The sequence below is a fragment of the Hemibagrus wyckioides genome, linkage group LG22 (genome assembly GCF_019097595.1).
Source record: "Hemibagrus wyckioides isolate EC202008001 linkage group LG22, SWU_Hwy_1.0, whole genome shotgun sequence".
NCBI classification, from domain to species: Eukaryota; Metazoa; Chordata; class Actinopteri; order Siluriformes; family Bagridae; genus Hemibagrus; species Hemibagrus wyckioides.
The window spans coordinates 16,716,526-16,788,614 of NC_080731.1; the positions used below are offsets into that span (position 1 = coordinate 16,716,526).

The window sequence follows — 72,089 nt, forward strand, 5'->3', positions numbered from 1 at the left end:
TCAGTAACATGACAAGCTGCTTTTTTTGTCTTATTAACTTGGCGGCTGAGGGGAACAACTATTTACAGCTGCTGTATTCCACAGCTGATAAACAGTACAACTTGTTTATAGTTTAAGAGGTAAAATGGTTAGGCAAATTGCTGAGCTAAAAGAGGAATAAAAGTGGGGTAACAGTTACTCTGTTTCATCACATCAACCCATGGATGATTATTTTACTATAACAGATTGTTTAAATGAACAACTTTAAAAAAATCCATCTAAAATATCAGACTGAGCAGCTATAAATCATTATCAAGTAAAGTTAATAATGATGACTCCCAAGGGGTCTGACTCTGACAGGGGCCAAATTGCGATGGTTAGATGACTGGGTCAGAGCTTCTACAATATATGAGGTCATATGAGGTTGTTTCCAGGATGCAGTGGTTACTACCTACCAAAAGTGGTTTAAGGAAGGGCAGTTAGTGACAGGGTCATGGGCTGTGTAAGACTCACTGATGTGCATGAGGAGAGAAGGCTAGCCTGTGTGATCCAATCCCACAGAAGAGCTACTGTAACAAATTGCTTAAAAACTTACTGCTGTCTGTGATTGAAAGGAGTCAGAACACAGTGACCGTGAGTCACAGCTTACTGACCAATCAGAGTGCCCCGTCCACCTCTGTACAATGGGCATGTGAGCACCAGAACTGGAGCAGGAAGTAATGGAAGAAGAAAGCCTGGTCTGATGTTTTCTTTAACATCATATGAATGGCTGGGTGCGTGTGCATCGCTTACCTGGGGAAGACATGGCACCAGGGTGCACTGTGGGAAGAGGGCAAGCTGACGGAGGCAGTGTGATGTACTGTTATGTTCTGCTTGTGTCTTGGCATTCAAGTGGATGTTACAAACCACCACAGTATGCCCTAAGGGCAGTGGCCTCTTCAAACAGGATAATGCTCCCTGCCACAATATTCAAGAATGGTTTAAGGAACATGACAGTGTTCAAGGTGTTGACTTGGCCTTTACATGGTCCAGATCTCAATCTGATAGAGAATCTGTGGGATGTGCTGGACAAAAGTCCGATCAATAGAGGCTGAACCTCTTACAGGACTTCAAAGGGGGACCTACACAAAATTAGCCAGTTGTTTTTAATGGTATGTATGATTGGTTTATACAAAATGATTTAAGGTGTACATATCAAAATACACAAAAAGAAAATAATAATAATAATAATAACAATGATTATTATTATTGCTACTATTACATAATACTACTACTACAACTACTACAAATACAAATAATAATGTAGATAGATAGATAGATAGATAGATAGATAGATAGATAGATAGATTGGGAAATTTACTATATATATATATATATATATATATATATATATATACATTCATACATAATTACTACTACTACTATATACATATAATACAAATATTATTTATTATTGTTATTACTATTTTGATGATGATAGTGATGATGATGATGATGATGATGATTATTATTATAAAGAAATAAACGTTAGCAGTAGATTTAAGCACGTGTTGCGTGACGTATAGCTCAGAAGCTCCGCCCCCTGCTACAGACCGCTGCTCGGTTCTCCTGGTAGTTCATTTCCTCCCTGGCTCGGTGTTGGTGTGGAGCCGCTGGCGCTGGGGCTTTAATTTTGTTGAAAAACATGTAACCAAAATCCTAAAAGCGGAAGGCAGAAGTCACACCGAGGAGCTCTGTGTTTGCTTATTTTGTTTTTTTGTTTCCACGAGGCCTGCGAATGGCGAGCGCGAGCGCGGAGTGAGTCTCGAAGAAGGTAAGAGGAGAGACACCACGCCACCAGCGCAGTGAGACTGGATCACAGGGTAAAGTTTTACTGTGATTTCTACAGAAATACATCTACTTCCTGCTGTTAAACTGCGACTCTGACTCATTATCTACTGTTCAATCCTCTGTAACTTTATTCCCGGCTCTCAGACCTGCACTAGACCTGAGACTAACAGCAGCTGAGCACAAATCCAGTGCTGTGTGGTTTATCCCGAAATATCTCCAAGAAATCACACTGATAACAAACTGAAGACAGAAGCAGGGATAACAAACACTAAAATAATGCAAAACTCAATGTAGGTTTACATTTAGGTTTAAAGTGCCTCTGAATGTGGAGCGTTGTGTACCTCTCCCTTCCTGTTCTGGACACACCTATAATACTTTATCTAGGAAAGCACTAATAAACACACAGGAAACATGCGTTCACATGTCACTTCATAGATGAAAATCTCAGGATGTCATTTTTGGTGAAGTTAAAAGAGATTTAATGGCATTCGGTTCTTGTATTGTGTTCATATTACTTAAATGGGCAGTCAAACCCCGCCCCCAGGGGCGTGTCTCACTCTACACTAGTAGCTCGTTAGTGGGCGTTTACTCATTTCGACAAAAGATTCGAATTTGGGCAAGATCACCTTTAATTTTAATCTCCATATTTAGCTAGTTCATTAATCTACTGTCAAATTTCATTTTCAAGGGGTTTATCACAAAATCAAGCACTTCAGGCACATCTGACTTCCTGTTTAAAAAGGAAAGACATCAGCACACGAAATCAAATCACACGCCTCTCGCGCATTTTCATTGTGAATTTAACTCTGCGCTGTAGGAATGGACCAAAACCAGGTTTCCATTTCTGACGCTGATATCATCTCCGTGCATCGGCCAAAATCCAATCCTGATCTTTGATATTATCGTGCTTTAATATCGATATGATAAGTCAAGCCGTAGCACAGAAGTCGCTTCTGATCACCCATGGGCGTTTCTGTGTCTGTCTGGATGAATCATGACAATGCCGTGAATCATATTTCCAAATAATTCCCAACAGCACTAACCCTTTTGTGTTCTCTGTGCTGGACAGAAAGTTTCCTGATCTGACAATATTGTGCTTTTTGGATCGGATTGGGATGATTAGTTGTCTGACCAGTCAGCTCATGTGAAGCAGGTTTTATCCTCCATTTAACCCAAACTGCTCTTTCTACACCATTAGGTGTGTCAGAGAAATGATAGAAAGCTGTATTCTAGCAGCATATGAGCTGCATTCACATACAGGCTTACATTTTTTTTTTTTTTAGCTCAATTATTTTTCCCCTCGTCATGTGAACAGGCTGATCCACTTTGTCCTAAGCTGGATACATATCACATGCTTGTATGTGCACAGTGTCAGCTTAGTAAAAACGATTAGAGTATAATAGCGAAAATGTCGAAGTTCTCGTATCCAAACTGCCCAGAAGTTGGACAGCGATGAAGGCCCTCGCTGGCAGCTCGTTCATTTTGCTACCACAAAAGTGACACATTTGTTTTATTTTAATGACCTGCAGATGCCACATGAATGTGATCTTAATAAATTTGAAAACGCAGGTCGTTTCAGGGCAGAGATCTGTTCGCTGTATGGGTCACTTCCAAGCAGCATCCAAACCACGTCCAGGCTGAACAATTGGATTTGAGTTAAATAAATAAATCGATCTGAACTGAGCAAAAAATGTGAACGAAGCTTTGGAGTGTGTTCATGTAGGACTGAGGGGGTGGACTTGTGCTCTCTCTCTCTCTCTCTCTCTCTCTCTCTCTGACTTAATGGGTGCCATGTGTTTGTGTAAATACCTTGAAAATGTAAAAATTCCACATATGGGCCCATGCCATCAAAACACATGGTGCCAAACAGCAGCCTGAAACTGAGAGTCGTTGAACTGCAGTAACGGTTGCATAACCGGATTGTCTGCACTGGATGTCCTGACTTGGATGCAGAAAACCTGTGGAAAATTTTGCATGTATTTCAAACATTTGTTTATTGTTTTGTTTTTTTCCCTCCTCTCTCTTCTCCTGCAGAAAGTACCAGCCGGCTGCACCATGCAGGGGAACAGAGGCCCCGGCCGTCTTCCCCAGTTAGTGACGCCGTCCAGTGGATCAGTGCCTTACACTATGACCCGGGTCGTACCTGTAAGATCTCCGCCCCCTGTCAAAGCCTTGCCTCCAGCGCCAGCACGCCCAAAACCGCTGGCGCCGCCTCCGACACGACCGCCCGCCGCTCGCGCCCCCGAGGTCCACAACCGGCGGCAGATAAAGAACACGTACATCTGCACCGGAGTCTGCTTCGGCATGTTCTTCCTCGTGCTCATCCTCGTCCTCAGTCTGAGCTCCAGCCAAGTCCTTGATGGTGAGACACCTCTGTAGTGTTGTATGTACTAGAACGTCAAAACAGTAACATGATTTCTGAGCATAAACTACATTCACATGGCAGTTATTATTGTATTTGTCATATTTTGCCAAAATTCTTTTTGTCCTGGTTGCCAATTTCTGTATCCTCTTGACCAGAAACAGAAATCTGATGAAGACCAAATACATTAGTGCGCAAATTTTTTTGTCCTGTTATCTTGTCAAGCAATGAATTTGTAGTTTAGGACAAAAAGGCATTTACAATGCACAATTGCAGATCTTCTGAAGCTCAGTCAGAGCTGATAGTTAGAGATGTCCTTTAGGTTTTGACTGGGCCACTCAAGGACACACAGAGAAGCCACTTGTTCTGGCTGTATTCTTTGTGCCATTGTTGTGCTGAAATGTGAACCTTCACCTCAAGCTGAGGTCGTGTGCACTCTTTTTCAAGAACCTTTCATTTATCAATATTGACCAGCCTCCCTGACACAATCCTGAGTAGCATGATGCTGCCATCACCATGCTTCACCACAGGGACAGTATTAACCAGATGTTGAGCAGCTGCCATTTTTTATCCAAATGTAGTTCTTAGAGATCCAATCAGAGTTCAGTTTTTGTCTCATCAGTATTACAGAGTATTTCTGAGATGGTTGGTAACATCTGAAGTTACGTTCCGCTGTAATGATTGCCATGTGTGAAAGAGTTTCTTGGTGAGCAGGAATCACGAATTTGTACCCACATGGAAACATGCGCTCCGAGATGCATGTAATTATGTAGCTTTGTGTACACAGTATGCTAAATGAATATACTGATTTATCTGTTTTCCTCTAAGCATTCAGAATTTAAAGACGATTGTATTTTACTTTGATTTATCATTCGGAAAGGAGTAGATTTAATACAGTAGGTTAGTTTTGTTGTGTTTAATGCACATCTTTTGTTGCAAGCCCTTTCTGAAGTCTGTTGGGGACTGTACGTTAATTAAAAAACAAAAAACACCACCCCTTGTATAACTCCACATGTAAGCAGTAAGCAGACTTTGTGCAGGTTTTCATTAGCTCCATAAACACTCAGTAATCTCGCTGAAATCCCACAGACAGAGCAGCACAGGTCCTGTTTCTGCACAGCATGAGAGATGTTTGATCCACTGAACAGACTCTCTACTTCTAATAAAGTCCTGCGCTGTTCAGGTTCAGTGTTGAACACTTTGCGCTGTAAAGCACTTGTCTAGCACAGCTGATGGAGGAAAGGTGTCTGAACAAATTCCTATTTCTCTCTGACTGCAGTTATTCTGAAACACTAAGCCGTGGATTTAATAAGCGTGGACTGTTTGCTCTGTGTGCTCTAGAGAACTGTCCTGACCACAACCTGACGCTGAGTAACTGGAACCCGGGACACAACCCAAAAAAGGCTGTGGTGGTGCAGAATGGACAAAACTTCAAACTGATTGCATCAGCAACCCTCCACTCTCTCACTATCCAATCAGGAGGTATGGTGTGATCATGTGACTGAGTGGAAAATGAGCAGAATGTCATGCAGCGCAATTATCAATGAATGAAAACCAGGGGCAGTTGTAGCATGTTTTCTATTTTCAGTCATTTTTCTGCGTCCTTGTTTCCTTCACAGGGTTGGTGGTGTTTGCTGATAACAAGGAAGGTTCAAACAACATTACTCTACGAGTGCACTTCATTTTAATTGAAGATGGAGGAGCCTTTCACATCGGTGCCTCGAAGTGTCGCTATCGTTCCCGTGCCACCATCACGCTGCTGGGCCGCTCGGACGACGCCTCTGTTTCTCCCGTGCCCGGTTTCGGACGCAAGTTCATAGGCGTACGTCCCGGTGGCACTCTGGAGCTCCACGGCGTGCAGTGGCCATCCTGGACTCTACTCACGCGTACCGTGCCTGCCACAGGCCTGGCAGCCGGCAGCTATGCCTTCCAGAGGAACTTCAGTCGAGGGATCAACCTTCGCGTGGTAGACCAGGACACGGGTGCCTTGCTAAGCACCGAACGCTTCGACACGCACGACTCGCAGAATGACAGCAGGAAGCTGACCCAGATGCTGCGCTCGCTGCCACACGGGCGCATCGTCGCTCTCGCTGTGGGCGACTCGGCCGCCAAGAACCTTCTGGACGAGACCAAGAAGACCATCCAGGATCTTCTGGGCAGCCACTATGTTCATGAGCTCAAATACAGGTACATCATAGTGCACATACAGATATATACGTAAACATTATACATGAGGATGATACCGGGTGAACTGGGCCTCAAAGCAAATGCAGTAAACTTGAAGCCCTAACAGAGCTGATGACCTCAAAGAGAGAGTGGAGATGAGATCTCCTGTTCTTGGGTATTGTAATGGTGTTGGTTATTTGTGAAGTTGGTGAATGAGTGAGCTGAGAACAGAAGAGGAAATGAAACTAACATGTTTGCTTTGATAGCTGTGGGTGAGGCTGGACATGGAAAGGGTTCTATTCTTCCGCCACCAGCTGCTTTATTCAGTTTAGAAACAATTTATTCACTGTTTGTGGCACGAAAAAGAAAAGAACATTACTGAATATTTTTCTTTTTGTTGTTGGGTAGGACAACTTAGGACTTCTCTGCATGTGCAGATCTGGTAACCTTTACATGTTTGTGTGTGTCAGTACACGGCTATGAGTTATCAGTTATGCAAATAGAGCAGTGATCTCATTTCTCTCTAATAAAAACACCAGATGAGCCTGTCTGTGAATCTGGAACCACTGACCGTTGTGTATAGATGCCTCTGAAGCCCCGCCCCTTTCTCACTTTCGCATTCATCTCACATAAACACACTTCACACAACTTTCTGGTGATCATCTGTGTATCGTCGCTGTCGTTTCATTTATATTCTATAAAGTGAAAGTTTTGCATGTTGTGTGCCTTTTTTGTTAACATTTTAACACTTTTTTTTTTTTTTTTTTTGGCCACAGTATGAACAGGAATGGTAATGCTGGGCATATTGACATCTACTAAAAGCGCACACACACACACACACACACACACGCGCAAAGACCTCCAATGTGGAACCAATTGAGATATTTGCCATATCCGCACTGTAATGGGTCGCTAATGGGCCTTAGTTTCTCTGCAGCGCTAAACTTCACTCCATCCTGGCATCTTACTTTGGAAAAAATATGCAAGAAAAGAAGCGGTCCAGCAGCATTTCCCACATTTCCTCTCTCTGTATTTGTACAGGAAAAGCACCACTGGAGGGTTAGGGCAAGCGTGTATCCAGGATGTGTGCTGAAAATGAGCTGACTTGTGTGTTTCTGTGTAAGATGTCTGAGCAAAACACACACAACACATGGTCTGTACTGACCTGGCAGTCAGGACAAGCACAAAGAACCGGACACAGACACATGGTGTGGAGTGACATTAAGGAGCCTGACGCAAACTTTTGTACCTATTGAGCTCTAAAAATGCTTACACACACACTCAGAAATGATCTCTCTCTCTCCTGCTCTCTCTCGCTCTTCTTCTTCTCTCTCCCTTTTTCTTTTTTTTCTTTTCTTCCACTCATCTCAGCAGTCCTGACTTGACAGTGCTTTTGAAGGCTTGGCATGAACCCTCACCAGCGGCCCCCTGCACAAACAGAAACATCTGGCACCATAATGTGAAAAAAATTGCGTAACGCAGAGGCGGAGTTCCCTCCTCTCTACACCCCACACACACACACTCACTCTCACTCTTGACGATACCTCAGCGCACACTGGGGGGTAATGGGTGGGTGTGTGTGTGTGTGTGATTCATGAGCATGCTGACATCAGGCAGCTTTCTGGTCAGAGACTTGGATCCGAGGCTTAATGTGGCTTAAAAAAGACCGCTGTGGTTATTATTAGAACTGTTTTCAAACGACTTTCGGGAATTTCGAGATTATTAAGGCAACGATTCTGTGTGTTTGATGAAACCGCACCGGCTATGACAATACAACACGGTTCAATGTAGCTTTCATGAATGATGATGATGATGTAGAGATGATTTCTGAATCAGGATTATTTAAAAGTATTCATGGTTTTTCTACATAGCAGTTGTCTTATTGCTTGGACAGTCCACAGTTGTTGCTTTGAATCTATCCAGCGGTTAACGTTTAGACTGATGCACCGATCCGAATCGTCTGTTTATTTATTAGCTAAATAGCTGAAGTGTATTTTAAAATTCTAGACAGGGCTGGTTTCTATAACCAGCAGTTGAGCTTCACTTGAAGCCAAATGTAAAATTCCAGTCTTGTGTATGCTGCTGCTGAACACGAGATGTGACCAGAAATCCAGATGTTACTGTAAATCTCAGCATTTTAAGAACAATAGTGTGTTTTTATATCGCAGCAGTATTCTGATGTTTACAGTACATTTCAACGACATTTTTATCCATTTATAGATGCATTAAATGTTGAGAAATGTTTGCAGGACAAGTTTTATCTGATCACTTTGTTATAGCAGCTATAATCTTTTCTTAATCTTTCACCAGCTTCTCTTTTTATCCTACTTATTTTAACCACACAAAAAAACCCTCACAGCTTGTTGATAAAAAATTAAAATAAAATGAAGTGAAGACATTTCTGTAGCTGAAAACGGCTGTACCGCTGAATGTTACAAAGCGTTGACGCTAGAGACACCTTCCTTAAACTGTCAATAAATGTCTCTTTTCTGACTCATCAGCTGCAGAATCGAGTCTGTACCAGTAATCTTGTAAAAGGACAAGAACCGACAACGAGCTCCGGTTTTATTTAACTTGCATGTTTTTTAAAAATGTCTTTATATGTTTATGGTGAAGAACACTGACGACTCTTAATCTGATTAGAGAAACAATAAGCCGTTAACAGTTTTTTTTTTTTTTTTGGACCTCTGTGTCGTTTCCAGTCATGTGCCGGAAACCGGTGCCTCGTTCTCACCGATCCATCTGAACTCTGTCTGTTGTTTTTCATCCAACAGGAAACGGCTGTCGTTAAATGCATTTTGTGTGACTTTGATGAGAAAAAGTACAAATCCTTCCCGTCCTTGTCACTCGATCTTTGGACGTCTCTGCGTCACTCAGACAGTGAGGGAGAAAAGTGCCGTGATTGTCAGAGGAAGGGCGTTTTCTTTTCTTCCTTTGGCATCTGAAGCATCGACTCTCTGGAGAAAGATCAGCGCACGAGTCGCTTGAGTTCGTCTTTGAGGAGATTCTTCTTCAGCGCTGACGTGTTTGAAGTGAAGACAGATCGTAAACGAGGCGTTTTGCGGCAAGCGTTTTCGCTTGTTTTCACCTGCGCCTCATGACTGGACTTTTCAAAGCAGTTTTTTCTCACAGAAGCAGAACTAAAGTGTGACTAAAAATTAACACCAGTCCAAACAGAGCAGTAGCATTAATAACAGACGCTAAATAAAGCTTAACTAGCTTGTAAAACTCTCACTGCAGTGCCACTGCAGTTCTCTTAAGCTTCACAGAGACACACTTAGGCTAGTCTTTTGTCCATTTTACATTTCTGCCAAAGGCTGGACGTCATCTTTCGCTCTGTGTGGGTGGTGGGGAGTTTGGGGAGATGGTGTCATTAGCTTCTGGCATAACGTGCTTTTTGTAACCTAAATCCTGAAGATCACTGTGTTAGTGAGACGGGATTTTCGAGCATGATAGGCTTTGTATACTTTGCTGTAAAAGTCTTGCAGTTCAGTTCGCATTACAGCTGCGGATTGCACTGTGATTTTTGTGCTGTTCTTGTTGTTAAAGGGAAAGAAGAGACTATTTTGTTGGCATCGTCTTTCACGAGGCCCGATGTTTTAAGTGACCTCGAGCCATTTCCTCTTCCTCTTTGCTGACTGATTGGGTGTTAACACTTCATAACACAGGAGCTGAGCATGGTCCAGCTTCACATTCACGCACCAGATAACAATATATCAGGTTTATCATATATTAATAATGAGGAGGAACACTTCAGATAGTAATCACACACTCAAAATCTCAGTTAATCTGTTTTATAGAATGCAAAATGCTTACATTTACTGGACAGAGTCTCCAGGATCAGAGACAGGAAGCTGTTCAGGACAGAGGAGTCCTTGTGCCATTCATTTTCTGTAGTGCTTATCCTACATAAGGTCATTGGGACCCTGGAGTCGATCCCAGGGGACTCAAAGTAGGGGACGCTCTGGACTGGGTGCCAACACATCACACACACACTCATTCACACTCTGTGGACAATTTAGAGATGCCAATCTTCCTACAATGCACATCTTTGGACTGGGAGAAGAAAGGGTACGCAGAGGAAACCCTCGAGGCACAGGGATAAGCTGCAAATGGCACAGGATGGAGGCAGGAATCGAACCCCAGACCCTGGAGGTGTGAAGCAAATGTGCTCTCAGGAACATGACAGCTCATTAACTTCAAGAGAGAGAGAGGCTGGTGGTGGAAATCACCACTTTTGAACTTTTCTGGCCTCTAACCAGTCACCACGTAATTAGCTGAATGGAGTTGAACTGTGTACCATTAAAGTGCCACATGATCTCCACAGAAATACATCTGTTCCTGGAAGACGTTTAGAGAACAGACCTAAACTAAGCAACATCATCGTCAAAGAGCTACACAGACAAAGTTCTGATTCAGTATCAGTCACAGTTAAAAAAAAAAAAAAAAAATGTCACCCTGTGGAGCTCCATTAAATCCACTGTCGCACAACAGGAGGTTAGTCAGAGAAGCAACCAAGCAGGCTGAGTGTAACTTTGAAGGAGCTGGAGAGATCCACTGTTCAACGGGAGACGTTGTTCACAGGACAGCTATATCCTTGACCCTGCTTTTTGAAAAAGTGGAGAGCAGGAAGCTGTTATTTAAAAAAAAAAAAAAAAAGTCTCTTGGTGAAACCAAAATGGAAGTTCTGGGGTTTGGCACCAAGTGTCCTTATTGTCAGAAAGACCATACTGCTCCTCGCCCACGGTGAAGCGTGGTGGTGGTGGCATCATGTCAGCGCCGACTGGGAAACTAGTCAGAATTGAGGGGCAGGGCAGTCCACAAGAAACCATGTTCCTGTCTGTAAGAGACGGTTTAGATTTAGCTTCCAACAGGACAATAACCCTAAACACACTGCTGGATCTCCACACACACACACGCAGGAATGATACAAACCTGAGAAGCTGAATGAATTGAAAGTCCAGAGCTCAATCCAAATCTGTGGAAACAAGCTGAAGAGACAGATTTCACACACAAGCACAGCTTCACTATCATCTCTGGATACAACCCAGAGTTAGATTACAGGCATAAACAAGACTGTGATATGGCCAGGGATAGCATTATTGTGATTGTTTTGCTACACTGTGTTTGGGATTTCTAAACAGAATCTGGTCAACACCAGATGTGCCTTTACTCAAGATCGGTCAGCATTTTACTGCAACATGAACTGAAAGATAACGTGATAAAAAGTGATGCACTGGTAGAATTTATGACGACCGGATTTGAGGTTTATTTAAAATCTCTTTCTTCTTTCTCTTACAGGCAGGCGTGGGCGCTGGTGTCTGTGGTCGGTGGAGGAAACAGCTCATGCTCAGAGGAGGTACGTGAACACGAGAACCATGACACTGGGGGAAAGGCGCTGGCTCGGCGAGAATTTGTCACTGTGGACGGCGTGCGGTTCTTCGTGTCCGCATACAGCGAGTGGTGGATCGGTACGTTATGAAATCGCAAAACCGCACAGACACAATCGCTGAACAGTCTGTTTTATACTGTTTTAGAGCAGAGTGTTTACCTGTGCCACTGATCATAGTGCTTCATCTTAAGTGCTTCCAGAAGGTGAAGAAACGGGAAGGTCCTAAATCATGTCAAACTAAATGGCTTGACCTCAAGGTCTAATACACACACACACACACACACACACACATTAAACACTTCTTTCTCCAAGGAGAGGTTTTATTAGTGCTGCTCTATCGTTTTTACTGTGAGCCTGCTGTTCTGTATATTAAATGAACAAAAAAAATCATGACTTGGGGGTGTGCTGTTAAAGGAAAATTATCAACAGGGATTTACTGATACTATGTCAAAGTTGTTTATTTTCCAATAACGGTGTGGCCTGAGGCGTTTCATTCCAAACACTTACGTTTTTAACTCACAAAACAATGACGAATCTCCTTTTTTTGGTTTGTTGTTGCATTTAACTGCTGGGAGACACGTTAGTTCCTGAAGTTCCCAAAGTGGAAGGTTACAGTTGTTTACTATAGAAATGAATGAAAGAGTGAACACCTTAACCCTTCTATCTTATGTCAGAACTGCTGTTATAGAAAATTACTCTCACTTCTGTCCAATCAGAATTGAGAATTGATATATGTTTGTTTCCTGTTAAATTTTCTGTTTTCTTACTGTAAAACCTTCAGGGAGCACTCCAGTCATAGTGAGCATGAGGAGCTCGTTTTATTGTTGTTTAGGAGTCTGGATGCTCTCCTCTGAACAGGATAAACACAGCAGAATGTCGACCCAAGCAGCTTTCCTCTTTCTGAATCCTAGAGTTTAAACGGTGTTAAATATCCTGATGTATCTCATAAAAGAATACTGGCACAGTCTGTTACTGAGACACAAAGACAGCTCTGTGCTGAGCATCGGGCTTTTTCTCCGCTACACTGTGATCATCGTCCTGCAGCCATTAAAGCTGAATTATCTCTGAATGACGTCGTTCTCAGTGCTGCTCTTATGAACGAGAGGATGCAGCAGGCTGACCCGCTGACAGCTCTTTGGTCTGGAAATGTTGCTTACGGCATCAATTATGTCATCATATAGTCGTTATCCGGTCGCTTCAGGGCGGTCACACACAACGTACAGACAGTGTGTCGTTTCTTTTGATTGTGGTCCTGTCGACGCAGAGGCTCCACTCACCCGGCGGCTGCTGATTAAGCAACGCTTGAATCTTGCAAGTTCTGGTGTTCGTTGAAAAACAGGAAATCGAAAGCAGTACTTCAGCATTTAGATCGACATATATGACGAAAGTTACGCACCTCTTGTAGATTTATTGAGGTCAAAGGTCACAAGATGGACGTTCCCCGGGTCTTTTTGTTTTTGTTAGACAGTCGTGTAATTTCCCCCTGCTAATCTCTGCTGTTTTATAGAGCGACCTCGTTAAACTGCAGTAAAGACTACTTTCCTGAGCTTGCACAAGTTTACAGATGCGTGTAGAAACATGCAGAAGAACCCAGAGGCAGGAGCTGAGGGTAGCGTACATGTAGAGATAATAAAAATGTGTCCTGAGGAACATGACCTTTCAGTGGAAACTCCTCCTCAGTTGATATTCTTTTCCTTCAATTTTTTTCCTCCTTTAATAATTGAGTTTTCACAACCTCTCACTAAATATATTAACACTATAAATCCTTTTTGTCCCCCAGGTTACGCCATATCAGGATTTCAGGTGGACGTGGTGGACCAGGTGATCCTGAACGTTCAGGACGATGTGAGCAGCTGGAGGCCAGGAGATAGGATTGTGGTCGCTAGCACTGATTATTCCATGCACCAAGCTGAAGAGTTCACACTGCTGCCCTGCTCCCACTGCACCAAAACACAGCTCCGGATACAAGGTGATGGGGGGGTGTGTGTGTGTGTGTCTCTCTCGCTGTTTGTCTCTCTCTTTTTCTCTGTGTGTCTGTTTCTCTGAGTCTCGCTCTCTCACTCACTGTGTCTGTCTCTCACTCACTGTGTCTGTCTCTCTCTGTTTGTCTCTTTCTTTGTATCTCACTGTTTCTATGTGTCTGTCCCTCTGTCTGTCTCTCAGTCTCTGTGTGTGTGTGTCTTTCTCTCTGTCTCTCAGTCTCTTTCTCTCTGTGTCTCTCTGTAATTCTCTTTCTGTATGTGTGTGAGTGTGTGTGTGTGTCTTTCCTTATTTAGAGCCCCTGAACCACTAACTGCAAACCTGCCCCAATGCCAGTGTTTGTGTTGGTGGTGGAGGGTTTGGGGGGTTGTTCTTTGTGTTCAGTCCCTGGCTGAACACAAAGAATAATAGAATATATAAGGAAATATATGGTGGGGGTGTGTGTGTGTCAGTCTGTGAGCTTTACTGCGGGTCATGGGTGTCACCAGATCAGTTCAGTGGAAAGCACCCACTTTTCCTGGCAGATTTCCAGCTTTGTATTTTATCACCAAACCTCAACTGTGTTTGTTTGTGTTCTTTTCAGTGGATGCCTGAGGGATGTAGCGTGGGGCGACAGATTTCCATTTATGTCCCAAATGAAATGAATAAATGCTGGAAATGAAGACAGGAGAGTTTCTCATGGCAGGACAGATAGGCACTATTGACTTAAACACCATCTTCCTCAGAGACAGGAAGAGGGTGAGGGGTCCATCAGTACACAGAAAGAGACCGCTCTCTCCAGGGATGCATGTTGGATGTTTTGGATGTTGATGTGTGTGTTACTGTGTGTACACACTCTTTATGCTTCCTGTGGTATGTTAGAATAACAACAGAAAGAACTAACGGTGAATTGTTGTGTTGATTGTGTGTTTGTGTTCCAGGGAAGCCTCAGTTCACTCACATGGGCGAGATTGTAGACGGGGTGGACATGCGTGCTGAGGTGGCACTGCTCTCCAGGAATATCCTCATCCATGGAGAGATGGAGAACTCCTGCTACGGCAACAACTGGTGTCAGTTCTACGCCCACGACACCTTCGGAGGACATGTCAAGGTTCGACGATAAGAACAAAACGCAAGCGACACGCCTAAATACAATACACACCTACAATACATCTAAATATTCCAGTCTCATGCTTCCACACAGAGTGTGTGTGTGTCCTGGTATATTCTTCTTGTGATAACACTGAAGCCATGCCTCCTCCACTGAAAAGTCTACTAGGGAGCTGATTTAGTCCTTTTTAGTCCTAAGACTTTCAAAAACCATATTGAAGGTTGATATTTTCCTTAGTGGAACGAACAAGCACTCTGATTAATACGTCATTAAATCTTCTAATAATAGCACAATAAAAATCTGTAATGCTCTGTTACTTAACATTGAATAACAGCTCTGGATTTCCCCGTGTGTGTCTGTGTAGATCCTGGGAAATTTCTCCTCGGTACACATGTCTCAGGTGGAGCTGAAGCACATGGGCCAGCAGGCGGAGAGGGACAGCCATCCAGTCCACTTCCACATGTGCGGTGATGTGGACGAGGGTCGTGCCTACCTGGACTCGCTCTCCATCCACCACTCGTTTTCGCGCTGCGTCTCCATCCATGCCACCAATGGCTTGCTGGTAAGAGACTATCTGTAACGAAGGAAACACTGTTAACCCAAGCACTTTAACACTGTCCACTGTAGCAGATGTCTCGGGTGACGTGTCCTGCCCCATGTGAGAGACCTTAACACAGACCTGCTGTTTTGTCTCAGGTAAGGGACACGGTGGGATACGACACACTGGGCCACTGTTTCTTCCTGGCGGACGGAATCGAGCAGAGGAACACGTTTTATCATAACCTGGGATTAGTGACGAGGCCGGGGACCATCCTGCCCACAGAGCGCAATGACACCATGTGCACCAAAATACGAGACCGAGTGCATGGAGGATACACGCCTTCACCAGCCACTGAGTGCAAGTACGCACTCCCACAATACACACATCTCTCTATCTCTCTCTTACCCACACTATATCTCACTTAACTCTTTATCTTACTCTCTCTCTCATTTTATATCTTTCTCATTTTCTCTCTCCCCTTCTTTCTCTCTCTCTCTCTCTCTTATTCATGCTCTCTCAATGTCTTTGCTTTGTCTATCTCAGTTACATCACTCTCTCTCTCTCTCTCTCTCTCTCTAACTCTTTGTCTTTAAAAAACGGGACTAAAGTTACACCAATATTCTTTTCAGCACAGTACATTAATAGTAGTTGTAATAATAATACATTTACTTATCATACTTAGCAGTCTGTAAAATATTACAGAGCAAATCCAAATGTATTTTTTATTAACTTAACACAAAGATTACATTCTGCCAATTGAACACTGAAAATGAGCGTGGAGTCGAACACTATCAGCACTTGTTGATTTGGATAAACAAGCGCTGCCCATAAACATGTGCATGTACAGCCAGACACTTTCCAGGCCTGACAAAGGAATTAAGATAAGCACTGATGGCAGAGAATTTAACAACAGTGTGCTGAAAAGAAATGATAAGATGGTAGTTTTTAGGACCTGGCTGAATGGCTGTAGTTTAGAAACATTAAACTCAGCACATCTGGGTTTTGTGAGTGAATTTCATCCCAAAGCGTAGTAGAATAGTCATTAAAGCAGGCGTCTGTGTGATCCGTGTGTGTATGATGAGCCTCCTGTGACTGGAGATTTGCCGAGAGATTAAAACACAAACAGTTCATCAAGATGTACTGAATATGGAAGTACACACAGGTTGCACTCTTTTACAGCGGAAGGATTTATGCCCGTGTCGAGTTTGAGTTAAATTTCATTAAAAAATAAATGATTATTGTTGGTGTATTTTTAACAGTTCGTCCATGCCATCAAAATGTATTTAAACAGTCATTACTGCACTACACAAGATTTTGTGTCAATGCTGTGTGTGTGTGTGTGTTTGTGTGTGCATGCTTGAATTCTAGGGCCGTGTCGACGTTTTGGATCGCCAACCCAAACAACAATCTGATCAACAATGCAGCCGCTGGCTCCCAGGTGAATTACACTTGTCTAGGACCGACTTTCATAAATTCTAATTCAGATTTAGTTGCAGTTTGAAGTTTCCTCCCCTAGTACAGGGTTTTTTTTATTGCATCCTTTAAACCTACAGGCACATCTTTCACGGAAATTGACAGGCACATAGGCCACGCCTCCTTCACTGAAACTGACAGGCACATAGGCCACGCCTCCTTCACCGAAACCTACAGGCACATAGGCCACACCTCCTTCACTGAAACCTACAGGCACATAGGCCACGCCTCCTTCACTGAAGCCTACAGGCACATAGGCCACGCCTCCTTCACAGAAACCTACAGGCACATAGGCCACGCCTCCTTCACAGAAACCTACAGGCACATAGGCCACGCCTCCTTCACAGAAACCTACAGGCACATAGGCCATGCCCCCTTTACTGAAACTGACAGGCACATAGGCCATGTCTTCTTCACTGAAACTGACAGGCACATAGGCCACGCCTCCTTCACTGAAACTGACAGGCACATAGGCCACGCCTCCTTCACTGAAACTGACAGGCACATAGGCCATGTCTCCTTCACTGAAACTGACAGGCACATAGGCCATGTCTCCTTCACTGAAACTGACAGGCACATAGGCCATGTCTCCTTCACTGAAACTGACAGGCACATAGGCCATGTCTCCTTCACTGAAATTTACAGGCACATAGGCCATGCCCCCTTTACTGAAACCGACAGGCACATAGGCCATGTCTCCTTCACTGAAACTGACAGGCACACAGGCCACGCCTCCTTCAATAAAACCTACAGGCACATAGGCCATGCCTCCTTCACTGGAACTGATGGGCAAATAGGCCACGCCTCCTTCACTGAAACTGATGGGCACAAAAACCAAAGCTCCTTTACCCAAACTGACACATCACCTTTAATGAAATGCAGAAGCCACGCCTGCTTCACTGGGCCTGAAAGGCCACACCTCCTTCATTGTAATATAGTAGTGTATTATCCTGGGTTAAAAACTTACTCTGCTGCAATAAATTTAGAGTAATCATGATAATCTCACTGGGTTACAGTAAGGCTTAAAGTCCTGAGACTGTAATATTGCCTGGTATTCTTTGACATTATGAAGCTGCTCTCTACATTCCACTCGTTTATTAAAATTTTATTTGGCAGTAAAAATCATTTTGCATTCCAGTGCCAGTTTCTCAGTGCTTTATGAGCAGAAGGTTGTGTAAACATGGGCATGTGGTATTGGTTTATCCCACAGTTATTAGAGTGTAGACTTTGTGCTGAGAAGAGAGGAGAGACAAAAATAAGACAGGGATAGAAACGGAAAGAGAGAAAACTCTTACACTTTGGTGGAGCCATATGATTATGATTAGAATACGCGATGAGGTGGCACGTCTGTGAGTTCCAGTTTCTCCTAACTCCATGTGTTTGGCTGTTGTACTTGGTGATGTCATCTTGATCTCTCTCAGAATATTTAGCGCAGTAATAGCTGATTTGGAGTTTTTTGGGGAAAACCTTTAAGTGAGAGCATGCTTTATTTTTCCATCTCTGTCTAGGATGCAGGAATTTGGTACATCTTTCACAATTCCTCGACAGGAGACTCTCATGGCCTCGTACCTGAGACCAAAGCTGAACTCACTCCTCTGGGGATTTTCTACAACAACCGGATTCATTCCAACTTTAAGGTAAAACTTCACTTGAGTACCAACTAAAGCAGCTCGGATTTCAGATCGTCTGTAACTGTGATGCTCTGTGATAAACATTATGACCCCAAACGTGAATAACAGTATTTTTATTTGCGGTGGTGGAACAAACGAGCCATCTCTCTCTTGTTTGTTGGAGATGCGCCACTGCTAATAATGGAACAGGATGGCAGTTTCCCAAATGTACACACACTCATACACACACACACTTTATAATAGTCCTCTGTTTTCAGTGTGCATTAACAGGTCAAGAAATGGAAACCGTGTAACTAAATCGTCTTTGTCTATAGATAGTAAACCGAGTAAACACAGCTCAGAGTGGACCTGGGTGTATTAATTGCGTATTAATTGAAACAAGACGGAGTTTAATCATATTTCAGATTAAATCCTGATGTGGCCTGTAATGTGAATATCTGAAAGCAAGCTGTAAATGTTAGATATTCACTCTGTTTTTCTTCTCTGTTCCCCATGTGACCGTGATGTATATGCTGTTCTGTGTCTCAACTAGGTGTGTCACATTTAGTCATGGTATATGATCGGACCATTACACCCATTACAATACATTTCCATCTATTACCATTTATATTTCCCTCCCCTGATCAAATTTCCTATTTCAGAGCTTATTGTCTCTCTTTTGTCCAGCTGCAACTCCTTTCTGGACTCAAATAACCCCACACCTCAGTTTCTCAAGGCAGGAGTTACAAAATGCTTTGGCTGCTACTGTTGTAAACATGTTACAATGCTACAACTACACTTTGTCAAATAAGCTTTCGGACTGTGTGAAATTATTATTGTTGTCTTTCCTCCAGGCGGGTCTTTTTATCGACAAGGGAGTGAAGACGAGCAACGCCAGCGCTGCAGATCCCCGCGAGTATCTTTGCCTCGACAACAATGCCAGGTCTGACTCAACCTATTTTATTAGTAATAGTGAAAACTGTTGCAAATTCTTAAAAAATTGAGTTTGGGTAAACCTGTAAAGTCTCACCAAATTTGCATTCCAGCAAAACCCTTTGTATGAGCTCTTGAGAAACCAGCCAATGGAAAGTAGCCATATATATTTCTACTTCTAGTATACATATTTAACTAAAAAAAATTCCTCACACGCTGAACGAGATGTTGGAAAGGTATGTGCCTGTAGTGAAATGCACACAATTCTAAACACTTCATTGGAATCGTGAGGGGGAAAAAACTCACAGCAGACTCTAATCACTGGTGCAGGGCAGGGCAGAGAGGAAGGAAAATAAATTTCACAGAAGCGTGAGTGAGAAGTGATGCTGTTCGAAGAAACTTGAGAGCTTTCGACAGTTTTCACTGTGAACCACACATCAGTGCAGAGCTTCCTCCGTAAGAAGTGTGTGCAAGTAAACAGAGAAACCTCAATGTCTCCTGGTACACTGGCTTCATTGTGTGTGTGTGTGTGTGTGTGTGTGTGTGTGTGTGTGTAAGTCACAGGTAACTGAGTTGGTGAAACTGGTTTACAGACTGACCAACTTGTATATTTTGTGCATGTGTGTGACCCAGGTTTCGTCCCCATGAGAATTCGGACCCGACCAAGCTGCGTGTGGCTGCTGTCATCGACACGCTGGTCTCCTTTAAGAACAACGACCTCGGCGCCTGGATCCGTGGCGGTGACATCATCATAAGGAACTCTGGGTTAGTGACATCATCATCATCAAAAAAAAGAAAGATGGTGTAATCAGTGTATCATGACGAAACTATAACAGAGCACTGTGCTTATTTGTATTTTTCCAGATTTGCAGACAATGGTGTCGGACTGTCATTTGCAAGGTACTGTGTGTGTGTGTGTGTGTGTGTGTGTGTGTGTGTCGTCTTGTGGATGCACTCTGATCTCATTATCCAAACAGACATGCACGGATAAAACTGATTTCATGACCAGCAGTGTTTATTTTTCCATTAATCCAAATGAAAAACTGGTGGGCATGGCCTAATATTTTAATAAGCATCCCTACATCCAAGACTCCTCCCAGTCGGCTATACCGTGCAAGCTGAACTGAACGCATGATTGGGTTGCACTGTTGAAGCTCACATACAAACCACTGTGTGAATAACTACGCTGAAAAAGGGAGAGGCGACATTTTATATTGCGTATTGCACATTCTGTCACGCAAGAGGAACATTAACCTCATTAGAGTGCAATCGCAGATTTATGCTTTAATGAGTCTACTGAAATTTTATTATGTATTCTCTCCTCATAAAGCAGTTAAATCTGTTCTGTTAAATAATTACTGCAGTAATAAATCTTCTGTGTGTGTGTCAGTGATGGCAGTTACCCTAAAGACGTGGGCTCCAGTCAGGAAGTGTCCGAGTCTCTGTTTGTGGGCGAGAGCAGAAACCGTGGCACCAACGGAGGACAGAATAAATACTGGGGTGTTGGAGGAGTGGACGGCAGTCTGAGGACTCTGCCCCGAAACAAGTGAGTGTGAAAGAGATTTAACTCTGAACATTTGTTTTATATGAGAGAAAAACAGATAATCCTCCACAGCAGTAATGCAGTAAGAGGTGTGGTGTTCTCTATTAATGCTCAGAATCAAATATTTTTTAGGAAATAAGATAAATATCTTACTTGTAAGTAAAGGTGACCCTTTGTCGACACGTTAGTGGCAGATTTTCAAGTCTGTGTCAGTAGTGTGGAGAAAGCCAGTGTGTCAGATTGATGCAAAAGAATGACAGACATGGCAAGTACAAAATGTGATGAAGTGTTACGTTATGAAGAAACGATAATGTACAATGTTCTCTGTCCCCGAAGAGTTTCCTGTATGGGGAAAAAAGTTACAGGTTTACTTTTAACAGTTACAAAACCCTGACACTGTTGTATATTAATGATGCTATTGTAGAAATCACATTCATTCTCATTCACTCAATTTATACATTACAGATTTTCAGTAGGATAGAAGAAGCTTTTTTGGCAATGTGACGACTCAACAATTAGTTTTTATGGCCGTGTGTGTTTCATGTACAGGACATTCCCCATCCGTGGGTTTCAGATCTATGATGGACCCGTGCGGCTGATGAGGAGCACATTCAGGTCATACACACCGACTCCAGAGCGCTTCACCAGTGCCGTGGGCTTCAGCCTTAAAAACGCCTGGCAGCTCACACCAAGAAACAATCTATCCTCACTGTCCTTCCTGCCCAGCGTAAGTCTCTCTTACACACACACACACACACACAGGCATAAAGATTAATGAGATGTGTCCCAATTGCCATAAGGTTATATCTCTAATCACTTAAAGTTTTATATAAAAAGAAAACGACAAATCACTGTCATTAAAACGTTATGACATACAACCGAACTTAAAACCCCAAAATAAAACCTATTTTGCATCTGTAACGTTTGGGCATTTTCATACAGTGCTTCAGCCTTTAACAACAAAAATGAATCCACAACGCCACCTGGTGGCTGCACTCCTTCAGTGTCTAACAGTACACACTTTATCTATCAATGTTTTAATAGTGCATTACTTGTGTAATAGTGCATAAGTTGTGAAATGTAATTGTGTGAACATAAAAACTATTCACCTATTTGTTTTGTTTTTTTAAGTCCAAGAGAGAAAAACCTTTTTGATCGGTTCTATATTAGATAAGGAGCTAAAATGATCCGATCTCTCTAAATCTGCATTTTATCATCTAAAATGTATTAATATGGTGCAGTGTTTTCATGATTAATTCAGTCTGGGAGTAAACAGTCTAAGGGCAGCACCTGTGTTACTGCTCACCTCAGTCATGGCCATGTTCTAGTGGTGGTGGTCTTTCCCATATGCTTCCTTCAGTGTGTTTCTAATTAGTTATTAATTATAATTAGGCTAAAGCAAAAATGATGTACATGTTTCTGCAGTACAAGTTACTAGTCAGACAGCATGGTACATAAAATACATTTGTTTGTATTGTGTGTATAATTATGGCTTCAGTTCTGTGCCCATCCAGGCAAATTTACATACAATTAAAGGATCCACAGAACCCAAAAATGCAGTTTACCTTTAACCCTTATAGACTTTTCAGTGACCCATTCCAGCACCTCTTGTGTATCCAGGTAAACCTTAAAGCGTTTTTTGGCCGTCCTGGTCAGTGGTTTGAGGACAATGACTTGGATGGAGACAAAAACTCAATCTTTCATGACCTGGATGGCTCGGTGAGTGGCTATCCCGATGCGTACGTGGTGAGAGCGGACAACTTCCTGCTCCAGCACCGTGACTGTGTGAAGGTGCCGCAGTGGAACGGGTGTGTGTGCAGCGGCCGCTACGCTCAGGTGAGGAGAGAAACATCTCTCTGTACAGAATTAATAAAGTCTAATAATGTAAAATAATAAACCTCCAACCTTCTACTGCTTGGACTTGAAATTTAATAATTCATTTACAAAACCAGTATGTTTTTTTTTTTAACAGTTTGACTGCTAGCTTTTAAGATTATATTGAACAACAATATAATCTCAATGTTTTTTTTTCCCCATCTCCTTTATAGAAACTGGAAAAAACTATACTGTTCATCAGTGTAATCATTTAACCAAACTGTGCTGTTGATGCGGTGATATGAATCAGGTCCACTGGGTGTAATGCCACTTGGAAATGAAGATCAAATCAAAAAGTTCCACAAAATGTCCAGAAATAATATGAATACTCTCTTTCTTCCATTTTTTTTTTCTAGGTGTACATAAAGACACAAGGCGTGCCCAACCTGAGCCTTTCGATCATCAGGGACGAGTATCCTGAAAAGCCCTTGGTGCTGAGGGGCATCAACAGCCAGGCAGCACCTTCACAGCAGTACCAGCCCGTCCTGATGCTGAGCAAGAGCTACACGCTGCACTGGAATGGCCAGGCACCCAAAGAAATAGTCCTCCTACTTGCCAATTTTGACCCGTAAGTACTAAAACGTACTGAAAAACTAGTGTAGCTTTTGTGGTCTACTTCTTGTGGAAACGTGTTCTGTTTGTAGTACTGCATCTTGTTACCAGGATTTTGTTCAGGCCCTACCTATTTGATCACTTCACTGTCAAAATCCCTGATTTCCTCATTTACTAAGTGAAACACTGTTTGCCTCTTCTTGAATTACAGACTCTCTAAACCCTGCATACTCTGTCAGACAGTCGAGTCTGCAAATCAAGGAGTCAGTGAGACTCACTGACTCTGACTTTCTCCATTTACCTTTGTGGCATTTGGCCATACAACCAAACAGTTGAAGGTTTGCTCAAGCCGTAGTAGGTCTTCAGAATTGAACTCGCAACCACCAATCGTAGGTCCAACATCTTAACCACTAACCAGGGCTGAGTCGCTGATTTGCAGCTTGATTTACTGACTAGATGTTTACATGAAACAGTTTCAGGGATGTTATACAATCTGAGGCACCATTTTGCAGATGAACAAAACCAATTAATTTACTTGATATTGGTGTCTGATAGAAATAATAAATAACTTAAGCTATGATCTGGAGAGCAGTGTCCCACCTTCCAGAAAACCAACAGTTGCTTCAGGAAAACTTGACAGAACGATGTGTTTTTAAAAAAAAAAAATCTAGTTAATGTTATGTAGGTACCATGACAATACTGTATTTGATATCTGATTAATGAGGTTATTAAGGAAAAACTGAATGATTGCATTATTATTGATTCTTTAAATTCAGCCTTGAAGCATCCATTTCTTTGCCACAAACATAAACCAAGAATCTGTTTTGTTTTTGTAGAGGTGACTGGGTGCTTGTTGGCCTCTGCTACCCTACAGACACAGTTTTCCAGGTGATGTCAGACATTTATGACCGTCAGAACAATGCATTTGATGGCATGGAGGACTATGGCTCCGTCTCTTCTCTGGCTGATTTGGAAAAGCGCCAACAGGACAGGAAGTACTTTTTTGACCGGGGCACTGGGTAAGTCTCAAACAAACCTATTTAAAATACAGGCCCTAATGTAGGGGTTCCAATTTCCACACTCTGTGTGGCTAAACTTTAAGCACTGAGGTCTCAAACTTCAATTATATAAGTAATCCAATTAGGAGTATCCATCATATCTGTCTAAATAAATCGGATTATCTGATTAATGAGGTGATATTCACTGAGCTCTGGAGGATCGGGTGAGTGAGGTTTAAGCCGCTATGGCACTTTTATTCAAAGCCTCTAATGAGAGGCTGTTTTGCTTTTGCAGTGTCGAACAAACATTTTGGTATTGATCACAATCATTCATTATGTAAAATGCAATCCTGACTTTGTATATAGTAATACAAATACAATATAGGATAATAATTACAGACTGCCCAGTGTCTTTACAACTCCTCTGTTAATTTCAACTAGGCAGGACGGTCGCGTGGACTTACAACAGGAACCGTTGCTGCTTTTTAACAGTCTCTAAAGCTCACCTAGCAAGCATAGCCTAGCGTGGTGATTTCATGATTGGGTTTGCATTGCATCGCTTGCATTGTGTTTAATTAGGCCACACCCAGACAGTGATCAGATCAGTCTGATTAAAAACATTGAATCAGATTATTATTTTTTGTTTTGTTTTTGCTAGATGTTCAACCAGCTGCACTTGCTGATCAGATCAATCTGCTAACTATTTGCTAACAGATTAAACCAGCCATTGTGCAAACCCAATAAAGGCTAGGCGCCACTTATGTGCGCTTTAGAGAAGTTTTAAATGCCGTTGTAATAAAATCTTTGTGGACAAGTCGAGCAACCATACTGCATACTTTTAAATGAAAATTAAATTAATTTAAATTAATTTAATTTAACAGAGGGGTTTGTGTAGACTTTGGGAAGTATGCAGTTTTTCAGACTTTGTACTATTTAGTGGCCTACAAGAACAACATTAACCTAATTGGAAACATATCATGTGTTTTTCGGTTCCCTCAGGATTGCACTTTACGTATGATGATTATCCAACAAAATGTTTGGGTTTATTTGTACATAAGTATCTGTTGCTTATCATCTTATTTTTACACTGGGTGTGACCAGAATTGCTCTTAACAGAAAATATCATTAAACTGTTTCGGAAAAGTAGGCCGTAAAGTACCATGTAACTTATTATACTTACAATTTAACTAGGTCAGGATTTTCTAACACAGTTTTGCACTGTATACACGATTTTAACCACACCCCGTAATAGATGAGATGATGTTTCACTTTCTTTTAAGCTTGCTGTGGTTGTACGCTCGAGCGCGGCATCCCCGTAATGGCCACAGCTACTGCTCTACCCGAGGCTGTGAGCGGGTGAAGATCACAGCCACCACAAGCACCAAAAAAACATGTAACTGCACCGCTGCTGCCTACCCCACGTACAGCAAGGAGCCCACAGCATCTGTGCCCATGCCTGCACCCGTCACACAGCCCTGCAACAAATGTGGGGCCTCAAAGGTAGTGATTCTCAGTACATATACACAGATTTGTCAAACTTTTCTTAAATAAGCTGCTGTTTATAGCATGTCTAAGCCCATAAGAATTGTTACCATTAGTGTAACAAGAATGAAACACTGGGGCGCGGGGACAATAACAGTATGACTTCTAATGTGTTTTATTTCATTACTTATGTTAAAATGTACAAATGAAGCAGAAACAAACCCATGCAACAGACCTGGTTAAGGATTTAACTCGCAGTATCGCCCACTGCTGTTTGTCTTTGTGCAGCTGGTCTTCTCCAGTGACCCGTGGAACAGCTACCTCCAAACTCAGATCAAATCCCTCAGTGTCGCTGATGAGCAGAAAAATGACACACAAGCCTTCATCACTGTGAGTATTAACAGATTAACCTGTAGTCTATACAGCAAAACCTTACCCAAGAGCTTATATGGATTTATTTATTTATATATTTAGGTAAACGGCAAACAATTTAACCTCAGTACAACAGGCTTCCTCGCTGTCACTGTAGACGCCTGCACCGGCAAAGTCATCAAAAATATGGTCTTTTTAAAGCAGGACTCCACCATGGAGAAGTATTTCAAAGCTGGAATTCCAGCAAGGTAAGATTTATTCTAGCACAATGATCATCTAGGATTAAATTACTACCCTGTCATGTTAGACACAATTCCATCTGTTCACCATTTCCTTAAAGCTGCAGATTATGGTTTAAATGTCCTCACTCTTATTCTAAAAGGAACAAAATACTGAAAAAAAGAATATTAAGGTGTGTCCTTACAAACCTCAGCCACAGACATGGACTCAAAACACATTCCATTAGATGTTACTAGACGTCCACTAAGGCTGATGAAAAAGCACCCCAGCTGTGAGTAAAAAAGCTGTGGGTGGGGGTGTTTTTCCACACCATTCAGTGTGAATTCTACAGATGTGTGTGTGTGTGAGATCAGTGGTTTCTGAAATTGACAAAAACCCTGCTAACTTCTTTACTTTAACCCTACAGCTGCTCTGTGCTTCACTCTCTCTGGTGGTGTTTTTGAGGCTAAAACTAGAACTCGTGTGAAAGCTGTCAGTAAGTGAGATGCAGAGGCAGGAGGAAGTTTTAGTTTCGAAGGTTTCAGGCGGATTGGATAGCTAATGTTGGCAGAACATCTATAAGAGCCACTGATGATCTTATTTAATTCAGCTGAGACTTACATTGGTACATCTTCCTCTGACCCAAATCAGCATCCGGCGACCCACTTCTTTTTTTTTAAATAGCTCAGCCCATTTTTGATTCTGTGGATGCCTCCGGTGCCACGTTTTTAGCAAAGTTCATTAAAATAAAAGTGATATTCAACAGCTTCAGTATATCTGTCACAAACCAACCGTATTAGCAAAAGTTACTTTGACTGAAATGTTTTTAAACTCACTCAGGTCGATTGTCCTGCTGGCCTCAAGAGGACAACCTGATGGCTTTGCTGGTGTAGCGCAGTACCTCGTCCCCCTGGGAGCAGCCAAAGTGGCAGACCTACAGGGGAAAGGTTTGTCATGAATGATTTACTGCACATATGTCTGAAACTAGTGCTATTAGATTTCTAATATCCCATCTTGTGCTAACTGTGTATCCAAAAGGTCAAATGCTAGTTAACATTGCAAATGTAATACAGCTAGCTTGAAGGTCAGATACAGATATTCATAAACTAAATATAAGTTAAACTTTATAAGTACAAATACAGTTTACTGTAAAAGACAAGACACTACAAAAATGTGGAAAGGTCACAAAATATAATAAAAGGAAATCCAATGAGAATAAAGTAAACTGAATAAAGCACAGAAGTGCCTCAGAAAAGTATTTCTGACTCTCCAGAAAACCCCCCAGACACTGAGGCTGACAGGTTTATATTCCACTGAGGATGCAGGTACTCGTGAGGGAATGTGTTGGGATGCTACAGAGATCTGATAATTCTCTAGTGTAGAGGGGAAGAATGACAAGTGATATTTGGAGCATGGTTCTCATTTCTCTATATTCTTTTTTTTTTCTTTTTTCTAGGGAGTCTGTCATTTTTTGGCTTCCAGGGAGCATCATCACCCCCACCGTGGGTTTCCCTCCTGATGAGTCAGGGTAAAGAGGTCGTGGAAAAATATATACCGCTCTCCCTAGACGAATATTCGTGCACTCCAGAGACGGAGCCACCGCAACGGAAAGATCTAGAACTGCTGAAGAAAGCTCGGAGTTAAGACCTTACAATGTGAACATGACAGGCAAAAGATTGAATGTGAATTTATGAACTTTATTTATTTATGGCGAACAAAACACCTTCGGGGGGGTATTTTATAGAGTACACTGTGTGTTTGTATGCGAGAGAGAGAGAGAGTGTGTTTTGTGTCGCTGTTGTCATTTTTGATGATTGTATTTTGTCCCTAGTCCATGGCACCGAGTGCTGCACTTTTAGGAAATTCAGCCAAACTACAAGCAGGAAAGATTCAAATCAAATGATACAGCAAAAACATGGAAAAATCACAAGTGACTTCATGAGCTTAAACAAGTGCAAAGCAAACAAGCAGGAAAAATGCTTTAGCCTTCAAGCAAACAAACGAACAAAAAACATGTAACCAGACACAAGTAGGAAGCAAACACTTAACCAGTTAGATTGTATTAGGAAAGAGTGTGGAGCTGGTCAGTTCCAGTGTTTGTACAGTGTGTCGTAAACATTAGAACACATGAAAAGTGATAGAGGAATGTGTTTTAGGATAAAGTTAGCAGTGTTATCTGCAACATGCAGCTAGAGAGTGTATTTATTTAGTGCATTCATCACCTACACTGTTCCTGAAGATCTACCTTCTTACAGAATTCCCCAATCCATCACAGCACTAGCTCCGAGTTCTGCTGTTCACACAACTCCAAGCTGATGTACACCAGACGTAATTTTTGTAATAATACCAAACTTATTTTGTTCTTCTAAGATACCCTGAATTATTATTCAGAGCTCGTACTGAAGACCTGTATGGAGTTGACTGATATAACTGCGAGTCCCATGTTGACTGCTAATGATGATTTCTGACCTGACCCAGTGACCAGGGACTCGATGATGGGTTGATGAGAAGGATACAGAACCCTGAGGAGGTCATTTAAACAGTTCAGAGCTTACAATAATGTTTAATAATAGAGTCTCACATCCACCCTGTTATCATTTTAATTAAAGATGCCAATCCACAGAGGAGAATATGGAACTCGACCTGCTTAAACTGAGCGGCTGAACTTTTACCTGATTGCTGGTACAGGAGCCACATTCGGAGAACAGGGCCGGGGGTTATCAGGAGCAGGAAACCGAAACGCGTATGGACGTAGATCTCTAGCACCGGTGCTGGTGACTAGTTTAGCCGAGCGTTGATTGATATAGAGCTGTCTTACTAAGAGTTAATTAGATAGCAGGCTGTTACTAAATACACAAAAAAGGCAACTATATAATGCTAAGTATTTGCTCAAATGGATTTGATAAATAACTCAGTCATGTAACTAGTGTTTTGGATAAAGCCTTATAGTCTTTACTCTGCACACAAAACCATCTTCCTGAATGTCATTACTGTATCTATACCTGATGTTTCTGCAGCGTTCAGGTTTCGTTCGATTCAGTCACCGTTTCTGTTTCTGATTCGTTTTTGTTTTCCGCGGTTATTTATTATTCTGTATGTCATTTCTCGTCAGATGTCACAATTAAAAGAATTGCTGCTCGAAGAACTTTTACACACCTAAATATACTGTTCATAGCAGGTGATGGTATAGTATGTGCCGATATTAAATTTCAGATCCTGATCGTTGCCAGAAGGTTTTCATCTCATCCAGTGGACAGTATTAATAGGAAATGTTGACTTTACATTTGTGTCTAGGGTTTAGAAGACTGCCATTTATTAGCTTTTATTACAAAAAGAAAACTTACCAGGCAGTCTCCAAAATTATATTTTAAAATAGTCCACAATAACTACATCAAATATACTGAATATGTATACACCACCGTGATATGCCATATAACGAAATGTTGTGGCACGGCGCTCACTTACATAATACCAGCTACAGTTATACAGCTAACACTCATTTCCTCACCAGCTTCTCATTTTTCTCTCTTGATGCTGAGAGGAAAAACCCCACTGCTGGTGGTGTTTACTGAGGAACTAGAAAGCGCAGTTACAGTTTTACCTCCGTGCTGGCACTGGAGACTCCTTAACTGTGAAATAAACGTCTCCTTGGCAACAGCCATACATTTTCTTTACATTTTATCAACACCTTCTGACCAATCAGATGTGAGAATTCAGCAGCGAATGGTGTAGAACCCTATGTTGTTTAACTGATCGTGTGCCCAAGTGACATCTCCCACTATATACAGTGCAGAGGGTCACATTGTGCTCGTGCCAGACCTGAAATAAACATACTGATTCAGTGCCTAAGAACAAATACATCACCCCTCAGTTTTCACTGTTGCTTTTACAGTAAATTAAATGCCAAATTGTCTGTTTTTCTTTAAAGGAAGCTGCCTGTTTGTTAACCACTGTACTGTTAAAATAGATTTATGATGGATGATGTATTAAGGTGTTGGGTTTATTGCTGGTGTTTTTTCAGTGGTCTAAAGAAACTCACAACATGTTTGAGGGCTTGTTCTAGTATACAAGTGCCTTTTTACCTTTTTCAAGTATTATTTTATATTATGTTCAAAGTTTCTGTTTTCTATAGTATTGCTTTTTGTGCTGCAATTTTGATAAAACATTTATACTTTGTCATGAGTGTCTTTTTTTTTTTGTTAAATTGTTGTATTTACGTATATTAACATGTTTATTGCTGTAAGACTGACCTTTTATAGGGGTTTTCCACCTTCTTTACTTAAATATAAGAATTTGAGGGGAAACTATTAATTAGCTCCAGTAGTAGATGAATAAACTCAAACTCTGTGGATCCTTTAGCAGTTATATTGTGCACATTTACTGATACAATGCATGAGATTTTCTTGCCAACAGTGTTATACACACCAATTTGAAGCTATTTGAGTACAATTCAGAGTTGCTTAATTTGCAACGATCAGTGCTATTGGGCAAAATGAACTAATCATCATTTCATATCTGATGGAAGAAATACTGTGGAAAAAAATTGAGCCAAAGAGAGTTTCAAGTTCGAATTCATTGTTAGTATAATTTCAATTGTAGTAAATCTTTTTGAGCCCAGTAGAAAATGAAGATGAAGGCTAACTGATGTAAAGCTGGTCAGACGTGTGGTTATATGGTGCTCACACTGCTCATCAAGTATACTTTCCTGATCGGACTCCTTCCCGAAACATTAGCCTATATAAACATCTCATTATAGAAAACTTACCTTATCAACAATTTTAAGCTTTTCTATGGTAAATAACATTTTCTATACATATATTATTTGGAGCGTATTAGACCTTGCTATAGTGAATTAATTAATTAACCAAAATCTGAACCATCAGAGTCAAGAGCTCAATAGTGCTGTGGTATAAACATTAAGACAGACAGATGATTGTAAACTCTTCCTACTCGGGGTGTTGTGCGTTTGTTGTAGCAGACACATTCATTTTGCACTGTGGCAGCATTTATGTGAAATTTTGCACTACAAATTCACAGTTTACACAGATGATTTATCCTCTAAACAGTTAAAGGTTGATGTTTGAAAAACATTACCACTAAATGCCGTTTCCAAAGCCTCCCTTTACATTCGGTCATTAGCAGTAAGGGCATGAATGTATATGCTGAGAGTTTGGTTAATTATCGGCACATGGATAGTGTAAGCTGGAAGGAAGATTCCATTGTAGTGCAGGATCACCACTGGGGGGCAGAGTAGTGTCTCTCAAATTAATTGTCTTTTCTGTTCCTGTCGCTTACCAGCCCACTCCTTTCTCAGTCGCACATGACACAACAGGTCTTCAGTTCTGACCAAATTATCCTTCTGTATTACCTGCCAGGCGTGAGTAGACTGCAGAGCGAGTTATTAATTTGATTTATTAATTCCTGAATGGATGCTGACAGGCGGTCCTCTGCGCCTCCATCAGGACTCGTTGCTTACATTTCGCCCTGCTGATGGTGTCCTTTGACAGCTACATTCCCCTAGGTGTGGGCTGAATACTATATCCTCGATGTGTTTTACCTGTAGTGCCCTAGAAAGGGAGCATTACACTGGCTCGTGTACTATGCCTAATATACTTTGACATTGATTTATTCAGAATTTCCCATGACTTATCAGGTTATGGAAGACGAAATCTACAGTAACAGTATGTCAGTGTTGTATGTTATAACACAATGCTGTCGAGTTCTCAGATCTGATTGGTCAGGATTTGCTGATTAATTTTCGCAAACAGCAGCACAGATCAATGCGTTCATTCTTATAACTTGTCTCCAGTGTTGCATTCAGAGGAGAAGGGAAAGATGTGGGGAATTTACACTTACACACACCAGCTTTTGGCTGGTGAAGGAACAGCTGTTTACAGCTGCTATAAAGTAAATGATAACGGGAACTAAGCTGTTTCATAGATGCGCCACAAAATTAATTATAATTATATATGGTTAGTTGTACTATGTTGCTATTCTTTGATAATAAAATATGGAATTGTACCCACTGGAATGTTGCTGATGTAAAAGAGGAATAAAGCACCTGCTGTTGGGGCAGTAACAGAAATCCACACCATAACATCTCATCACTGACTATTTTCCTATAACTGCATGCCCTTAAAGTGCTTTATTCCATGTAGACTCTTAGACTTTTTTTTTCAGATAAGATTTATGTTTACCGTTTACAGCAGTTAACATAACTTCTAGACTGAAGTAGCCTTTAATATTTCCAGTATTGTGTACGCTTAATATCTTATGAGAGTTTGTAAAATGGCTCTAATCATTAAACACTATTACAAGCTCAATCACCATGATGCATACTGACAAAACATAACCTGACTCTATGGTTCTCAAGCTTTTCTTTCAGTATTTCAGTTGTACTATACAAAGCAGTCGCCCTGTTAATTGGCATTAATACTACATTTCACAAGCATGGTGCATTATGGGTAATACCATTACATAGCACCTGGCAGAAGTGCAGATGAAGTGTAGATGAAGTGCGTTGTGCCTTTGTGTTGTGGAAATAGGGCACTTGTGACTGGGGCATGAACACACACACACACACGTCAAGTACCGAAATGTTCAAATGAACCTGAAAAAAAGGACTAAAGCGTCAATCAGGCTTTAATTTGGACAAAACTGGCCTCCTGTGGGATACAGATAAATGCTGGCTTTTGTTGAAACTGCACCAAATAACCTTTATAAAGCATAAAGAAAAAGCTTCTTTTTTTTAAAAAAAATTCCTACGAAGTACAGTCACAATTCTGATAAAACAGAAGTAGCGGTTCATTTCCCAGCATGCTTTTCTTCACTGTAATTAAGGCTTAACAGAAAGCTCTACAGGAACCTATATTAAAGCAAAAGGCACACGGTGTCTTACAGGGATTACGGCCAAATTAACTTTGTTGTCAGGTGAAAGGTTTTAAGTCGTGCCAAACTTGATTAGCGCTGCTGTACCCGGCGTGTCCTAAACCACATACTGCTCTACTGAACAGTGTAGCCATGTAGTGCGCTACTCTATTAAACTCACAAAATCAACACAAACGAGACACTGCAAGTAACACCAAGTTTGAACAAGCTGCCACGATCCAGCCACACAGTGCGGCAGAACACTGGAACTATGGGTAATGAACATCATTTAAATAAGTCAATAATTTTCACACTTTTTAATATATTTTTTTTTATTATTTTATATTTTAACATTTACTTTTATTTGATTTTGTATTTGTTTATATGCGATTTTTTTTTTTTTAATTTGTATGGGTTTTTAATATTTTTTCCCCCCCAAAAAATGCTGAAAGTTGCATAACCTGACATCAAATGAAAGTTATTCCTATTTATTATTATTATTAACAAAAACATCGAAAATGCCTGAAATCAAAACGATGAAAGTGGGAGTATATCAGTATCTGTACATCAAAATAGTGGCATTGTAAAATGCACCAAACCTTTTTCCATGGCTGTGTCCTGTTCTATAACACTATTCACGTTACTTGTACTCAGAGATGGTTTAAGGGCACGATTAAGCCAGTTTAGTAAACGCACTGTTCAGATTATGCAAATCACCTCGCCTGAGGTTGGCAGATTGAAGATGTGTAACAAGACAAGGTTTTTTAATAGCGTCTAGACTACTGCCTTAAAGCCTCCTAAAAACAAAAAGAAAAAAGAAAAGAAAAGAAAAATGCAGACTGAAGATAGACAGGTGGGTTTTTTTTTTATCTGTAAAATATAATACAATGGAACAGAGAAGCAAGAGAACATTTTAAAAAGAATGAGATTGATATGAGATGATGACAACCTGACATCCAACAGGGGTCTAATATATTGTCACTATATTGCTGAGTGAATAAATCTAATTGTGATCACATTAATCACTGCAAACTGTGACGGAATCTACCTTACACAAACACTACGATTTCATTAAATGGCTTGATCCATTACACTTTTAATAAAAATAGCACCAATGTTGGTTTCTTTTTCTCCCCTAAAAAGAAAATGCGTCCACAGTTGAATAAGCTTGCCGAGAATGCTTCAGCTCACTTCAGCTCATGTTTACGGCTCACTTTATTCATAAATTTATCCATAAAATATTCACTCCTTGTGATGAGCAACGTCTCGGATAAAGATGCTGGGGAAAAAAAAAAAAAAAAAAAATCATGGACTTTTTGTTGTCATATTTATGTATTTAATATTAACCTTAAATATCAGTTCATATTTTTTTTAAATAGCATTTACAGCCCAAAACATGAAACTGAGTATGACTTCTTGTGGTTACATCAGACCGAGGCACTGAACTTAATACTTGATATTGTGCAAGATGAATGCACTGAAGCTCAAGGTCAGAATCACGTCAAACCTCTCGACATGTCTCTCTTTTACTCAACCCCAGCTCTATGCGCACAACTCTTACCAGGTCTGAAACAACAATAGATAGTTATGTGCACAATTTCAGTATTAAATTTTCACTGTACATGTTCAATGCGAAATGAACTAGCAGACTGAATGTCTACTTAATATAAATACCCACAGGTTTCATAATACTTTTTCACTTTGTGTATTTTTAATAGCTCAACATTGCCATGCCTTGTTACAAATCACACACAAACGAGTTCTATAAACCTGCATTGCAAGCCATGTTTCCAGACTCATGTTGCATAACCACTTTTTAGGTCCTGTGACTTTGCCCTTCAATTTAGGCCCCACATTTTGCATACATGCAAACATCAGGGTTATTAGGAAGCTTGTTAAGTCTGTTTGTTCTAGTATGCTAGTGAATATGGCTGACTTTGTACTAGTGTGTGTGTGTGTGTGTGTGGTGCAGCAGTCGAGGATGTTCCCGCATAGCCCAGGCATGGGGTTGTGAATAATTAAGCAGCCCTGAAAGCAGCATAAGGGGGTGCTGCCATGGCGACGACCTCCCACGGCCCTGGCACTTGGTGGGGTAATGTAAATGCCGCCACCTCTAATGTCAGCCAAGGATTTAATAAAACACAAACTACTCAGTTAATCCTGCAAAAATAAATCTGAATTATCCCGCTGAAGGTCTCCGAGATCATGTGTGCAGGAGATTCCTGATTCGCTTCAAGCGGCACAACCTAGAGGGGTTTTTCCTCTAATGTACTCATATCTCTAAGAGTTTAAAAATAAATAATAATTATATAATAATCATAACACAAACAGTTCACAATCAATTTAACAATTTAGCATTTTTTATGTTCTCTGTTCAAAGTACACGGATACTATAAAAACAGCAAATAATAGTCAATGATATTAAAGAGATCATGATCAACCCAAGTTGATTTCAGACTGAAGTAAAGGTGAGAACAACAGGTTTATTAATCAAAGCCAAAACGTTCGTGTGAAGTTAGTTTATAACGCTAAGGAAAAATCTGCTCTATGGAAAATAATCAATGACAGCACTTCCTGATGTTTTATTAATCTTACACAACAGCAATCTTATTTATTAATAAAACAATATCATCCTTTTTGTCAGTATACAGTTAATTCCTGTTATCACTCACATTATTTCAGCTGTAAATATTTGTTGCTTGTTATGTTACTAAAAAACTAAGAAGCACGAAAGAAAGAAAGAAAGAAAGAAAGAAAGAAAGAAAGAAAGAAAGAAAGAAAGAAAGAAAGAAAGAAAGAAAGAAAATCTGGTTGTTAATCAAGCATGTATGTAGTTTTGAGAGATGATGACGCATATACAGCCATGTGAAAAAATTACTTTATTCCATCTACAGTTTTATTCTGTGGATACCACATAAAGCTCATGCCAGCATAGCTCCCAAAGTGTGAGCATGTGGTATATTTTAGTTTTGCAACCAAATTATTTGATTAATTTAAAGAACTGTTTAAGCGCTATGTGAACTCTAGCATGAACTCTAAGAAACTCTAGGAACTCTTATTCTTCTCCCCGGGAAGGGCCTGTTGCAATTATGGTTGCGCTGCAAGTCAGTAGCACAATGCCAGCTGGAAAAGCAGACCCAGTTGAAGATGGGCCTGGTGCCATGCTCTCACACCAGGCTTGACTCATCATGTTCACACTGATCTGCAACCATCACATGACCTGGTGATGCTGTAAACTGAAGCTGGGTTTACTTAAAAAAAAAAAAAAAAAAAAAAAAAAAAAAATTAATTGTTGATAGTCTGCACAGTGATGAGGTTTAAGGATGATGGATTTTATTGCCCGTTGCCATGGAGCCATTCGTAGTGTATGGGTTCGGCATTGCTCCATTTGGTCCTCAGATGGGTTATGGATTTTTTTTTTTTAGGTGGTTAGAAAAACACCCTCGCCCAGTGTTGATTGGATTTCAGCATCATTTAAGGCCTTCAGCGCACTCGCTTTCACTCTGCCTCTCTTGATTCATTTCATCTCACGTCGCTAATGTATCTGAGTCATCGGATTATGGATATCACTAGACACAATCGGCACCAGTTTCACTCTCGATGGCATCTTCAAAATGCTTTGGGAAAGGACTGTGTAGGAAATGATATCACAGTAAGCACATTTTCCTTTCTGCTTTACTTTGTGTCATGACTCAAAAAAAAAAAAAAAAAAAAAAAGATTCGATTTTAATAAAATGAACTGTAGCTGTTATTGTAGCTGGGAATCCCATTATACATCATCATTCCAAGTAGATATAAATATATAGACACCTTGGAACTTTTTGAGATTTAAAGATATGTAAATTAGTCTCCTACAAAGAAACACAAACTCTTCACTTTGACTGGATTCTTATACAGCAGGTCGAACTTTAACAGTACGCAATTTGTTATTCCACAGCACGCCTGAATTCAGAAGGTTCCCATTCATTTTAAATAGCAGCTACAGTATAGTAGAGCTGTACTAAGTGTTATATACAAGTCCACACTGTATGTTGGAGACGTTCCACAACACTGAGTAGCTAATATTAAGCAAACGCATGAGCGAGATATAATAGCGTCCATTTGTAAATTTATCCCAGATTGTCCGCTTTATTGCCAAGAATTCAAGCTTGCCGGAGTAAAGATGGTAGATTTTCTCAGCCAGTGTGTGTGTGTCCTAGATCAATAAACAATTACACAAGCTTTGAACCCTGCTGCTGATAAAGAACTGCTCTCAGACGTTCACTTAAAGCCTGAGCAGGCTGGTGGCCATGTCTATAAGGCAGGACAAGACACACTGGGATCCTTCTGGAGTGGTCATGTGATCTGGTGAAAAATCCTATATGTATCTATATCTATATCTATCTATCTATATATGAATAATAACTCAGAACCTAAAGCTGAAACCTCTACAGTTAAAGTCTATCTGGACACTTCAGCATTTATCCATCACAATGAACATATCGTCCATTTGTTTGGTTTCCTCGGATATGGATCTGATGACCACAGATTCACTAAACCTTTCATCTTGTAACTTTTTATTCATTCCATGTGTCAGAACCTACATCTGAGATTTAGCCACCATGAAGCTGTGCATAGAAACAGGGCAGTAAAGCTCACTACCGGAATGGAAATGCTGGACGATGGTTTGACCAGCTGTATTAACAGTGGTCAAGTTGGTAAGGGTTACGGATTATCTGTGTGCACACATGCATGTTTTTGTCCATACCTGTCAAAAAAGGGTGTCTTCAATGTTTGTTGCGATGACAGACCAGGATGCATGGATATGGAGGTGGACAAGATGAATGGTGGTCAAGTCAAGCAGCATATGATCAAGACACTGACACCAATAGCTTACAGACCATGGGGATATCTGGACCAACACAGATTTCCACACAGCACTGTGGGTCAGTAAAAGAACATGACCACATTTAGTTCTTATTAAAACCTGCCACATGTTTATTAGTGAACTTGTTTAGACACTATTCCCAGATAGCAAAATAGGTCTGGCCCAGATCTGGCCCACACAATGCACTTACACTTGACCCACATGACGCAAAGAAGGACGGTCCTTTGCTGGCCCATATCTGGTTTGCCACAGATTCCTTACTTCCTTGTTTGATCAATAATGATTTTTTGGTCAATAATGACAATTCTCATCTATCTTCACCATGGAAATGACACCATAGTTTAATAAACAGACAGATATGGATTAAACCATAAAGTAAAATGATAACTAAAGTATTATTTTGACACCTTTTCACCTAAAACATGCTTCCTTCCATTCATTAATCAGTCACTCGTGCAAACCTTTACCAACGAACCCAAGATGGCGGACTTGATGGCACCTGACAGAAAAAAATGCAGAATAATGCGCGAATAATTTTACAACAACCTTACAGTCTGCTTTTGAATATGTTTACAACAATGTTAAAACGTGACACAAAACATTTTTATACAACTGCAACGTTACAAACTCTGTGGAAAATATTTTTATTTTTTTTATTTTTGGCTTTTTAGTTAAAAAAAAAAAAAAAAAAAAAAAAAAAGAAATCAGGAAAAATCATTTAAAACCTGTTGTAGTAAATCAGAATATTACAAAACATGCCCCTGGATAATTTTATCAGTGTAAAAACAACCCCAAAAATATTTGTTATTTTATGGTACCTGTGGATCAGTGACCAGATTTAGTCTTCTTCAAGAAAGCGTCAATTTATTAATGAATTGCGCATGCGCAGAGCTAGGGTTCGTAACTCCTTTAAAGGGAGCAGGTGCGCCATCTATCGTCTATTGTGTAATGGCGCATTGAATGAAGTACAAGGTGCATATTAGCATAGTTTAATAAGAAAAATAATTGGTTGTTTATCTTCCAACCATTTTCTTAGCCAAAGAACAATAGTGTGACCTCCATATTAAAACATGATGCTGTTTGCACATGCAAGTTTAACCACTTTAAATATTACTTTAAATATTTAAATACTTTCAATATTGCAAAGTCACACCCGGCGATGTGATGAGATGAGGATTTATTTAAGTCCATCTTCTCTTACGCAAGGCCTCGGTGATGGAGGAGCACAGACTTGTTTCATTCATCGAGAACTTTCTGGCCATGACGGATTTAGAAGCGAACTGAATCAAAGCCGACGACTGCACTACGGCTGACGAAGCACGGAAATGAAAAGGATGAGAATGTGAGAGATGGGAAAGTGGAGAAATTTAAAAGGATATCTTAAAAATTGAGCAAAGCACAAATGAAGATGGTGGTGAATTAGTACCTAAATTAAATTAATAGTGTAGTCACAGACTAGATGTTTCCCTCTCTATCAATCAGCACTAGTTAATTGTTTGCATCTGTGAGCTGGTGTATGTGGAAGAGGGCAGATTTCCTCAGTTACACACTATGAGGAGCAGATTAAAAAGATGTGGCTGGTAGATTGTTGATGTTGTACGATAGAGGAGATCTGGTTGGTGGATGGGAATTAGCAGGTCAAATGCAGAGGATATTGTGAGATTCTCCTAAGCTCCTCTATGTTCTGTAGACTTTCTTCTTCCTTGGGTTATTCATGTTTCTGCTTTTTCACCTAAATTTACTGTCATCATTTCTTTGGTAACAGCCTTGAGGTGCTGCTTTGTATCTTGTAGAGAATCAGGTATTTCTTTGAGAATAACTTCCAGTCACACTGTAGTAAGTAATCAGGTTATCCATAATATTTTTCTGGCCGCTGCATCGTTTTACGATCTTAATCCGACTCACCATCTTTCCCCTTCCTCTATGTTTGATATAAACCAATTCTCTTCATTTATTTCAATCTTTTTTTTTCTTTTATCACTCAGGTTTCCTAAGTCTGCCATGTTTATGACATCACATATCATCCATGTCAAAAGTACAGAAGTAAAATTTGCAAACATCGTTTACTGTTTTAATGGGTTTGGAAAATTCTGTACATTTTTTAACGAAATTGCCGAAAACTTGACACAAATAAATTCTTAGATAGCTTGATGGAAATCTTTGCAGTGTATTGATTGGACTTAACACTACATGCAGGTCCCTGCTCTTTTCAATGGCCCATCTTTCTCTCTCCTACTATCCTCCTCCTCCTCCTCTGCCAGCAGGGAGCTCGTCATTTATTCATCGCCCCAGCCAAATTAGCACTCGTTAGCCTCCGACTGTTTGCTTTATTTTATTTGACATCATTAGCCCGTCCTCCTCTAAACAGGAGTGCTTATAGCTCCCTCGCCTAGCAACCTATACGGAGGTTGCGGCTTTTCCCCCCCTCGCCGGCTTCTCCTGCACCCTCTCTGGGTGTTAAACGCCCATGTGCTGCCCAGGTGCCACCTCCCAATGACGCGTGACACACGTTCCTTGCTTCATCCCTCCTTTTCTGTCTCTCCTCTTTGCTTTCCGTCTCTGCCACGACTTTTGCGGCCTTCTCTGCGCGCACACTGTAAAATGGGCCGACTCCAGGTTAAGTTGTGCTGGAGGTGAAGAGAAGGAGTCTACACTTTTAAACTTGCCATTTCAGTATTCTCTGGAGTTGGATGTGACGTCAATGGGAAGTCAGTTTGAAAGGAAACCCGTCAGTGTCATGGGGTCAGCGTGAACCTTTTTATTTTTTCGAGACGCCACACTGAGGTCATCATCTGTGGCCCTTAAACCAAATCTACTGCCATTGCTCTTTTCTAGGATTCTTGGAATTCACGAGAGAAGGTTCGTGAATCTAAATAAAAGCAGGACTTTGATACTGGTAGGTGGTTTGAATTTGACTATTAGAAATAAAAATTTCTGCTGTTATGATTTATTTTATTTTATTTTGTTTTATTGTTTGGAGTTGGTTACTACAGAAAGTGTCTCAGATGAGTCATGTTTCATGTTGACTTCACAGTTGGGTCAAAAAAAATAAAAAATCTGCTCCCGCTGAATTACCAATGCCGATTTTGCCCGTTGTGCGTGTGGTAAATAAATGATAGCTGTTATTCATCCACCATCTGTGACAATGTGCTATGTGCTTGGCAAGAGGGTTTCTCAACCATATGCTTCTTCGTGAGGAGAAATCACTCCATCTTCAGACTTTCCCTTTTAGCTCCATGACTAAAAGGAGTAAATTGGTTTGGTTATGATGTGCATTTATGTGAGTCAGCAGCCTGACTAGAAATGTCAAAGAAGATGCGAACATCTGTCACACACACACACACACACACACACACAGATTCTTCTCCTGTCTCTTAGAGATGATGCTTCCCAAAATCAATCAGGAACTGGATGCAAAATTACTTGAGTAATAATTTTTAAGCCCGAACGCTGTATTTAAGACCATGATTCTTTCAGCTGTGTGAAAATCCCTGGTATTAAGTTCTAAGTCTTTCTAAATATCCTCTTCACACACCATTTTGCTTCAGTTGCATTGCTGCTGTTATTAGTTCAAATTGATCCCATGGCAAAATTGTGATTTTGTTTTCCTCCCCACAAGAACAGACCTGAATCTCAAATGACTAAAACTGGTTAGAAGCCTTTTGGTCCCGGAACCGAAATAAGTGTCTATGAAACCAAGGGCTTGGGGCATGATTTTGTTTCCATGACAACTCACTAAACCTGATCTGTTATGATCTCAAAAGCCTGAAATCCGCCGTCGTTATTATTGCTACGCAGTTTGTCAGGAAATCTGAATACCACAAGATTTTGGATCTTAAATCAGTTGTTTGGTTCTTACAAATCCGCTCAAATTTGTTGCTTTTTGTTTTCGAGGCTTAATTACAATGATCTGAGACAATAACACAAGGTGTGTGTCCTCGAAAATGTATAGAATTAATCAAGCAAAACGTGAGTGATGATGAAAAATGTAAAAAGTCATTAGGCGTTGAATTTTCAGTAAGATCACTGATGTAATCAGATTTTGTTGTGACTAGTGATGTGTCATTTGTGAATGAATCAACTCTTTAAATCGAATCTTTTAGGTGAACCGACATCCGTAGACCTCGGATCGCTAACTAATACCATAACTGACAATATGGATTTTAATTTATCCATATATTTTTTTAAAACACTACAATACCAAGTAAGGTGACATTGTTAATTAGATAAATAAAATAAGATTTATTAAAAAAAAAAAAAAGAAGCAGAGAAAACCAGTTCAGGAGAAAAGGCAAGGAGTCAATTGAGAGTTCAAAGAGTTGATTCAGATAATTTGACTCACTTGAAAGATTCATAATGCCTCTATCACTACAAGTGACATCTTTGTGTCTATAATTCTTAAGTTGTATGCATAAATCTGTGAAGGGAAGATGTAAATATACTGCTTTATTTATTTGTCTTCCATTTTTCCCAACACATGTTTAATTGTATTGATCGTCTGTGTGGTATCACTCAAACAATACCAGTCAGCTATGAGAACTGCTGGTTGTGGGGTCATTTTGTTAACAATGATTATTCTTACAAACCTGCACAAAAAAAAAAAAATGATGATAAATTTACCACAGAAAAACAATCAACCCTCGACTGATTGAAAGCACCGAGTGAGAAAAACAACTGTGTCCAATTTCATTTTCGATGGGAAGCGTTTCATTACAGGCTTGTGCGAACACGACTTGTCGATGCGGCCCCCTGAATTATTGATGGCTGTTCACTGTTAAAAATGCAGCCCCAACCTTTTTATCGTTCATCAAAAAGGACGGGCCAATTAGACGGGCTGTTAAAAAAGATAAGTCGCATCAGGAAATCTTACTTAATCTTACTTGGGGTTGAGGACACACGTTCCTTAACAGCACAACGGCAGACGAATCTAAAACGCAGAGAATAAAGTAACCGTTTGTACTTGGCAATTAACGGCTTTGGAAAAATTGGTCCACGTGACTGTCTGAGTCCTGACAGATAAATGAGCTCAGAATAGAGGGCTGAACGTCTGACAAGTGTGGGTCAAGTTAGAGAAGGAAAATGACCGAAAAAAAGGGAGATATAATGAGAGAGGGGGCTGAAGGGAAAAAGAATGAAGATGAGGGTCGAGGGCTATGTGGCTAACAGAGAGAGAGAGAGAGAGAGAGAGAGAGAGAGAGAGAGATGAAAGCAAAGAAAGGAGGTGTGAAAAGAGAAAAGGAGGAAAGGGAAGGTGTGAATATCAGTTGATCGAGCACTCCCAGGTGTAAAACCCACACTGTTCAGCACACTGAAGCACAATTCTAGAAATGCCTGTAATGTAGGTGGAAAATGACCACACACACACACACACACACACACACACCTAAAATGAATTATTTAAATATTCTAACGAATGCTTTCTCTTTTTTGAATTGTACATGACAGATTTTTTTGTTGTTGTTGTTGAGGCCCGACTCAATCATTTCTGAAAAGTACCTGGTCAGGGTTAAGTCAGGTCATTTCACATCAGATTAGAAAATGAAACCGACCAAAGGTGACGAAGACGATCATAATTATCCTCATCAGGATAAAAGCTGAAAAGATTTGAGTGAAGGACAAGAAATGATTTCAAGACTGTAATTATAGGATAGAGTTCTTGCATATGTATTTTACTCAGGCTCAAAAACAATTTAACTGAGAAAAATCTTAAAGGTAAAACATCCTCGTAATCTCTTTCTGATTTAGGAACATAACATTTCTTTGTTTCTTATTATGTAGTTAACAACAATTTAAAAGAAAAATCTGGGGCATTTGGAATGGAAGGGTTGTTTTCGTGGAAAACTTTTTAAAAAGTATGACTTTGGTAGGTACTTTTTTAGACAAAAAAATAAATTTCTCTCTCTCTCTCTCTCTCTCTCTCTCTCCTTCACCTCCTCCTCCTCCTCCTGCTCCCTTATCACTATTAACAGAAACAGAAATGTCGACATCCTTCATTGCTTTGCAGAAAGAAAAAAAGATATGTATGAAAATTAAAATCTGATCAAATGTGGTATTGACTCTACTTCTTTCTGAAATAAATCTAAAAATGATAGATAGATAGATAGATAGATAGATAGACAGACAGACAGACAGACAGACAGACAGACAGACAGACAGACAGACAGACAGACAGACAGACAGATAGATAGATAGATAGATAGATAGATAGATAGATAGATAGATAGATAGATAGATAGATAGAACACCAACCCATATATTAAATCTCCAGCTTATTATGTGAACAAAACAATTTTAAACCAGCTCTGCTTCTCCAGACTGTAGTTTCATCTCCTGCTATGTAAATAACTATGGCATTTCAAAGAAAAATCGTAATAATTCACCATTATTTTCTCTCTCGATCCACCAGAGAACAGGATCGATGAAAAGAAAATCTCAAAGCCGAAGAGTTCTGCAGTCGCACGGCACCGACATGAAGGTAGGAAAAGTGTCTTGATGCTTACACGCAGCATTCGGATGACCGGCTTCATTTTGGTGTTGTACCTGAGGATTGATTTTGAAACGAAAGAAAAATGTATTTCTTACCCATACAGCGAAACATGACCCGAAATCATGATGAAGGGATGAAGAGACTTTTTTTTGTATCAATATTTGAACAAATCCGATTCGAAAACCTTCTGTTGTTGGACTTGGCAGTGTCAGCACAAGGATTTTTAATAAGCTAGCCTACTATATTCAGGCCAGCTCTGTATTATTAAATAAGAAACATTGCTCATTTGATATTGGACTTCAATTGAATCGGATCCAAATACATCATAACGATATTAGTTATCTTGTTTGACCAAGGCCAGTGAAGTGACAGCAAATAGAGTTGGCCAACTGGAAAACTGCAACAATTTTCAATTCCTTTTTGAACGTTTTTGTTAAACTGTAGATTTTTCTTATTCATGGCAGCTGACCAACATTGCCCCAGGGAGCTTAGCTGTTGTTGAAGTATTTTGGTCTTGTGTTTTTGGCTCCAACAACCATTGTTTTTTTGTCTTTTCTTTTTTTTTAAACATGAAATGGCTTTGTTACTTCCAAGTGGGATGAATTAAGCCGTCATCGAGGGATTAGCAGCAGGTTACCAGCACAGATCTTTTTTTCCCCCCTCTTTTTACTTTCAGGTTAGAAAACAAAAGTCTTTAAACACACACACACACACACACACACTTCCTAGAGCGAAAGATGATGTGTGAGTCAATACTTTATTGCCAATGCTTTATGAGTCTTATTGAATCTCATAAATGCAGGGCTGAAAGAAATGCTTTATGATCCGATATATAAAAATCTCATCACATAAACATTGTAGCTGGGAAATGGCTTTATTATTCAAGATGTCCTGATTTCCTCACATTTGAGGAGGATCTCTAGTAGATTTCAGAGTTATCTGTATTATGTGTGTGTGTGTGTGTTTTGAAGGATTCAGTAAATAAATAGTTGATCTTTAACTTAAAGCTTTCTTAATCAATTCTTGTAAAAAATACCAGACTTTCCCCCCACACCTAATCTTAAATTCTCACATTTTTGTGCTCAGGATCAGATTCCAGCTCTTCAGTGTGTTGTGTTGCATCCTGACATGCTTTTCTGCTCACCGTGCTTGTAACTAGTAGCTATTTGAGTTACTGTATCCTGTCTGTGTAGTCTGGGTATTATCTCCTCTGATCTTTCTCTTTTTAATGAGACATTTCAGCCCACAGAAATTCTGCTCAATGGATATTTTTTCACTATTCTGTAAAAGCTTCAAAGACAAAATCCCAGATCGACTCTTTCTAAAATAGTCGGCTTATACTCTGGTGCCTTGCCAAGTCCAAATGTTTGACGTGAACTTGAACTGAAGCTCTTGACACGATATTCCACACAAGCTGATGATTGACTGTTTGAATAATTGCATTGTTTCGGACTTTTATGCAATTGGTATTGTTGGATTTTATGCCAACTAAACATCTATTGGTGATCACATGAATACGCAGGGATACTGTGCTGTCAGTTCAGGAGAACTGAACTGTGCTGGACACGGACACACACACACATACATAACACGTGTCGCTTTAATATCTGCAATCACTGTATACACTCTTCTTTGCACATTGTCTTGTTCATTGCACAAAGTCGGCCTATATGTTGTTTGTCTGCACTGTCTTGTCTTGTCTTGTCTTGTCTTGTCTTCCTGTGCACTTCTGTTGTATGTCTAGTTCTTAAAGACTGCACCTTAAGTTTAGTTAAATTTTTTAGTTTAATTTTAATATTTAAGTTATAGTTTAATTTTTTTATCTCTATGTCTGTTTGTCTGCGTCACTGTACTTTGTCTGTGTTATGTGTAGCACCTCTGGTCTAGGAGGAACATTGTTTCACTTCACTGTGTACTGCATCTGCTATATATGGTTGAAGTGACAATAAAGCTTCTTTGACTTTGACTTTTGACTTTGATACAAGGATTCCTGTCAGTGGTGAGTTGCATAGTTACAGTAACAAAGCTAAATTTAGATATGTTGTATCTATGAGTCAAATTTTCGTCACCCTTACTCATCATAAGCTTACATGATTGCTTGCCCGTATTCTCTTGACCATTGTTTTCCCCAGTAAGATAGGGATATGATGTGGTAATCTCAGGTCCCCCAAGCTGCCACTGCTGGGCCCCTGGAAAATGAGATAAAATGAGATTAATTATAAGTTGCTCTGGATAAGGGCATCTGTCAAATGCCAGAAATGTAAATTAATAACAGCAAATACTTGTGCACTATACAAATTGAACTTGCTCTTTTTTAATTTGGCAGCAGAGCAAATGAGTGTGTAGCATCTTTTAGTGTAGTGTTACAGAGTCATACTCGAGAGATGAGGGAAAACCCCTCATCACACTCCTCCTTCTGCTGCTTGTTGCTATCTGAGACCACAGAAACAATCCCAATGGAGTGAATTGTCTCTGTTTTCAGAAGGTAATGCCGCAAGGTCTTGAGAGACCCGCTCAGAAATAATAGCAACCGGCAGGCGAGTTTTGGACAACATCAGACGCCTTTGAAACGTCCTACCTGCCTTTGAAATGTGACAGTGAAAGAGTAAATACATGGAGAGACTTGGTTAGAAGGGCCTCTGTTCAGGGCAACTCCCTACAAAGGGTTTTAAATCAAGTGCCTAAGATTTATTTCTTTCTTTCTTTTTTTTTTTTTTACTCAGTCAGTATCCAGTGGTTTTTAATGCAGGGAAAGCCTTGCGAGGCTTTATCAACGGTTGGATTGCATTCTTGGAGCGATTAATAGCAACAGAGACACAGGAGGAAGGAAAGGAGACCGGTAAGAAAAACAAAGCGGCAGAAACCTTCGAGAAAAGGAAACATTTCACCTCCTGAATGCTCCGGCATCTTTTCTGAACGACTCTCGGATGCGAAGAAGAAATGGCAGAGAGATAAGAGGGTTGAGAACTATAGTGAGGAAACGATGGAGCAACACGGAAGGGAGAGAGTGAGAGAGAGAGCGTAAATAAGGGTGGGGTGAGAGAGTGGGGGATGCTGCACTCGGATCACGAGTGACTCGCTCAAACGTGGCGATTGCCGCTCAATTTAAAGCCATCGGGAGGCAGAGGAGAGAGGAAATTTACCTACCTGGCAAGCCTGCAAACACACATACACACAGTTTCAGAGCTCTCTCTCTCTCCCTCTCTCTCTCTCTCTCTCACACACACTCTCTCACATGCTCCCTTCTCTCTCTCTCTCTGACTGAAACGATAACTGAGAGAGCACTGGCACATGCAACAGGGTGCGGGAGACAAACTCATCTCGTCTTTTCCCCCCTTTTCTCAAGAAGAGGAGGACAATGAAGAGAGGAAGAAGAAGCGAGAGCGGGATGCTCTAACACCCCAAGCCAGTTTCGGAAAAAGAATTAACAGTTAAAGGTGTTAAACCGCTTTTCAAACAAATTTCCAGGTTCCGGTTCAAACGGCAGCCCGCTGTTCAAGGCCATGACCAAGCGCAAGTGGGAAGGGAGACGAGAGGGCTTCAGGGTGAACACCACCCGCGAGGAGACGCAAGGTCCGGGCCGCCCCACCAGCAGGGGGCGCTTCTCTGAGTCCTGGAAGAGGTTGAGCTCCAGACAGGGGTCCACCAAGAGGTCAGGACTGGCAGCACAGCAAGCAGCGGTAAGAACCGGAATGGCATCTGTCTGTGGCTCGACAGGTGGCTGGCACGGGTTGGCAGGGGGATGGCAAGTGGATGTGTGAGGAAAGGAGAGAAGGCGGAGGGCAAGGGTTTGGTTTGCCACATAAAGCGAAGGTGCGAGGGGGGGCGCAGGAAAGACTCTGGCTTAGATAGGCTCACCTAAAGGTCTCTGATCAGTTTACTGGTAGTGTTTGCTGTTGCTGTCATTCAGTCTTGCTTTCTTTCTATTTTAAGCTTGCACATATCCTAAAAACTTTCCAGCATGCATGTCTATCTGTAGGAAGACCAAGCATATTTGAATCTAATGAATGATGAATCTGTGCATAAATCATTAAAAGAAGCCTTAAAGCTGAGGGATGTGTCATACTGATGGACAGTTTAGGAGTGAGTGTATGTTCCAGACTCTCTCATGCTAGCACTCTTACCATGTCTACTGTCTGTTTTTACTGTCTGTGTTTGCAACAAGTATTCAAAAGATCTTAGAAACTTCCAACTAAAAGAAAAACACTTGCATACACTTCATCATGAACTACATGTCTTGAGTTTGGGGGTGGTGCAGCTACACCCGAGTGCTTCTTGAGTGCTGGAATCCATCCTTTTGTTTGAAGTGTGTTCAATTGAACTGTGTCAGCAGCATCACTGGCCCTCCTCTGAGTCTCTCCAAACTACACACTCAAAGTTTTCCCTCTGGTAGAACGTGATGCACAAATATCTTAGAGGAGATATTTTGTTAGATGGTTTGTGTGCGGATCAAACAGACCCGTTTGGAAATAGCGTCAGAGAGTTTGTTATGCCTCTGGATATTAGAGAAAGCTGGAGAGACCTCCTTCTCTATCTCTTTTTCTCTTTATACATTTTTGGATTTATGATCATGGCTAATTATGAAAATCGTACTTGTTTGCTGTCTTTCTCTCTCTCTCTCTGGTCTTGGTTTAAACAGACAGAGCATTCAAACGTACCCTGCAGCGGTTCATGCGTCCTGGACCATCTGTCTCACGTCCTAGCCTTCTGTTGCCTTTTCCCTCTCCAGCTACTGATTCGCACTGCTCCACTTCCAACACTTTGTACTGGACTTTTTGAAACCATTTACATTTCTTTACACTTTTCTTTGTTGTTTTGACATCTTTTCTTTTCTTCATCTAACTGAGAACAGTCTGTAATATTGCCACCGGTAACTGTTAAATAATTACGGCAATTATAAGCCAATTATGGAAATGGTGTAAACACGTTGTCTGGTCTTTGTTCTGTAATAGCCGAGACTTTTAAAGAGTGATGCTTTTACAAATCTGAAATTATGATTTGTCTGTTAACTTCCCTGTTCTGTTTTTTTTCTACCTTTTTGATGCAAATTATTGTCAGTTTGGAACACTGAGATCCTGTTGCTGGACTCCATTTACATAGTAATATAATGAGATTTCCTCTTATTCCGAAATCTCCAGTCCTTTAATAAGATTAATTCACTGACAGTTTGCTTTTGATGAGTTTTCCCAGACTGCGGATGTCTTTTAAAATCTTCACTGAAGAAGCTAAACAAATCCAAGCAACCCAATGACCCATTTATTTTTGTCATTCTTGTTTGGAAATATTAAGATGGTGTGGTGGCTGCATCTAGATGTCATGTGAGAATTTGAAGGGCTATAGTACATATATTTCTGATTGAAAGAGTCAGGCTCTTACTGAGTTCCTTATAATGGGCAGGTTTAGCTAGTTGAACTTTGTTCAACTTTTTTGTTGCTAGGTGATGGCTTAGCATCACTGACAGGACACCCAATAACATAGGGAATTTCTAGAGTTAATAATAATAAATAATTATAAAAATAATTTAAAATAAATAACATGTCATTGGAAGACTAAATTAGGCATGCACAGTCTATATTTTTATTTTTATTATTATTATTTTTTTTTCATTTTTCTTTATGTATAAGAAAGAAAGAAGAAGAAGAAGAAAACATATATATATATATATATATATATATATATATATATATATATATATATATATATATATATATATAGATACAGGGGTTGGACAATGAAACTGAAACACTGGCCAATTTAGTGTTGGAGGTTTCATGGCTAAATTTGACCAGCTTGGTGGCCAATCTTCATTGATTGCACAATCCACCAGTAAGAGCAGAGTGTGAAGGTTTAATTAGCAGAGTAATAGCACAGTTTTGCTTAAAATATTGCAATGCACACAACATTATGGGAGACATATCAGAGTTCAAAAGAGGACAAATTGTTGGTGCACGTCTCGCTGGCACATCTGTGACTAAGACAGCAAGTCTTTGTGATGTATCAAGAGCCACGGTATCCAGGGTAATGTCAGCATACCACCAAGAAGGACGAACCACATCCAACAGGAGTAACTGTGGACGCAAGAGGAAGCAAGGGTGCTAACCCGGATTGTATCCAAAAAACATAAAACCACAGCTGCCCAACTCACTGCAGAATTAAATGTGCACCTCAACTCTCCTGTTTCCACCAAAACTGTCCGTCAGGAGCTCCACAGGGTCAATGTACATGGCCGGGCTGCTATAGCCAAACCTTTGGTCACTCGTGCCAATGCCAAACGTCGGTTTCAATGGTGCCAGCAGCGAAAATCTTGGGCTGTGGACAATGTGAAACATGTATTGTTCTCTGATGAGTCCACCTTCACTGTCTTTCCCACATCCGGGAGAGTTACGGTGTGGAGAAGCCCCAAAGAAGCGTACCACCCAGACTGTTGCATGCCCAGAGTGAAGCATGGGGGTGGATCAGTGATGGTTTGGGCTGCAATATCATGGCATTCCCTAAGCCCAATACTTGTGCTAGATGGGTGCATCACTGCCAAGGACTACCGAACCATTCTGGAGGACCATGTGCACCCAATGGTTCAAACATTGTATCCTGAAGGCGGTGTCGTGTATCAGGATGATAATGCACCAATACACACAGCAAGACTGGTGACAGAGTGGTTTGATGAACATGAAAGTGAAGTTGAACATCTCCCATGGCCTGCACAGTCACCAGATCTAAATATTACTTTGGGGTGTTTTAGAGGAGCGAGTCAGGAAACGTTTTCCTCCACCATCATCATCATGAATGGCTCAAAATCCCTCTGGCCACTGTGTGGGACTTGTGTCTGTCATTCCCAAGACGAATATATATATATATATATATATATATATATATATATATATATATATATATATATATATATATATATATATATGTAACAAAAATATTTTGTTGTCTTGTTACTGGAATTCTAATCCCAGTGGAGCTTTAGTGTTTCGTCTTGTGGTTCGAACTATTAGTTTTTGCTTTTTTTGCTTGAAACCATCATCTCTCAATTTTGGCAGCATTTTAAACTATATCCCTTATTATTATGTTGTAATGGCATCGATTATCAATGTGACCATGCGGGAATATAAAGACAAATGAAGGAAAGGGGCAACTAGTTGCAGTGACCTTTTGTGCAGGAAGGGAAGTGTGATTTTATGCTCAGCAGACCGAAAGTGAAGTTATAAGCACTAAAGTAAACAGTGTAGAAGAAGAAGTAGAAGAAGAAAACTGCAGCATGCCAACACAGCTATGCTCAAACAACACACACTTTTAGTTAGTGTGTATGTGTGTGCTAGTCTTCTAAGCTGGGAGGAACATCTCAGAGTGTGTGTGTGTCCATGTGTACATACGTGTGCTAATAACGACCTTAGCAACTGTAACTTGGAAACTAGAGTTTTCCATGTACCCATTGTTCCCTTGTATTAGTTTAGCAGCACATCATGTTGCATCGTGGGATGGTGTTATAGCGAGCAGTAAATATGAGAACATTCTGTTTTTAATGGCGATCACCTTTCATACCAAAAATACTGCATATTAGCATTTCAGAGAAACGTGCAGCATTGTGAAGCTTTCGCCCCAACAGGTCTTTCTTTTGTTTCATTTGATCCTTTCTTCTTTTTAATAGGATTCTAGCACTGACTGTTTACTGGTAACACAGTGGTTAGAATCTCAGTCACTCTGATCGAGTACAAGGCGGAGATTTATTAGCTAGCTCACGCAGATGAAAAGTCCTCTGTGCTACCCAGCCCTATTTTTTTTTACTAAGCTAATATACATAAAGTAATAACGTATGGTCAGCACGCTAAGTTCATCCATTTGACTAAATATTTAAATATGAGCTCCTCACACTGCACATGGAAAAGGTAGAAAAATGTAAGTAAACACACTGTAATGTTAAATAAAACTCAATACAGATAAATCAAACGGCTTTGACAAATTCCAGAGGGACCACAAAACCTGCTTTAACCTGAGGCCATGTTACCCCTCTTTACCCTCTCTCACCTTCTTTCTGTTTCTGTTCCTCAATATTTTGTGCCTTAATCCCTTTCTGTTCACTCGCAGCGAGGGGCAAACGGATCAGTTGGGAATTAGCTGCGAGTGCCCCCTGGAAGTTTTGAAGTTGGGCAGATTTCATACTGCTGCCTCAAGGCATTAAGCTGGTTTGGATGTAGGTTACTTTTAGTCGTCATGGAGACTGCCGGGGATCTTTCCCAACACTACACAACATATTAACAAGAAATTGTGTTGAGCATTCGCAGAACACCTTAACGACCTTGTCTTAATAATGATGTCGGCGCGGTTCCTTTATCGGAGCGGTGGTGAAGCTTTAAATACTTCTTTTATTCAGATTTCCTGCCATGATTAAAATTCTTTGATTTCAGAATTCATTTTTACTGGAAACACAAATCTACATTTGCTTTTGCAGAACTTGTATGGACGATTAAAAGCCTTAAAATGTGTCATTTTTACAGTTCTAAAGGTTTACATTTATTTCACTTGATTTTTCCTTTAAAAAATACCCAAAATTCTGCACCTTTTTTTCGGAAGCTCACTGTAGTAGCAAACAAGCTGTTAGCAGTTAGCATCTGTAAACTTTTTTAGCGTGTTAGTAGCAGGCACCTGATTTGTAGAAGTATAAAATTATTACTCCTCACTTCCTGATGTTACATTACACCTCTATACTTTCTATAACCACATATTTAAATTTTGTTAGTCCAAGTTGAACTAGCAGCCATCTCCATTTTAGCTTTTCTAGCTAAATTGTTAGCACTGGATTGTACATCGGATCAGCAGCTAAGCTGAAGTGAAAACTACCTCCATTATCAACATTATGTAAAGATACAGTATATAATGTTAGCTGTCTAGCTAACTTACCATATTCTGTATATTTAACACAACACCTTTGACATCTTATTTTGGAAAACATCGAAAGCTCTGGCTAGCTAGTCTAGCTCAGTCAGCTAGCTAATGGTTTATCTTTCCATCATTTGGATGTTAAGGGTGAAGATTCCGGATAACATGGGTCAGGAATGCTCATTTTTCTCCACTGTTTCAGTCATTACTAAATGTTTCTGAAGTATAGACGTTTGGCAGGAAAGTGTTTTATAATTAATTTATTTATTTAAAATTCATACATACTGGCTTTTCATTGGCTTACACTTTTCCAGGGTTTATTTTTATTCTTTAACAGAAATAAACTATATGAAGTACCATTACAGTGACCACATACCTGAGCCTGACACTGATGACGTCTTTAAATTTCAGTTAACTTTCTTTATTAGCCCTTTGATTTAACCCAACAACGGGGTGTTTAAAGGAAGCTGTAGGTTTCACCAGCTCGGGTGGGTATTAGCTCAGCCGTCACGACTCTTGGGTTTCTAATCCTGGTTGCAAAATCCCAGCCTCAACCTGAACAACAGGCGTGAATTGGAGAGGTTCTCTCCGCTGCAGAGGCTCCTGGTATCTAGGGACGGAGAATCTGGCAGCTAAGCAGGTCCACTGGGATGCCAGCAGTGTTCGTGCCATTGTAATGAGCTTACAGTTCTGCCAACACACTGTTGATAAAAGCCTCATTTAAAAGTCTGGGATCAAGCACAGTGACAAATCACATCTGTAATTGGTTGAGGGCATATATACTCACTGGCCACTTTAATAGGAATACATATGTAATTACCTAATCAGCCAATCACATGGCTGCTCTACAGTATAAAATCATTTAGATACAGTATATATAAGCATGAGCAGATACATGCTTTTCTGCTCAACATGGGTGTATAGAGTGGTTATTTGAGTTCCTGTCCACCCACAGAACTGCTGCATTATAAATCTTTTATAAATACTGAATTATAAATATAAATCTAAATATAAATGATATGAATCTCCACCACAGGTGGCATGGCCATGAGGGAAGGACCATGCATATCAGTCTGTTGCCATGCAGCCAGTAAATGTCATGTACTGGCTGTATGTTAGGACGTTCTAGCCTGAGCCGATGCAGGTCAAATTCATATCATCATTCCGGCAAATTTCATGAATAACTAAAAGTTAGTTTGCATATTTTTTTCATACTAATTACACACATTGCTAGACATCGTGAAGTGAATTTGCATTGATTAAGCAAGGTCAAGGCTTATTTCCACGTGGTCCTTCCGATTTTGATTGCGTCAATTAAGTCGGTGGAACGGCTAATGATTTCTGTCCTGACAGGTTTGAGCTAAATACACGGTTAATAAATTCCACTCACAGAGCACTCTAGCAATGGCAGGATAATTCGGCTTTTAGAGCTTGATTTAAATAAAAAATAACTAGAAATAAAAAAAGTCACAAAAAACAGATTAAAAGAAACAACAGAGAGACCAAAATAATGCCACGGTTTTTTTCCACATTAGGAAATACTCAAATCTGGATCTCATATCCAATCACTGGAAGCTAACTGAGCAATTTGGGTAAAAATGATTGTCTGCTGTGCCGTCACATCTGCCTCCTGACTACAGCAAAGATGGAAAATCTGGAGAAGCCCCTGAAGAGATGGTTCAGACTTTAGTGTTTAAATCTTCTCTAACAGACAAGTGCTCTGCAATTAGCTACAGAGTTGAGTCACTAGTTTGATGAGCATGAATCTTCAGTGTTACATCACTGTAAAATGAACTAAATTTACATTTCTGGCATACGCTCTCATCCAGAGCAACTTACAATTTATCGCTTTTTATACAACTGAGGGTTAAGGGCCTTGCTCAGGGGCCCAGCAGTGACAGCTTTGTAGAGCTGGGATTCACAACCTTCCAATCAGTAGCCCTACACCTTAACCACTAAGTTACCACACTCCATAAATTCTACTACTTAATACTACTTGGTTACAACATGACTTTCTCAAAATGTTTTAATTGCTATGGTATAAAAAGAATACTTCATGGTAGTAAGAGTAACTCCTCCCCACATTAATTATTTATCCACAACAACACGTCTCCTAGTGTTTTTCATCGCTTCTCTTGCTCGCTTCTAAGATTTCAATTACTTGTGATACAAACATGTATTGGTTATACACAGATCTAATTATATATTTCACAGAATCTTCTGCTAGAGGACAATTGAATTTTGAACTACACAGTTGTCTGAACCACCGGCACTGGGGGAGTAAATAGTTTCCATACAGGTTGCTTTAAAATGAACAGCTGTTTCAGAGCTGGAAAATGAATCAGGAATTTAATTATGATATGAGTGGGTCTCATATGAGGCTACAGAGAAACCATCAATACAGACCAAAAAAAAAAAACCCCACAATGAAAACAATAAAAAATATTTTTTATTCAATTATATTTTAAGTTCTTTTTTTTTTTAAATGCTTGCAATACCAGACCCTCAGCTCAAATAGCCAAATAAAGGTCAGTGTACAAATCACTTTCTTTAAAAAATCTCTTTCTAGTCTACTAGGAAGCATGTACAAATCTTTCATTGAGTTTTCCATCAAACGCAACAATAGAATAGATACTATAACTACAACCTTAGTAGCTATGGTGAAGTATCTTGTTGATTATATTATGATTACACCTTCACCACCCCTTTGATCGAGACCTTGTCATTGAGAAGAGGTTTATCTCCTTTTAATAAAGTCAGTGCTAAGTCAGCAGGGTTTATAATCACATGTTTGCATTCACATAGAAGAATTCCCTCTGAGCCTTGGATCTATTGTGCAATTCAATTTGTCGTTTTTGTTCATGCAAATTTCCAAATTGGTAGCCACCAGGTTCATCCATTTGCTCTTATTTTATTCTTTGGTTTGTCAACAACACTCAACCAGCGAAGAGTAGCAATTTTGGATTGCCAGGGTATACCATTGTGCAGGAATACCTGCAAATGAGTGGCTGTTCTTTCCCCACCAAACCTTTCCTCACCTTCAAGATACTTGAAACAGGAAGTAGCCTGACAATTTGAGCCAATCATCTTCCTCGGCATGCAAGACAGAGAGTGGTTAGCTTCCACACCTGGAAGTGTAGTCCAACATGTTTTGCTTGAAGCAAGGTCCAGACTACTGTTTTCAAAAGGACCAGGGACTTTCACACACTCTGGAGACATTGTCCGGGCTAAGGGTTACTGGGACATCCATGGGGTAGTTTGGTGTCTGTTGACTTGCCAATGTGTGGACTTGCCACCTGCAAGTATATGGGGGGGGGGGGGGGTCAGGCAAGAAAGGCACAGTCCTACTAGACCCTTGCATTGGAAAAACCATCAACCTTAATTATCATACTTTTGAATTACATGCAATTCTATATTACTGTACTGTGTTGTCGTCTGGTACACATTCTGAAACTGTTTCCCACTGTATACGAGTAACCATTGATGACATTCACTTGGCTTAAAAGCCTGAACAGCCGAGATGCTGATGACGTCATTGTGTTTCTGCCAGCAGGACAACTGGAATGGCCATCATAAACACCATTACATCCCACCCCATAGGTGCTGTGGGGGCTGATTTTATTGCCCCTTGCCCCCATTATGGCTAATTGCATGGTTGCTCTGGCAGCATGGCTGATGCAGGGTATATGATGTTAACCTGATACTAGGTGAAAGTGGTATTTCCCTGCAGACCTGTGTGCCACAGGGTGGATAATTCCATATCTGGGGAGGGTCACAACACCATTTTAATGTTTTCCTGCTCTTACAGCTTGTCAAGAGTTAAATTGTTAGAGTGGGGTGAGAATCAGAGCACTGAAGCACAGGTGCACTCTGGGATTGGGGAAAAACCATCTGTGGTTCACTGGCTGCAATATGATGGAGATTGATCAATTATGTCATTTCCTCTGGGACATACAATACATAATAGACACTTTGGAGCTATTTCAGTCCACTCGCTCTGCTTTTTAACAAAATATACTATGTGATAGGCTTTCCTTCCTTCCTTCCTTCCTTCCTTCCTTCTTTCCTTCCTTCCTTCCTTCCTTCCTTCCTTCCTTCCTTCCTTCTTTCCTTCCTTCCTTCCTTCCTTATTTCAATCCATTCTGATTCTTTCTTACTTCTAAATTCCTGCACTCAACCTTACCATCCACTCTTCCATCCTTCCTACCATTCTCCCAACTCTTCTTTCTTACTACCACTGCTCCCTTCTTCTTTCTTTCATCTATTTCTTCCTTCCCACCCTTCCTTGCCACCCTTCCTTCCTTCCTTCCTTCCTTCCTTTCATTCTCTTTCTCACTAACTCTTAAATTCTTGCACTCAACCTTACCATTCACACTTCCATCCTTCCTACCATTCTCCCATCTCTCCTTTCTTAATACTACCTCCTTTCTTCCTTCTTTCATCAGTTCCTTCTTACTACCATTTCTTCCCACCCACCATGTTTTCTTCTCTTGCTTCCTTGCTTCCCTCACTTCAACCACAAAAAAAGTAAGCAAACAACATGGCACCATAAATAATTGCACCTTCCTTATTCTTTATTACATTAAAACCCCTGGCAAAAAGTATGGAATCACCACTCTTGGAAGATGTTCATTCAATTGTTTAATTGTGTAGAAAAAAACTCAATCACAGACATGCCACAAAACTAGTGGCACTAGAAAATAGTTCAAATGAAAATAGTTTTGTGGCATGTCTGTGATTGGTTTTTTTTTCCTACACAGTTAAACAATTGAATGAACATCTTCCAAGAGTGGTGATTCCATACTTTTTGCCAGGGCTTGTACTTTTCTCAGAGATAATGTGCTTATTCTGTAAGCGAGGGCATACAAGGTCGCTTTAAGGTTATTCAAGTCTTTATCTTAGCTCATCATTTCAGCCATAAACAGTGTGTACCTGTTGCCTTCACCTACACTACACATCATGCAGAGTCTGCAATGTGTAGCACTATATACTGACACTAAATTATTTTGTGGTCTTTTATACCATTAAATAGCACTGACAGAGCATCACTGTTACAGAATTAACAGTATAAATGCCTCATTTTGTCACATTATACAGCATGCATCATTAAAGTAAATGAGCCTAAATGATTAACTGACAGTTTTGTGGTTCATAATCTTCACACAATGTCAGAAGGTGAATATATTTGCGTATTATTAAGGAGGTTATTGCAATTGATGGAGAAGAAAGAGCTCTGAAGGAGATCAGAACAACATTAACGGCTTAAAAAAGTGTTTAGGGCTTGGGAAAGTCAATTGATTAAACAGTAAACATCCTCATTTTGTGTAGTTTCACCCAAATCCATAAAACTCATGCCAGCTCGAATTAGCTTGCACGACTCATAGCTACAAAGCAGAAAAGAAGCCGTAATTAACCATTTAACACCAGAACCAACGTCCAGTCGAACGTGACCACATTTGCATAATGGGTTTAGTCTCTGCTTCCAATTCATAATCAGATTTGTGATTAAAACATTTTGTTCTGGTGTGCCGAAGTGCAGGAGAGACAAGCTTGACTGTTTTCTCACTAGTGCTAGTTTCTATGCTAGTCAAGTCACTTTGTGACATTTCTAGGGAATTTTCTGCAGAGAGAAAATATTCCTTCAGATGGAATATCCAAACAGTATACTGACCTGTATGTTGCGTGCCGTAATTTTGCAGATCATCATGCTTCCCTGAATCAGCAAGTTTTTGTTGATGCTTTAAAATCTTTAACCTCACTTTAACCTCACAGTGTGCTGGCTGATCAGAAGAGCACATTCAGCCAGAGACTGATCACTGCTAAGTGTAGCACTGAGCGCTTTAACAGATCTTTCATCCCTGTGGCAATTAAACTGTACAATTCCTCCCTTTAAGTGTTGGGACATTTTCATGTGCAATTTCATGCGCAATACATAATAATGGGTGCTATAGTAATTATAGACCTTTCATGCACATTACAATTTCAGCATTTTTTTCTGTCATGTACAATACAACTGTACCATTATCACCTGTTAAATTATCACCAATTTACAATCCTTGTGTGCAATATTACAGCTCTACACTAGTATTTGTACAGTATTTGTATTTATTTATTCTATTTTACAGTTTATAAATCAGTGTATATATTTCTATATATTGTATTACATATTCTTTCTCTCTTATATTTTTATTTTCATATTTTAATTTTCACTAGGAATTTCCCCCTGGGATTAATAAAGTTCTTTGAATCTTGAATCTTGAAGCACAGTTTAGCATAACGGGTAACTAGCGGAACAAGCTAAAATCACAGCTAAAAACCAGAATTAAAACGATGCATGTTTATAATCTTCCTTCATATGCACATAGAAAAAAAGCTTTCCTGAACATTAACTAGGTTGCTAGAGAACTTGCTATATAGAAGTTACACACACTAGACTAATACATTCATTACTTGCCAATGTGGGAAGATTTAGATGATATAAATATACTTTTTCCTCTGAAAAGAGCATTTTTGCATAGGTTTAGAGGTAACAATGCAAAATACCTGAACCTTAATTAACACGTTAAGGGTAAACTTTATAAGAAAGAATGTGAATTAAATGAACATAATTTGACATATGCAGTATAGCTGCATACACAAACATCACTGGATGATGCTGGATTGCTTTCATACTGTATTTTACTTCGATCCTGCTTGTTGAACATAGAAAGTACTAGTATGTGCTCAGGGGTGCCTCGGGCCTGGGGCTGTGCTCCTTTAAAAATTTATTAATTTATCTACAAAAACATTTAAAGCCGATGTTTATTAAAAGTATTTTAAATATTTAGATGCTGCTGTGTTTAATGACTGTACACGTCAAAATATACACGCATGAATTCATCAGAAACGTAGTTAAGGTTAGCTCTCATTAGTTCCTGATTAATACATGCCTTAAGTCAAATCATTAGTTTATATTTAAATAAATATTAATTCAGGTGTTAGTGCAGGATTATGTTACCACTTTAGAGATGTGTTTTTTCCCCTAATTCTACTCCCACCTGCACATGATGGTGGTATTTTAGTTGATGGTGGAAAATAAACCTGAAATAACATCCTTGCACTGTTCATAGTGAGCTCCGGCATGACCGGCGCTGTGTTAAAGAGCACATTTGGTGAGGACTGGTTGAGATCACACACTCGGCTAGTACAGAACAGCACATGCTAAGACGAGAGGACGAGCCAGACTCAGGCTGGAGGTAAACGTAGGGAATTGAACAGAGCTCCATCTAAAGAAGGTTGATATTGAGCTACAGTATAAGGAGGGATCTGTTGACTGATATGCCAGCATGTCCATATGAGAGCATATTAAGAACAGGTTTGTCCTAAAATAGTGTAACGTGATACAAAGATTTATTACTTTGCACAATTATTGCACCGATTTACAGTTTTTTCATTCACTGGTTTTAAAAAGCAGCACTGGAGCTGGAAATGGGCTGTTAACTAAAGTGAAGTTCTTTAGGCGTTCTTTACCTAATAAAGTAAAGTGTATCTATAAGACATATTCAAATCAGGTATATATTAAAAATGTCGTAATTTGAGAGGATCTTTATCTCTTCCATGCACAACGATTTAAAGCTTGTTAAATACAGAGCACAGGGATTTGTTGGTCAAACCCAATAGGGTATTAATTATGATTCATAGCTGGGAGTTATTTGGCATCACATGTATTGGAGACAATGCATTATTATTATTATTTTAAGAAAGTTTCTAATGAGAATGCTTAGAAAATCCATTTCTCCAGAGTGTGAATAGAACCTCAAATATTACCAGTTTATTCAATATTTCTGCAATAGAAAGAAGAAACTTAGCGAGATTAGTTATTATCAGTTATTATTGCTTTCAATACTACACTAGTAAAATAGCCTGGAATTAAAATCAGTTTTCAAAATCCTTGTTGATGCTGGAACACCTGTCACTTGGCAAAACGTGTGTGTGTGTGTGTGTGTTTGTCTGCGTGTGTGTGTGTGTGTCTGTGTCTGTGTGATTTGCATAAAATATCTGGAGCTTGTTTGACAGATTGTGAGAGTGTATCCTCCAGAGCTGACAGCTAGCCTGGGAAAGCCGATTTCTCTGAGCTCATGTTCAGAATGACATCTGTTGATTCTGTGCACTTGGGAAAGAGAGAGAAAAAGAAAGCAAGAGAGAAAGAGAGACAGAGAGAGAGAGAGAGAGAGAGAGAGAGAAAGAGAGACAGAGACAGAGAGAGAGAGAGATTCACAGGATTCTGCTCATCCCTCTGTATTACACAGCTGCTACCCACCTACACACACACACACACACACACACTGGTTTCCTTTTTGCTGTCACGCTTTTAATCTTCTAATTTATTGCCCTCTGTACTTTCCATCTTTTTTTCTACTCCTCTTTGTGATTTTTTTCTGCTTTTTGTTTTGTGTCTCTCCCTCCTTTATCACCATCTCTGACCGGCTTCAGCTGAGGCTGTTTACACCACCACTATCATTCTCTCGGATCCCTTCTTCCCACCTTAAAAAATTAATGATCTGTTTTCTCTTCAGACATTATTTTTTGATCATGTTAGCAGGATGCTGCTGTGCTGCGAATACACGCCACACAGGGCTTAGAATCAGTTCCCCGATAATGAGACGGTGCAGGTCGAGGCAGTGGAGGACAAAGAGACAGAGCGCTAAGCTGCTGTGACTGGACTAGCTGCGAAATATGCTTTGGACATCCTTGGACACCGCAAGAGTGATGCATTATTCACAGAGATTTCTCTTCATTATTTTTATCAGGCAAAATCATTGTGTTTTTTTTTTCTTTTCACATGGAAGCTGATTAACATCTCAATTTCAGTCTTATTTAAAGCCTTTATTCTGTAGTGCAAAGATCAGGCAGGAACTTTTAATTGGATCTTCAATTGGACAAACCAGAGCTGTTCTTTGCACCGCGCTGTGCATGTGTGTGTGAGTGAAATTACATGCCAATGTGAAAAGGACATCCATCTGCCATGAGGGTTTTAAAAAATCCTTAATGAAGTGGGTTAGAGAGTGAGAGAAAGTCGCACTTTTTTTTTTAAAACTGGCATCCCGCTACATGACGAGATGAGGTGCTTGAAAAAGCAGGAATTAGCAAAGACTTATTAATAAAACGTGGACACTCCCTCATTGTCCGTTGTGCTTTTAATTTTGTTTATCCTTCTCCTGCCTGATTTTCCTCTGTGGAATTTAGTGAGCTTTCTAAACACAATAATCTGAAACTTCAGTCCAATAGCGTTTCTCAGGAAAAAACTCACCGTGTTTATTATCCATAGTGTAGTCTTAATTATAGTTACCTTATCATGTCCAAACTTCTTCAGCTAGCTAGCAAGCCCAAATGTTTCATCTTGCGAATCAAGATTCATTGCTAGCTACATGAAAACCACTTGCTAAGCAAATGAAATAAATTCCAAACAAATACAAATGACTGCAATATTGGCCATCTGTGTTAATCCAGATATGTCACAGGTTAATGTTAATGCAGGTCTACTGATTGATCAGGGAATCAGTGAATGTGAACTTAAACCACACACTGAGTTCCATCACCCACAAGAAAACCCTGACTGTAGGTGTGTCAGCTTCCTGTCTCATTATCCTATAAGTCATCATTTAAATGTCTACAAAAGTAAGGAAATGGCTCCTCAAGGCATTATATCTCACCACATTGCCAGGTTACCGAGCTACACTAACGGTCTATTAGATAAGGTGAAATAATTTGACACCAGTCAGTCATGTCTCTCAAGAAACAAAATCATATGTCAGAAATAATTTAGTCCCTCTCTCTCTGGTGGTCTCTCCCCCCACCCTTTTCACAAGCTGACTGATGCATGCTGACAGATTATGAGATATGTAGGACAGCCAAGGATACAAGTTCGCTGCTTCAGAAATCAGATAGAGCAAAGCATTTAGCTGTAGAATGTATGATATTTGACCTCTTGGTTTGGTGATACAGGAGACACCTGATTATTAAGCAGTGGTGAATACAGTTGTACCAGCTCACTGAAGGGGAAAGGACATGTGTTACTTTCGCATCACAGGAACTTTATCTATATAAGCAAACAATCCTCAGGTTTAGATGGTCAGACTGTATGCCATCAAATATCTCTTTGGATGATAAAAGCACAGGGAAGAATGTGGTGTCTATAGTTTAGAGTTTTTCTTCCACTGGAGTTTTTTTTCTGTTTCACAATTCTGCAAGGATTCTCTTGTGAGTCATGTCGCCTGGGATGAGTTCATCACTGCTGTGTTTGGGAAACTGAAGAGCAGTAATGCTCATGAGTTTGGTCATGGTAATACTCTTTATATAAACCTCTCATGCCCTTGTTCTGCCATTGACTGGATATGAGTACCTGAAGTTCTAGATCTTTCTAGCGAGTGACAGAAGTAGCTTGTTGTGTCATCGACTGTCACATCGACATTCTAGCCAGTGACACAAATTGCTATTCTGCCATCGACTGGATGTGAGTACCTGAAGTTCTAGATCTTTCTAGCCAGTAACAGAAGAAGCTTATGGTGTCAGTGGCTGGATGTGAGTGCCTGAGGTTCTAGATCATTCTAGCCAATGACAGAAGTAGCTTATTGTGTCAATGACTAGATACCAGTACCTGAAGATCTAGATCATTCTAGCCAATGACAGAAATAGCTTTTCTGCCATTGACTGGATGTGAATACCCGAAGTTGTAGATCTTTCTAGCCAATAATAAAAGTAGCTTATTGTGTCATTGACTGGATGCAAGTACATGAAATTCTAGACCTTAGCCAATAACAGAAGAAGCTTTTCTGCCATTGACCGGATACAAGTACCTGAAGTTCTGCATCTTTCTAGCCAGTGATAGAAGAAGCTTATTGTGTTATTGACTGGATGTGAGTACCTGAAGTTCTAGATCTTTCTACCCAATGCTTGTAGCATGTTTGTTTCACATACAGGCAAATACTTTACAAAGTTATGGACTGAACCAACACATAAGAAAATAAAACCTTGAAATTACTAATAGATATTTTGAACAAATGGCATTGGATGACTAGTAAAAAAAAAAAGGGTTGAGAACATGGAGAACTTTCCATTTTCTGCTTTGTGCTAGATAGGCCCTACACTTTAGTCTCCCAACTAGAAGTTGACTTGTAGGTGCGAGATAGAAAAGTGGTGGGTGTTGAAATCCTAAAAAAGGGAGAAGTTAAGTTACAAAGCTGGAAGACAGAGCTTCAGGTATACTCATTCTCCTAAACTTCAACCCCTGATAAACCAATGTCTAAATTAAATTTCTAGCACCAGTCTGACCAACCTCAACCTCAGGACTGTTTCCTTTGTTCTGCTAAAAGCCTTCAGTCATTGGAAATCCAAGAAGTACACAATATGCACTTCGAACTTCACAGAGGGCTACACTGTAAAAGCAACTAGGAATAAATGAAAAAGATAGATAAAGTCAAAAAAAAACGGGGGTTAACAGTAAAGACTGGCATGGCCAGAAAATTGAAGGAAGCTCTGACTGAAAGGTAGAAATAATGCAGAAGGTTTTTCACAAACTATTTTATGAAGATGTCTTAAGCAGAAGGAACAGTGCGACCTACTGCTAACCTAATAAGCCGAAAAGACTTTCCAAAAGCATGTCATTATGTAATGACCTACAGTTTAGAAAGCCTCCGAGATGCAGTCACTTTTAGAATTACTGGCAACCCTCGTACAAATGAAATCTTTTAAACAATTGCTTAAACCTCCCCAGTAATTATTTAGCTTTTTAATAATTATTTAATTTTTATTGTCAAGTCATTTGGAGACAAATCCTAAATTCCTGGCACTGCGAACCAAGTTTTAGGTTTAACCATCAATGTATTTTATGTTATACTTCAATGTACTTTAATTCAGATTCCAGACATCTACTAATACATGTTAAAATGCCGTGAGAGCAGTTCCAGTTCCAGTTTGTGGTGAAATCATGAGTGAGGCTGTTCTTTATATTATTTGGACAAGGTTGTTTTTCTGCAGTGATTTGAAAACCTGAAGTTCCAGATCATTCTAGAATGACTAACAGTTTGAGAATGCCCCCCCCCCCCCAGTTTAATGATGATGCACCTGCTACATGAAGTGAAATGAACTTACTTGAGTGCACTGAGCTCTGACCTCAAGCCAAACAAACACCTTCGGGATAAAATGGAGAGCTGTTTGAGAGCCAGAAATAATTGCTAATAAACAGTGCCTGGCTCGATGTTCTGCCTGAATGACTGCAAATCATTCCCAAATATTAATATGATGGTTTCAGTTTATCACAGTGTCTGCTAACCAGTATACCATAACAATTACAATTTCTATAATTTATAACTTCATATTTACTTATTAATCACTGACTGACTAACTGACTGACTGACTGACTGTCCTATTTATCTGATTGTTTGCCAGACTGACTGACTTATCTAACTAACTGTCTGTCTGTCAAAGTGTCTGATTATCTGACTGACTGGTGACCTGACTAACAGTCTGTCTGACTCACCAACCAATTGTTTAACTGACTCTCTGATTATCTGAGTAAATGACTGACTCTCTCTCATCGTCTGATTGTCTGATTATCTGATTAACTGACTGTTTCATTGTCTGACTGACTGTCTGATTATCTGATTAACTGACTGTTTCATTGTCCTACTGACTCTCTGATTATCTGATTAACTGACTGTTTCATTGTCTGATTGACTGTCTGATTATCTGATTAACTGACTGTTTCATTGTCTGACTGACTGTCTGATTATCTGATTAACTGACTGTTTCATTGTCTGACTGACTCTCTGATTATCTGATTGACTGACTGTTTCATTGTCTGATTGACTGTCTGATTATCTGATTAACTGACTGTTTCATTGTCTGATTGACTCTCTGATTATCTGATTAACTGACTGTTTCATTGTCTGACTGACTGTCTGATTATCTGATTAACTGACTGTTTCATTGTCTGACTGACTGTCTGATTATCTGATTAACTGACTGTTTCATTGTCTGACTGACTGTCTGATTATCTGATTAACTGACTGTTTCATTGTCCTACTGACTCTCTGATTATCTGATTAACTGACTGTTTCATTGTCTGACTGACTGTCTGATTATCTGATTAACTGACTGTTTCATTGTCCTACTGACTCTCTGATTATCTGATTAACTGACTGTTTCATTGTCTGATTGACTGTCTGATTATCTGATTAACTGACTGTTTCATTGTCTGACTGACTGTCTGATTATCTGATTAACTGACTGTTTCATTGTCTGACTGACTCTCTGATTATCTGATTAACTGACTGTTTCATTGTCCTACTGACTCTCTGATTATCTGATTAACTGACTGTTTCATTGTCTGACTGACTGTCTGATTATCTGATTAACTGACTGTTTCATTGTCTGATTGACTGTCTGATTATCTGATTAACTGACTGTTTCATTGTCTGATTGACTGTCTGATTATCTGATTGACTGACTGTTTCATTGTCTGACTGACTGTCTGATTATCTGATTAACTGACTGTTTCATTGTCTGATTGACTGTCTGATTATCTGATTAACTGACTGTTTCATTGTCTGATTGACTGTCTGATTATCTGATTAACTGACTGTTTCATTGTCTGATTGACTGTCTGATTATCTGATTAACTGACTGTTTCATTGTCTGATTGACTGTCTGATTATCTGATTGACTGGCTACCTGGCTAACTGACTGACTGACTGTCTGATTAACTGACTGTTTCATTATCTGATTGACTGTCTGATTATCTGATTGACTGGCTATGTGGCTAACTGACTGACTGACTGTCTGACTGTCTAACTGACTGCCTGATTGCCTGCCGGTCCTACTGAATGTCTGACTGTCTAACTCACAGGATCTCAACTTTGGCCTTGGACTATCCCCCTGTGCTGCACGTTTTAGGGTTTCCCCTTTTCCCTTTTTAACAATCAGCTAATTCCATCTATTCCTGACTTGAAGTATGTGTTTGAAGAAGGAAAACACTGTTTTAACACTGACTGACTGTCTGATTGTCTAACTAATAGCTTGTTTGACTTAAATGTCTGATTGTTTAACTGACTGTTACATGCAAGTGGTCTGATAGAGACATCAGACGTAGAAGAATGGTTTATAGAAGAATGGTCTTTTTTTAACTTTAATAAAAACAAATACTTAACCATATTCCAATTGATTCTAACTCTTCTGTTACAATTTGCACTGATTGGATTGTATTCAGGAGAAGTCTACTAATGAACCTTGGAATCTTGGAATATACCGTCGGTGTTAGGAAGAAACAATATGTCCGATTGTGCTGTTTTACTGTGGTTGCTATGGTGATATCGTGGTCTATACTGTACTATTAAGTTTAATTTCTTCATCCATTTCGAATATAAATAATCAACTAAAGTTTTAAACAGTTCACCAGCACATCATCATGTTGGTTTAAATTGTGACAATCTGTTCTCCATTACGGTTCTCTCACAGGTCTAATGCTACCTACTAAATCCTCGCTGCAAATACTTAACACGATCCATTGTGATTAACGAAGCCAAGATCACACACTGTTATTCTTTTCAGGCTAATAGAACATGTTGGACGAAGAAGCAGGAATAAATGAGCCTTGACCCTTGACCCTGTGCCACTCAATTAGACATAATACCACCTTCTGGAATGTTCTCATCAAACAGCGACCCTAACATGTTAGAAGTCATGCAGTAGCATGCTGTGTGATCATATATCTCATTTTAATTTCTTATTGCTTTCTACTGGCGAACACACACACATACACACACCACCTGGAACCACAGAGCAATGAAGTACTAATGACATATTATTATGCTTGTACAGGGTACCAGGTGAAAACACACACACACACACACACACACTACATCTCTACCTTCAGGGATGAGCATGAGTACGCATGCTCATGCAGACACACTCACATCTTCCGATTAATGTGTAGTCACATTCCTAGACAAAACACACACACACACACACACACATACACACAGTTGCAATCATTTATGATTCAGATGTTCAATACCAGTGCATGTATACAGTAAATTCTTATATGTGTTGACGCCCCTACACTTACACTGACGATGACGCACGTTTGCAGTCAATATCAGAACTGACTCTGAAACACATCTAAGATAAACTACTGATAGGAAACACCGTTTTTTTTCCCTTCCTACAAAAAGCCCTTTATTTATTCCGCCTCACACACGCACCGAAGAATATGAGCCGCGAGAAATTGATTTCTTTTCAAAAGCGCTTCGCTCTGAGCTTCCGTGAATGACAGGTGGGAATTGCTTTTTGAATTCACATTTTGTCATTTGCAAGTCTGACTGGCATCATCTCTGAGGGAGCTGAGTTAGTATTTCCTCAGGATATAGGGTTCAACAGTGGGGGCTGATCCTCAGGGGATTTTTGGGCAAAGCCCCATCATATATAATATATAACAGCTGGTCGATAACATTTGTCTTCTCTGCACATTTTATTTCTATCTATCTATACATTTTCTGAACATTTATCCTACACAGGGTGACAGGAAACCTGGAGCCAATGCCAAGTGACATCGGGGCACGAGATGTGGAAACACCCTGGACTTGTTAACCCAGGGGTGTCCAGTTTTATCTGCAAAGGGCCAGTGTGGGTGCAGGTTTTCATTCCAACTGAGCAGAAGCCACACCTGAGTCTACTGAAAGCCAAGATCAGTTGATTAGCCAGTTGGAATCAGGTGGAGCTTCTGCTTGGTTGGAATGAAAACCTGCACCCACACCGGCCCTTTCTGGATAATATTGGACACCCCTGGGTTAACCCATCACAGGGCACATTTACACACACACACACACTTAAAATGGCAATCAATGGATCATCAGCTTTTATCTACCCACTTAAGGGGGCATAGTGGCCCATATAGGCAGTGGTAACTCAAGTGGTTATGGCTCTGGGTCGTTAACCAGAAGATCAGAGTTCAAGCCCCAGCACTGCCAAGCTGGCACAGTTGGGCCCTTGAGCAACGCCCTAAAACCCACCTGCTCCAGGGGTGCTGTATCATGTCCCCAGCCCCCAAGGATGGGATATGCGAAGAAAGAATTTCACTGTGCAGTAATGTATATGTGACAAATAAAAACAACTTAACCTCTGGCACTGGGGATAAATGTTTATTAAAATTGTTGCATTAAAAAAATAATGTCCCTATTTAAATAAAATATGAATAATAATGCCAATTAAAATTAATCTACATGAACAGGATATTCAGACAGTTTTCAATTACATACGAAAAAAGATCTAATGATCAGATTCTTTATTACGTATTATATCACATATCATCCTTAATAACATTTTAAATGATTGTTTCTCAGCAAATGAAATTAAAAAGTTCGTAGTGACGGGTTTCTGGAATCTTCTTCATGAAAACCTGATCCTAAATCAACGCTCTCACTCAGAGGCAGTTTATGAGTTTTGCCTCAATCAGGACAAGCGGATATTTTTAATTAGGAGAGAGGCAGAAGAGAGTCCTCCATGGGCCCGGTGATAAGCTTCATGAATATTAAGCCACAATCAGAAAGATCATTTCAGCAGATGCTCTTCATTTAAATATAAAGAAAGTGCAAGTGGTGCTTGATGATTGTGAAAATGTTTTTATTTCTGTTCCAAGATCAGGGCCACTTTTATTATGATCATTTTTTTGATATCGATTTTTAATCCGTTTCCAAATTCACCTCTACTGGATAATTTTCTGTATTAAATACAGCTGATTGAAGGAATAATATTATAACGGGTAAAAAAAAAAATCTCATTTGCTACAAAGCACTGAAGTCATATTATGCAAAGTTATTTGTATCAGGAAGGTGCGCTAATTAACAATGCGCTTCAAAAAAAATTGGAAATGTGTATTTTACAATGTTTATATATCACAACAGCAATCTTATCTCTTCACTTCACTCAGTTTTAATCTCAAACACGTCTTGGCTGATTCACTGCAATTAAAATGAGAAGAAAATCCTGTTGAAATGTTTTCCACCTGAATCATTCCTTCAGGTCCTGTAGCTTGAAGATTCTCACCTGTTCCACATCTCTGCTGGGAAATATCCCATGCTGTAGGATGAGATTTGTTTTGTTTTTTTGCCAAAAAAGAAGGTGATTCTTGGCAAAACATTGTTTATTTATGGCTTTTCTTGGTCACAAACCATTACTTATTTCCTATCATGAAATTCTGTCATAAAAATGGACATTTTTTAAATTCATCCTCATTCTCACTGACAAATAGTTCACAACACTATAAATCATTACTTTATACCTTACAGTTCTATGTAATTTTGGGATTAACATTTTATCCAATTATAGTTATATTTAAAGCTGTGGAACATCCCAAAATTGTTAAATAAAACTTGACTTCCAAACCTAATTCCAATGCTTTCTGCTAGAATATAAAGTGTAGAAGCCTAGAGATATATAATATTTTAATTTAATTCCTATTATCACTTACATACACTATATTGCCAAAAGTATTTGCTCACCTGCCTTGACTCACATATGAACTTAAGTGACATCCCATTCCTAATCCATAGGGTTCAATATGACGTCGGTCCACCCTTTGCAGCTATAACAGCTTCAACTCTTCTGGGAAGGCTGTCCACAAGGTTTAGGAGTGTGTTTATGGGAATTTTTGACCATTCTTCCAGAAGCGCATTTGTGAGGTCACACACTGATGTTGGACAAGAAGGCCTGGCTCACAGTCTCTGCTCTAATTCATCCCAAAGGTGTTCTATCGGGTTGAGGTCAGGACTCTGTGCAGGCCAGTCAAGTTCATCCACACCAGACTCTGTCATCCATGTCTTTATGGACCTTGCTTTGTGCACTGGTGCACAGTCATGTTGGAAGAGGAAGGGGCCAGCTCCAAACTGTTCCCACAAAGTTGGGAGCATGGAATTGTCCAAAATGTCTTGGTATGCTGAAGCATTCAGAGTTCCTTTCACTGGAACTAAGGGGCCAAGCCCAGCTCCTGAAAAACAACCCCACACCATAATCCCTCCTCCACCAAACTTTACACTTGGCACAATGCAGTCAGACAAGTACCGTTCTCCTGGCAACCGCCAAACCCAGACTCGTCCATCAGATTGCCAGATGGAGAAGCATGATTCGTCACTCCAGAGAACGCGTCTCCACTGCTCTAGAGTCCAGTGGCGGCGTGCTTTACACCACTGCATCCGATGCTTTGCATTGCACTTGGTGATATATGACTTGGATGCAGCTGCTCGGCCATGGAAACCCATTCCATGAAGCTCTCTGCGCACTGTTCTTGAGCTAATCTGAAGGCCACATGAACTTTGGAGGTCTGTAGCGATTGACTCTGCAGAAAGTTGGCGACCTCTTCGCACTATGCGCCTCAGCATCCGCTGACCCCGCTCCGTCAGTTTACGTGGCCTACCACTTCGTGGCTGAGTTGCTGTCGTTCCCAAACACTTCCACGTTCTTATAATACAGCTGACAGTTGACTGTGGAATATTTAGGAGCGAGGAAATTTCACGACTGGATTTGTTGCACAGGTGGCATCCTATCACAGTTCCACACCTG

General features: G+C 40.1%; 2 protein-coding genes and 1 long non-coding RNA gene across 11 annotated transcripts in view; 2 read left to right on the plus strand and 1 right to left on the minus strand.

The window, feature by feature from the left end:
- Window positions 1-1,576: 1,576 nt before the first annotated feature.
- On the plus strand, window positions 1,577-30,755 carry cemip2 (cell migration inducing hyaluronidase 2). Of its 2 annotated transcripts, none has more exons than XM_058374918.1 (24): window positions 1,577-1,841; window positions 3,844-4,171; window positions 5,513-5,653; window positions 5,791-6,358; window positions 11,639-11,808; window positions 13,510-13,698; window positions 14,630-14,799; window positions 15,164-15,361; window positions 15,496-15,701; window positions 16,709-16,778; window positions 18,322-18,450; window positions 19,278-19,366; window positions 19,990-20,121; window positions 20,221-20,256; window positions 20,747-20,902; window positions 21,449-21,626; window positions 22,520-22,735; window positions 23,131-23,342; window positions 24,163-24,345; window positions 25,605-25,824; window positions 26,095-26,196; window positions 26,281-26,426; window positions 27,238-27,344; window positions 27,854-30,755. In XM_058374918.1, the coding sequence occupies exons 2-24, from the start codon at window positions 3,865-3,867 to the stop codon at window positions 28,039-28,041; spliced, it is 4,113 nt and encodes a 1,370-aa protein (XP_058230901.1). In that variant the 5' UTR covers window positions 1,577-1,841; window positions 3,844-3,864; the 3' UTR covers window positions 28,042-30,755. The 2 variants fall into 2 exon arrangements, with proteins under 2 accessions (XP_058230901.1, XP_058230902.1); XM_058374919.1 differs by having other exon boundaries at window positions 1,577-1,792.
- Window positions 10,760-13,477, minus strand: LOC131343325 (uncharacterized). The gene is made up of 3 exons (XR_009203133.1): window positions 13,126-13,477; window positions 11,273-11,328; window positions 10,760-11,177 (listed from the first exon to the last, which is right to left on the minus strand). It is a non-coding gene; the product is annotated as an uncharacterized LOC131343325 (long non-coding RNA).
- Window positions 30,756-47,702: 16,947 nt separating the features above from the next.
- trpm3 (transient receptor potential cation channel, subfamily M, member 3) overlaps window positions 47,703-72,089 on the plus strand; it is a 149,936-nt gene continuing 125,549 nt past the window's right edge. For 6 of the 8 annotated variants that reach the window (XM_058375617.1, XM_058375628.1, XM_058375622.1 and 3 more), the window contains exon 1: window positions 47,704-48,298. In XM_058375617.1, coding sequence (XP_058231600.1) covers window positions 48,122-48,298 — 177 coding nt within the window. In that variant the 5' untranslated portion in view covers window positions 47,704-48,121. Of the gene's footprint in view, window positions 48,299-72,089 lie in introns of all 8 variants that reach the window. The other 2 variants (XM_058375620.1, XM_058375627.1) reach the window with 2 other exon arrangements.

Bases quoted from the DNA above. Each gene is read 5' to 3' on its own strand.
- cemip2 (XM_058374918.1), top strand. From the start codon at position 3,865: ATGCAGGGGAACAGAGGCCCCGGCCGTCTTCCCCAGTTAGTGACGCCG. The intron at 15,362-15,495 runs GTAAGAGACTAT...GTTTTGTCTCAG, and splicing joins ATGCCACCAATGGCTTGCTG to GTAAGGGACACGGTGGGATA. The intron at 19,367-19,989 runs GTCTGACTCAAC...TGTGTGACCCAG, and splicing joins TGCCTCGACAACAATGCCAG to GTTTCGTCCCCATGAGAATT.